Consider the following 72,089-nt stretch of genomic DNA (forward strand, 5'->3'; position numbering starts at 1 on the left):
CAACTTCTAAATACGACTGTTTGGAAATAAGTAAAAAAAACAGTGCGAATACAAAATAGGACTGTGACTCCGAAGCCTGCGAACGCAGCAACAAGTTTACCTTGAGTCTCCACAGCAACAATTCGTGTTGCTAGCTATTGACCAACTGGCTTCGCAATATCTGGATCTGCACAAAAATATGCAAAAGTGCAGTATGAGTATACCACGGCGGTACCCAACAAGTATCAAGAATATCCTCAGTGGAGTAGTGACGAGGAACAGTCAAGACACCTACTGGACTAAATAACCTGACAAAGTAAAGGTATAGAAACAACATAGTATAATATCTACATAAAGACTACGCGATATGACTAATAATACAGTAATTGCAATAGGAAAGGACAACAACAAGTATCAGCGGAATACCATAATAATGACACAGAAAGGTGAACGTAAACACAACCTAAATCCGAAATCACAGATACGCAAGGACAATTAATAACTCAGCAACAACGATCGCTTTCACATCAGGTTTTAGTCAACAAACTCCACGAGGTACCGAACCTCAGACAAATCACAACTCACGGGTCTCAATACCTGAGCCTTAACACTTGGCACCATGTGCCCTCATTACACCTCATAACCGCACTGACGACTCGCGTGCCAAATAGAGCCATGCTCACATAAAAGGCAAGTAAGCAAGGGTGTACATTTATACTCAACAATATCAAGAAAACCTCTTATCCGATAAAAGTGCTTAACTACGTGTATGCTTGTGCAAGTGTCCTAACATAGTTCATACCAGCTAGTGAGCATAAGGGAAAAGAACGGACAACACGTAGAATGTTTTCTCACAACTTTCACAAGATAAAGCTCACACAGGTAAGTGTACCATTACACAAATATCAACAACAAGAATGCCCCCAAGCCATCACAAATCATCACAAATCAATCCCTGACATAGCCCACCTTGTCTCTCCATGTGTGCAATAGTAAAATAAATGCCTGCCTTGTCTCGCCATACGTGCATAATAATGTTCCCACCTTGTCTCGCCACATGCGCAACCCACATATATATATATATATATCCCGTCTTGTCACGCCGCATGTGCAAATATCAATAGTAACAATAACATGGTAGAAACCTCGTGCAACCCGATAACACCATACGGAAGAAACCTTGTGCATCACAACAACAAGTACAACAACAACAATGACAATAAAATAAGGTACGAAAAGTAAATCAACTCAAGAACCTTCGATCGCAAGAAACGATAAAATTAGTTTGCAAGGAATAGCCATAATAAAGAATACTAGGCGTAATACGAACAACTCAACAAGGAAGAAAATACTATGTAACATCGATCCCACAATATACGGTTCAACAACTAGAAACTAACACGAGTCGAATAATTCCAAATAAGGGCAAGTTCACTAAGGCATAGGATATCTAAGCTTCTTTTAAGTTTGGACAATTACGGAAGAGATACAACCAATTTAAATAAATGTGGGCAGCGAGAAAATCACGATAACCTCAATTAAGGGTGAACATTTACAAAAAGGGACAACTACAACTTCCAATAAAGATACGCAGTTAGGGAAACGATAACATGGCAATGGAAGAGATAACAATTTAAATTAAGGCACATATGAATCAAGTAAACAGTAAGAGTGGATCATGAAGCAATTGATTTTAATTAAGCAGGTATAGATGAAACTAGTAATTAAGGAACGTAATCATAACAAGTACAACTGCATATTCAATGAATACAAGGGCCTAAGGACCCTAAAAGGCTAATTTTCCACAAATAAGTCCGAGCACGTACTCGTCACCTCGCGAACACAGACTACAATTAACATAGAAGACTCAAATCCTAAGGGGTAGTTCCCCCACACGAAGTTAGGTAAGATACTTCACTCAAAGAAGACAGAATGATACTCAAGAATGAACTTCTCGGTGAAATGGCCTCCGGACGGCTCAAATCTAATCAAAATAACTTCAAAGCACAAATAAAACTCATAAGAAACTATTCTAGATCATAAAGCTTCAATCTTTATCAAAATCTAAAAATCGACCCAAAGGTCGACTCCCGGGCCCGCACCTCGAAACCCGACAAATTTATAAAACCCGAACACCTATTCCAATACGAGTTCGACCATACTAAAATTATCAAATTTCGATACCATTTCGTCCCTCAAATCATAATTTTTTTTTTTTGAAAACTTTTTTCAAAAACCACAATTTTTCTCAACTCAAAACACTAATTAAATGATAAAAATGAAGATAAAATCATAGAATGTATTAAATTCTATGTGAAGAACACTTACCCAATCATTTTGCTTGAAAAACTCACAACGAAGCTCCCAAAACCGAAGTCTAAATCTCAAAAAATGAAGAAAATTGTCAAACCCTCGACTTAAATGATTCTGCCAGGATTTTCGCATCTGGGGACAAGGAGGCGCACCTGCGCACATGCATTTGCAAGAAATAGTCCGCAACTGCGAACTCAGCTAGCCAGGCCTGGAACCGCATCTGCAGAGTTAAAGCCGCACCAGCGGAACCGCAAAAGCGCAGAAGCGAGCTTCTTCGCAGATGCGATCGCTGAACCGCAAAAGCGGCCTTCGCACCTGCGTGCCGGCCTCCACAGAAGTGAGCGAGCCTCCAGGCCACCATGACTGCAGAAGTGACCAGGCTCAAGCAGAAGCGAAACCGCACATGCGCTCTAAAGTGTCGTAGGTGTGAAAACACCAGAACCAGACCTGTTCAAAACTATAAAAATCATCTAAAACTCGACAGAAACACACCCGGGGCCCTCGGGGCCCCCGGGATCCCGTCCAAGCATACCAACAAGTTCCATAATCTAACACGGACTCACTCGGGGTCCCAAATAACATCAAAATACGTCAAAACTACAAATCGCACCATGAATCGAACTTATAAACTTTCAAATCTTCCAACTTCTAAAACTCGCGCCGAAACCTATCAAACCAACCCGGAATGACGTCAAATTTTGCAGGCAAGTCCCAAATAACAGAACGGAGCTGTTACAACTTTTAGAATCACATTTTGACCCCGATATCAAAAAGTTTACTTCCGGTTAAAATTTCCGAAAATTCGACTTTCGCCATTTCAAGCCTAAATTAGCTACAGAACTCAAATTCATCTTCTGAACACGCTCCTAAGTCCAAAATAACCTAATGGAGCTAACAAAATCGCCGAAACTTCATTCCGGAGTTATCTTCACACAGTTCCAAATACGGTCAAAATCCTAAGACTTAAGCTTCTGTTTTAGGGACTAAGTATCCCAAATCACTCTGAATCATCTGGTAACTGAATTCAACCACGCACGTAAGTAAATACACATAATACGAAGTTGCTCAGGGTCTTATGCCGCCGAACGGGACTTAAATTCTCAAAACCACCGGCCGGGTCGTTACATATTCTTGGTAAGAAGAAAAGTCAAAACTGCTTCTGGACGAAGCTACTTTTTTCTGCTTCTCATAAACTACTTCTGCTTCTTCCCAAAAGCACTTTTTTCCCCCAAAAAGCTTGGCCAAACACCTCCAGTTAGGAAAAAAAGTGCTCTTGGAAAAAAAAAAGCACTTCTGGCCTCTTGAGAAGCTTGGCCAAACAAGCTATTAAACGTGAACCAACAGTGACGTATTTGCATAAAAGTAGATTACTTGGGAAATTAATTCATTCTTTAATATTCGTAGAACACTTTAGGTGCGAGTTAATCTATCATTGTGATTATGTACTTGTTCGCGTGACATAATTATGATTTCAATAATAAATCAAGGTACGCGTTCGCGCGACTTTGTCCAAACAATCTTAATAAATAATAAAGTGTTATTAATTATGTACGCGTATGCGTGACATGATTTTAGCACACTAAATAAAATGAATTCACACACACGTGGTTCATTTCAAGATAATTTTATAACGCCATTAAAAGAGGTAAAAGATAAAAATGCACATAGGTTCTAAAATACGTAATAAATTGATAACCAAGCCGAGTTATGATTGTAAATAGACCGTGCTAAAATTACGGAATCCGGGAGTGCCTAACATATTTTTTCGGGTTAACAGAATTTCTTACATGGCTTTCTGGTTTCGCGGACTTAAACATAGTCAATTTTCCTTGAATTGGGATTTAAAATAAATGGCGACTTGGGACGCGTAAATAATTATTTCAAGCGGCGACTCTGAAAAAAATTAAAATAAAATCAATCACATTTCAATAATGTCACTTAAAGTGGAAAAACTCATTTCTCCGTGAAAAGGGAGGTGTGATAGCTGAAGGTTGTAGAAAAGCTCTAAGAAAATTCAGAGAAAGAAAAGTATTGTGAGAGTAGTAAGAGTGAAGAAGTAAAAATTATGAGTAGTGGAGAAAATATAGAAGGCAAAAATCGTGGTCATGATTACCTTGAAACCCAACAAAAATACTTGTTAAATCACTGTTCAACACGTGTTTAGGGTATTAAATGCGAGAAGACGTGCATCTCTTCGAGTGTCAAAGACTGTTCGGGAACTTTCCCGCCAAGAAAGGAATGTTCATCTACTTTTCGGTAACACTGAGTTACGTCACCAGAAAGTAGGGGACTGTCTGTATAGGGTGAAATGGGTTGATAACAGGTGGTCGAATGATAAAGTGACATGTGGAACCGAAGACAGGCAAAGGACAAGTCGACAAAATAACTAACATCGGGTGCGAAGCTTATAACTAGTACCGGGTGGATACCGAAGGAAGCGTAACCGAAAATAGAAATTCAAAGGCTTGACATCGGATAAGCATTTAACGGGTGGTCGTTACGAAGAATATTTGCATTCAAAGTCAGTTGTTATACGCCCATCAATGATATTTTTATTCTCATACAAAATGAGCTTGATTCTAGGATCTTGCCTCCCTAGGTAGAGCTAGAAATAGCGTGATTAATAACCATTGTAGGGAGAGAAAAAAACTTGACACATAAAAGCTATAGTATACTGTTTTACGCTCAATCTAAAGGATTTTGCCATTGCATTATCATCATTTCTGACTTTTCTCTAGGAAAGGCCGAGCTCAGAATCAGGCTTGCTATTTTCTTTAATTTCAATCATTAATCTTACTTTTGTTCTCATCTATATATTATTTTTGGATCAAATCGATTCACTTGTCTATAAATCATGCTATAAATTCAATTGTACCGCTTGACGGGTAAACAATGACATGGGTGAAGAGGATAGAATATACACCAACTACATAGGTACAACACCAACATTGGATCATTAAAAATGCTAAAGGGAAATCTTCAACTGCTCAGATTTTCAAGATATTATATGATGAAACAGTGCATGCCATATGGATAAAGAGAAATCAGAGGATCTTTAAAAAGAGGAGCAAAGTGGGACAACATTGCAAGAGAAATAGCTTATATGTGTACTGTTAGATCACCTCTTAGGCATAGGAATTTTCTGCAATCTTGTTTTTCTAGTTTTTCCTATGACAATAGTTAGAGGTAGATGATAGTTTTGTTTTCAGATAGTTAATTGAGTTAACTAACTATGGCTTTGTAAAGATTCATTTTAGTGATTAATAAAATGATTTGTTAGCAAAAAAAAGGTATGGGTTGGCCACTTTTCGGGTATGAAACTAAAAATAATTATTTTATAATGAGAAAATAAAATTTAGAAAAACTTTTCTGTCACGCCCCGACCTCGGGGAGCACGACTAGCACTCGATCGAGATAATCCCAGTCGAGCAAGCCTGCTAGATTGCCTTCTACCTAACGTACTCATAAATAAAGAGGCGATAAATTTCACTAATTAACATCAAGAGGATTCATGAACCACACAATTTATGTTACCATTAGTTACTTCATTTTAAAATCTCAAAATACATTCACTTTCATAGTTTAAGTGAACAAGTGATTCAAATACAACATGACTAGTTTGACTTTCCCAACACCCATATACAACCCACACTGTATCTACGGAGCCTCTAATTGATACAAAAGAATACTATAATAATGCCAGCAACAAGTTCCCTGCTATACCTCAAACACAGTATACGGGGAACAAGAGATAGAAGACCCTGAAATGAAGTGGGGCTCACCAAATCTGCTGGGAAGAAGGTGTGTTGCTATCAATGATCAATACCACCTGTTGCGGAACCACCTGCATCCATTAAATATTTAGCGCCCCCGGCAAAAAAGGACGTTATGACTAAACACCCTCTCATTAGAACATGTAGCAATACAAGTAAGAACAGCCAAAGAATCAATGGGAGCCTCAAGCAATAATAAACATCAAGTTAGGAGCAAGATAATTTTCAAGTAAAGTTCCATTATTTTAGGTTGGGAGATCTTAGTACCGATATACCACCGTGATTTTAACACGAAGTCCGATCACGACCCGATCGGCTAGGCCGTCTCACCCAAAGACATCAACCATAGCCAAAATCATTATCTCAATCATAATTTCAAGCACAATCACCACTATGTGTGCGGCATGGCATCCGATCACGACCCGACCGGCTAGGTCGTCTCACCACAATATCGTGTGAATCGGCATCACCCTTTTCTAGCAATCATCTCATCCCAATAAAGGGGAATATTCATAATTCACTCCTACACCGGCACGTGTAGTTTCAGTGTTAGGTTATTTCAACCTACCTTTCCTCGGTGACTAACAATACTCCCAAAGTATTTATTTATTAAAAGGATTTACAACTCATTTCAATATCTTTTGCACGCCTCTTTGTTTCATTGGAACTAATGGCCCCAAATGTAGTATCATTATTGGCACGTTGGCCGTATTTCATATTCATGCTCACCTCTTTCACTTTAAAACATCATCGCGGATCATCGACAACAAAGCATTTCGATTCAAGACTTTAAGTACACATGTGAGCAGGTAAGAGTCTTAAGCACATTAAGATTTCTTACACAATTTGGCATAATAGCTTTCATTTATATCACTACTTGAAATTATAACAATTAGATATGCAACCCATACTTTGAACACATTCTCAAATAGTAACATAGCATAACAAGAATATTTAGAATACATGTTGAACACATATATCTTTTGACACAAGGCTTATTCGGAAAATTAATTTATAATGAGCAACTCAGGACTTACAGGGACATTGTGGGGTTCAATTCTAAAAGATGATTTTAGCCAACATACCTCACCTTGAGCTTCCTTAAATTAAGGTTTCAAGGTCCTCCTATGGTGGATTCCTTCATCCCCAACCCAATATCTACCCTTTTTAGCTTAACAACCTTCCTACAACTCATGGTTGTACATGCATGCATAGATACACTCTCATACCCAAGAATCACCCCCCCCCCCCGGTTAACCATCTTTTACCCTAAATTCGAAATTGAAACTAGGACATAGAACCTTACCTCTTGGATGAAAAACTTATGAGTTTCTTCTTGTGATTTCTCCAACTTTGAGCAAGAATTGATGGACAATAATCTTAGGAACGTCCGCTCTCATTCTAGACCACTTCCCTCTCTCTAAATATAAGTTAGGACCAGCCAAAATAACCCACAAGTTATTTTTATAAAAATGGGATCGGGTGAAATTTTCGAAACTTAAACTCTACGAAGTCTGTTCTGTAATCGCAGACCGGACCGCAAAACGGGTATAAGGGGACCGCAGAAGAAGGTCCCAAAACTGGGTTGTTCGGGTTGGGTCTGTGGCAGGTATGCGGTCCGCAGATCAGTTCTGCAGTCGCATAATGTGCCATAGAACTCCCATCCAGAAATCTTCATGCTGGATCTGTGATGGATGTGCGGCCCGCGAAACGATTATGCGGTCACATAATTGACCGCAATATATCATTTAAAGTTTGCCCAGTTCTCTGCTTCACTCTATGACATATCTGCGGTTCGAAGATCAGTTCTGCGACCGTAGAATGGACCGTATAAAACGCCCTGCTCTTGCCAAAAATTCTCTTCAACTCCCCAAAGCACTGTTCAACCTAAAAGTCTGTACCGCGGAACAATCATCAACACATAAGTCTATCTTGGCATCACGAAACCCGGGTTTTAGGTGAAACTTTATGGGGCCTTACATCCTCCCCCGCTTAAGATCATTCATCCTCGAATGAGGGCCAAAATCTGTCATTGGAAACCAATGTGACTCAGCTCCTATTTCACACACCAACAGTTCCAAATTTTTTGACTAACTCCCTAAATTTTCAAAAATTTTGCCAGAGTTTCCCCTCTAACTGGGCCTATCCATCTATCAGAGAATCCCAAAAACCAACTCTAACAACATATACATGAACCAACGACGCAACATAACATAAAAACAACGCATATTGTGGCCTCATGAGTAGTATATTACCAAAAAGGAACACCCTTAGCAAAACTGTACAAGTGAAACGTAATTCATAGAAGGTAAACTCTTAGCATTTTCATAGAACACAACTTTATAAATACATGGCTATTCAAACAAATGAGGGTATTTCTTCTTTATTTCTTTCTCGGCCTCTCAGGTGGCCTCTTCAACCTGCTGGTTCCGCCATAGTACTTTCATGGAGGCAATTTCTTTATTTCACAGTTTACGGACTTGCCTATCAAGAATGGCAACTGGAATTTCCTCATAAGTCAATTCCTCGTTAACCCCGATAGTCTCAACTAGAACAATAAGATACGGATCTCCAACCACCTTCTTCAACATGGATACATGAAACACCGTGTGCACTGATGACATCTCTGGAGGCAGTTCAAGCTTGTAAGCCACCTGACCAATCCTCTGAATGATTTTGTACGGTCCGACATACCTCGGACTCAACTTTCTTTTCTTACCAAATCGCATTATACCCTTCATGGGGGAAACCTTCAAGAATACCCAATCATCATCTTTAAACTCCAAATCCCTGCGACACACATCCGAATAGGACTTTTGACGACTCTGAGCAGTTTTCAACTGTTCTATAATGATCTTAACCTCCTCCATAGCCTGATGTACGAGGTCTGGCCCTATCAACTCCGCTTCCCCAATCTCGAACCACCCAATGGGAGACCTACATATCCTACTGTACAAAGCCTAGAACTGTGCCATCTAAATGCTAGCATGATAACTGTTGTTGCAGGAAAATTCTATGAGCAGTAAATGATCATCCCAGCTACCCTTGAAGTCAAGAACACAAGTGCGCAACATATCCTCAAGCGCCTGAATGGTCTGCTCTGCCTACCCGTCGGTCTGTGGATGAAAGGTTGTACTAAGATTCACCTGAGTACCCAAACCTTGCTGAAATTTCTTCTAAAATTTAGTCGTGAATTGTGCCCCTCGATCTGAGATAATAGATACTGGAGTGCCACGCAACCTGACTATTTCCTTGATGTATAACTCGGCATACTATTTCGCGGTATTGGTAGCCTTAACAGGTAAGAAGTGGGCTTATTTCGTGAGTCTGTCCACAATCACCCAAATCGAGTCGAACTTGCGAGGCATGCGAGACAGTCCCACCACAAAGTCCATATTGATCATCTCCCACTTCCACATTAGAATTTCTGTGTTCTATGCCAACCCACTGGGCCGTTGGTGTTCGACCTTTACTTGCTGACAATTTGGACATCTTGCCACAAAGTCCGCTATATTCCTCTTCATATCATTCCACCAATAGACTTCCTTAAGATCATGATACATCTTTTTAGATCCCGGGTGCACGGAATACCTAGAAGTGTGAGCCTCGGTCATGATTATTTCCCAGAGACATCCACATTTGGAACACATAGTCGCCCTTGGTACCTTAGCGTACCATCATCTATTCCAAGAGAAAAGGCCATGGTCTTATGTTTATGAATCCCCTCCTTCAATTGTACCAACAATGGATCGTTGTATTGTTTATACTTGACCTCCACCACAAGCGATGATTCAGCCCTATTTTGCACAATCACTCCTCCTTCACTAGAGTCCGTAAGACGAACTCCCAAACTAGCCAACCGATGAACCTCCTTGGCCAACGGCCTTTGATTTGCCTCCAAGTGAGCCAAACTGCCCATGGACGTCTGGCTAAAAGCATACGCTACAACAATAGCCTTTCCTGGATGATACAGAATATCGATGACGTAATCCTTGAGTAACTCAAGCCATCTTCTCTGCCTCAGATTCAATTGCTTATGTTTAAAAATATATTGAAAACTATGGTACGTGAATATATCCACATGGACCCCATACAAATAATGACTCAAAATCTTTGATGCAAAAACCACCACCGTGAGCTCTAAGTCATGGGTTGGATAATTCTTTTCACGATTCTTAAGTTGCCTAGAAGCATAGGCTATCACCTTGCCATGTTGCATTAATACACACCCAAGTCCGATTCTTGAAGCATCACAATATACCACAAACCCATTTGTACCCTCTGGTAGAGTCAACAACGGGGCCTTAGTTAATCTTGATTTCAACTCTTGGAAGCTTCTTTCACAAGCATCTGACCATAGGAACTTAACTGCCTTTTGCGTCAATTTAGCGAATGGGGAGGCACGAGTAGAGAACCCCTTCACAAACTTTCTACAATACCCAGCTAAGCCCAAGAAACTGTGAATCTCTGTTGGAGTTGTAGGTCTAGGCCAATTCTTCACAACTACAATCTTCTGAAGATCAACCTTAATTCCTTCTCCGAAAATGACATGACCCAAGAATGTAGCAGATTCAAGCCAAAATTCACATTTCGAAAACTTCGCATACAGTTTGTGTTGATATAGAGTCTGCAAAACTGCCTTAAGATGTTCGCCATGGTCCTCTCCACTTCATGAATATACAAGGATGTCATCAATAAACATTATCACGAAGGAGTCACGAAAAGGCTTAAAGACTCAATTCATAAGATCCATGAAAGTTGTCGGGGCATTTGTTAGCCCAAAAGACATTACCAGAAATTCATAGTGCCCATACCGAGTCCTGAAAGCTGTTTTCGAAATATCCTTCTCCCTGATCTTCAACTGGTGATACCCGGATCTTAAATCAATCTTCGAGAAATACTTAGCACCCAGCAATTGATCAAACAAGTCATCTATCATTGGCAGTGGGTACTTGTTGAGCTGCCGATAGTCAATACACATCCTCAGTGACCTATCTTTCTTCCTTACAAAAAGGACCGGTATGCCCCAAGGCGACACACTCGACCGGATGAAACCCTTCTCTAATAAATCCTTTAATTGTTCCTTTAGCTCCTTTAACTCTGCTGGTGCCATTCTATAAGGTGGAATATATATAGGCTGTGTGTCGGGCATCACATCGATCCCAAATTAAATCTCCCTGTCTGGTGGGATCCCAGAGAGCTCATCCGGAAAGACCTCCGGAAATTCATTTACAACTGGCACATGCTTAAGTGTAGGTGCCTCAACATCGGTGTCCGTAACCCGGACCAAATAGTAAATACACCCCTTAATGATCATCTTGGTGGCCTCAAGGTAAGAATAAACCTACCTTTCGGTACCACATCATCCCTCTTCCATTCAATAACTGGCTCATTTGGAAATTCAAATCTAACTTCTCTTGTTCGGCAATCAAGCTCAGAGAAACATGAATAAAGCCAGTTCATCCCCATGATTACATCAAAATCAACCATTCCCAATTCAATGAGATCGGCCATGGTCTCCCGACCAAGCACCGTGACAACACAGTCCCTATAAACCCACGCGGCCACAATAAACTCACCAACCGTAGTAGATACAAAGAACGGATCATGAAGATGTTCTGGTTCTATCCCAAATTCCATAGCAACATAAGGAGTGACATAGGACAAAGTGGAACGAGATCAATAAGAACATATACATTATGAGATTGAACAATCAATATGCATATGACAACATCTGAAGAAGCCTCTGCACTCTGGCAACCACTCATAGTATAGAAACGGCTGGGTTCTCTCGAACTTTGTGTACCGCCCCTAGCTGCACCACGCCCTGCGGGTGTTGGAGTGCCTCGAGCTAGAGGAGGTGCTGTGAATGTAGTAGCTACAGAACTAGCTGGTTGTGTTGTGCCCCTACCCACACCCGGGCGGGATGGACGGCAATCTCTCTGAATGTGACCCCTCAATCCGCACCCATAGCATATGGGTAGGTCTACGTAGCAGACCTGTAAGTGCATCTTCCCACACCTAGGGAATGGGTGCCTCCTCTGCTGCTGGAATCTCCCACCAGGCCGACCCTGCTAGTAGGATCCTATGTTGCCCTGATCGGGCCTAAAACGACTACACTGCTGCTGACTGGGCCCTGGTGGCGGTGCACTGACTGAAGACTGAGCAAAAGACTGGTATGGCCCTGATGACCCTCCTATGAATGCTGACCTACCACCACCACCACCAAAAGAACCACCAAAGTTTCCTGCGGATCGGGCCTTGCTCCATCCTATTCTTCAATTTATGGTTCTCTGTAGCTTGAGAAAATGCCACCATCTTCCCATAGTTCATATCAGAATTCAAGGCAGCTATAGCGGCCTCATTAATAACTAATAGGCTAAAGCACTGCACAAACCGGCGCACTCTCGCCTCCATGGTAGGAAACATGTAGATGGCATATTTAGACAGGCGCGTGAACCTCATATGAGACTCCCACACACTCATGCTACCTTGTTTCAGGCTCTCAAACTCGGCGGCATGGGCTGCCTTAGTCTCGGTAGGTAAGAAATGGTCAATGAAAGCATCGACAAACTCACTCCACCTCGACGGAGGGCTTCCCTCCTCACGGGAGTCCTCCCACATCTCAAACCAAGAATAGGCCACCCCTTTCAGGCGGTAGGACTCCCTCCGTCTTAATAGCACGCATAACTCGAAGAGTCTTGTGCATCTTATCAATGAAGTCCTGGGGGTCCTCCTCAGGATTAGTACCCGTGAACACTGGAGGATCTAACTGAAGAAACTTGTTCACCCTTGAACTAGGAAATTTCCCTGGCTGACTAGAAGAAGTAGGCGCAACATTTGATCTTTGGGCCTGAGAAGCCACTATCTGAGCCAACATCTGTATGGCTCCCCTAAGATCCCCATCAGAAACATCGGGACCGAAAGCTGGGGCTGGAGGTGGAATATCAGTTGAAGGGATCGTTGCACCCTCAGTGGGTGTAGGGACAGGTGCAGTCTGATCAGGAGTAGTAGAATCAGGCAGTGTAGTAGTCGGGGAAATATTCTCACCCAACACCCGCGTCATCAAGTAAAGAATTAGTTGTCACTCATTGGGTGGCATTGGCTCCTTGGTCAGTTCTTGCTTTATTCATAGGCGCCATGTACTAATAATTAGAGGAATGCACGAGTTAGAGGAGGAAGAGTCTTACAATCAGTTCTATCGCATGATCTAGAATATCAAAGAAGGGTATTATTCCTAAATGTCCAAGTAGCCTCCTAATTATAGATGTGGTCGACAGCACACCGATAAGAAGTACTCTACTAGACATGGCTCCAAGACATCCTAGGACACTTTAAAACCTTAGGCTCTGATACAAAGTTTGTCACGCCCCAACCTTGGGTAGCGCGACCGGCACTCAACCGAGATAATCCCGGACGAGCAAGCCTCCTAGATTGCCTTCTACTCAACTTACTCATAAATAAAGAGACGATAAATTTCACTAATTAACATCAAGAGGATTCATGAACCACACAATTTCCGTTACCATTAGTTACTTCATTTTAAAATCTCAAAATACATACACTTTCATAGTTTAAGTAAAACAAATGATTCAAATACAACAGGACTAGTTTGACTTTCCCAACACCCATATACAACTCACATTATGTCTACGAAGCCTCTAATGGATACAAAAAAAATACTATAATAATGCCGGCAATAAGGACCCAGCTATACCTCAAACACAATACACGGGGAACAAGAGATAGAAGACCCCGAAATGAAGTAGGGTTCAGCGAATCTGCTGGGAAGAGGGTGTGTTGCTATCAATGATCAATGCCACCTACTGCGGAACCACCTACATCCATTAAAGATGCAGTACCCCCGGTAAAAAGGGACGTTAGTACATATAGAATAGTACTAGTATTATGACTAAACACCCTCTCATTTGAACAGGTAGCAATACAAGAAAGAACAGTCAAAGAATCAATGGAAGCCTCAAGCAATAATAAACATCAAGTTAGGAGCAAGATAAGTTTTCAAGTAAATTTTCATTATTTTAGGTGAGAGATCTTAGCACTGATATACCACTGTTATTTTAGCACGGAGTCCGATCACGGCCGTCTCACCCAAAGACTTCAACCACAACCACAATCATTATCTTAATCTCAATTATTATCATAATTTCAAGCACAATCACCACTATGTGTGCGGCATGGCGTCCGATCACGACCCTACCGACTAGGCCATCTCACCACAATGCCGTATGGATCGACATCACCCTTTTCTAGCAATCATCTCGTCCCAATAAAGGAGAATATTTATAATTCACTCCTACACCGGCATGTGTAGTTTCGAGGTTAGGTTATTTTAACCTACCCTTCCTTGGTGACTAACGATACTCCTAAAGTGTTTATTTATTAAAAGGATTTACCACTCATTTTAACAACTTTTACAAGCCTCTTTGTTTTATTGGCACTAATGGCCCCAAATGTAGTATCATTCTTGGCACGCTGGCTGTATTTCATATTCATGCTCACTTCTTTCACTTTCAAACATCATCGTGGATCATCGACAACAAAGCATTTCTATTCAAGACTTTAAGTATACATGTGAGCAAGTAAGAGTCTTAAGCACATTGAGATTTCTTACACAATTTGGCATAATAGCTTTCATTTATATCACGACTTGAAATTATAACATTTAGATATGCAACCCATACTTCGAACACATTCTCAAATAGTAACATAACATAACAAGAATATTTGGAATATATGTTGAATACATATATCTTTTGACACAAGGCTTATTCGGAATAATCAATTTATAATGAGCAACTCGGGACTTACAAGGACATTGTGGGGTTCAATTCTAAAAGAGGAATTTAGCCAACATACCTCATCTTGAGCTTCCTTAAATTACTACAATGTTCCGGAATCTTAGCCACTTCGATCTATTTAGAGATATAGAAAAATTGAACATAAATTAGGAAGAAGTTCATGGTTCTAGCTCATTTGAGCATTTATCAAACACTAGGTGTGCATTAAGGTTTCAAGATCCTCCTATGGTGGATTCCTTCATCCCCAACCCAATATCTACCATTTTTAGCTCAACAACCTTCCTACAACTCATGGTTGTACATGCATGAATAGATACACTCTCATACCCAAGAATCACTCCCCCCCCCACCCCCCCGGTTAACCATCTTTTACCCTAAATTCGAAATTGAAACTAGGACATAGAACATTACGTCTTGAATGAAGAACTTGTGAGTTTCTCCTTGTGATTTCTCCAACTTTGAGCAAGAATTGGTGGACAATAATCTTAAGAACTTCCCCTCTCACTCTCGACCACTTCCCTCTCTCTAAATATCAATTAGGACCAGCCAAAATAATCCACAAGTTATTTTTATAAAAATGGGATCAGGTAAAATTTTTCAAACTTAAACTCTACGAAGTCGGGTCTGCGGTCGCAGACCGGACTGCAAAAAGGGTATGCGGCCCACAAAGGGGAACGCAGAAGAGGGTCCCAAAACTGAGTTGTTCGAGTTGGGTCTGCGGTCCGCCGACCAGTTCTGCGGTCGCATAATTGACCGCAAAATATCATTCAAAATTTGTCCAGTTCTCTGCTTCACTCTGTGGCATATCTGCGATCAGCTCATCAATTCGGCGACTGCGGAATGGACCGCAGAAAATGCCCTGCTCTTGTCAAAAGTTCTCTTCAACTCCCCAACGCACTGTTCAACACAAAAAGTCCGTACCGCGGAATAATCATCAACACATAAGTCTATCTTGGGATCACGAAACCTCGGATTTTAGGTGAAACTTTACGTGGCCTTATATATTCTTAGTCAAAATACTAAAAAAATCCAGCATATTATATTGAAGTTTACATTTTTTACATATAAAATTACAGCATAATATCAGTAGTTTAAAAGTTCTATTATGTGAACTTTAGTACATTGCTAGAGTCCTAAATTAAAATTACAGTATGTCCTAACGATGAAGACCATGAAGAACCCGCAAGAACACATACGCTTTTAAATGCATACTTTCTGTACAAGTCGTTCCATTCCTCGTCGTTATTGACATTCCACTGACACGTCAAAAGTTTTAAGGAAAATGAAATAAATTTAATTCAATTGCTTAAAAAGTATGATTGCAATTGTATTTACATCGGAAAGTATGGAGGTCAATTCCCTTGGTATATCATATTCACTTTTGGGTTTGATTCTTACTTAAAGATGAGTTTGATGATTGTAATAGAGGAGTCGGAGTAATTAAGCAAATTTTGTCGATCCATTAAAACTTATGAGTAATTTAATAAGATAGATAGAAAAAAGATAATGTCAAACTTATGACGAGCCATCAAAATCTTTGAACTAGACAAATTTTGTATGTCCCGTCAAAACATGTAAATAATTGAATAACACGTGACAGGTTTGTCAATCCGTCAAAACTCATTGACAATTTAACAAGGTAACTAGAATAAAAATTATACCAAAGTTGTGAGGGCTATCAAAACTTATGAACGAGACAATATATCAATCCATAATAACTTGTAAACAATCTAACATGCAGGGGCAGAGTGGGTCTAGCTGAACCCGCTTCATCGTAAAAATTTGTTATTTAAATATGTGAATTTTATGTGAGCCTAATATATTCAAACTGAATCCGCTTGACACAATTGTGATTGATAGCTTAGTGGTAAAGCGAGTTCATTTTATTGGCCGAGACATGAGTTTAATTTTGCTCTGCGCAGAAATCATTTGGATATTTCTATAATTTTAAAAGAATTTTTACCTAGTTATACTATATTAGAAATTTATTTATCATTTTTCTTTACGATCCTTACAAATTACACTGTATATCTATATTTATTATTTGTATACAAAATCATGATAAAAGAAGGATTCCTTAAATTTAGAGATTAAACTGTAACCCCCGATTGCCCACATCTATCGGCTTAATTATCCCCTACGATCACTATTTTTTCCCTTCAAAAAGTCTTAAAACGAGTACTACTTACCAAAAGTGCAGCCTATAGCTTTATACCAAATAATCACAGTATCTCATAATTGCCCAACTTGTTTATTGCTTCAACTTTCTAAACGTCCGAGTCCTCTAAAGTAATTGTAAAATAGTGGATAATTCCTTTTATCCTAGCATTTATTTTTTGTTGAAGTGGTCCACTCGATTTATATTTTATACATTAACGAAAGTCTAATGGATCATTTTTCTTATATAACTCCGTTCAATTCTATCATTCTCTACATTCTCGATTTATATGACTTTTTTATAGAAATCTTCCCAAATTGCTATATCTTCACTAAAATCTTACGCGTTTGAACTTCAATTTGCAGCTACTCTCTTCACTGATAGGTAAAATATCCAAATTATATGGTAATTGTATCAGATTTATTTTAGAATTATATCACAACTATATCAAAATTATATGTGGCTTGTATATGATATATCAATACCCAAAACAATACTTGATACAATACTAATACAATTATACTACTGATGGTAGGCTAGGAACTCGTATTTTAGTTACATTTTACACTCTAATTACAAAACTTTAATTGTATTTGAGCCTAATTGTTAGTATTTTATACTTATTACATATGTTATGTTGTGTAGGATGTGATTTCGAGTGAATAAGCAAGTTCGAAACAAAAATGGATGATTTTGAGCTTTGAAGTTTGAGTAGAAACCCAAAGAATTAAGTCGAGGTCGTGTTCGGGGCTCGAGGACCAAGTCTGAATGTTGAAAATTGAGAAAATAATTACTCTGGAAAAAATACAATACTACGCTGCGGGGCACAAGGTGCTGATGCAAAATTCCTGCAAAGTAAAAAAAAATTGCTCTCTAAACTTTTCTATTGGCGCGGCGCATGGGGAGACGCGAGGTGCGCTGCGCCTGTGTGATTTTCTTAGAGTGTTGTCCCCCTTCGGCTTGGAAAAGATAGTTTAGTCCGGCCCCGTTCCTACATGGTATAAATACATCAAAAATATGATTTTTAGATGACTTTTGACCTTGGGAGCTTTGAGAGAACATTGGAGGCTTCAAGACACAAGATTTCATCATCTTTCAATCAATTCAAATGGGAGTTTGTATTGTAACGTTAGATTGATATTTTCTTATTTTTTAACTCTATTTGTGATGACTTCTTACATGATTATGGAGTAGTTTCCCTTAGGGTTTGACATGATTTTATGACTTGATTGTTATCTATGTATTTGATTACTGTTTAATTGCTTAAATTTATTGGAAGAGCTTTAACTCTAGTTATGATTTTATTCATTATCGTGTTTAATCTGAAGAGGAGCATAATATTGAATATTGTTGCAACGCATGTCTTAATTTATTTTGATACTTCTATAAAGTAATCGAAAAAGTTTTGTGATCTACCGTTGAATTAAGACTGAGAAATATTCGAGAGAAGTTTCTCTTAAACCATTCTTACTAATAAATTTTTGCAAGTTTTACCGCACTTCATATTAGCTTATTTGAACGGTTTAGGTTTAATCGAGAGAGGGACCTGAGTAGAATAATAGGATAATAACCTGTTGAATTCGAGAGAATCAATAGTTTATTAATAGTGAAATTAAACGGTGTCATTTCCAGGATAACAATCTTGCACTTATCATATCATGACCCTTATCTTTCACATTGATAATAACATAATTCTGTTAGCCTCTAGTTCTTCGTGATCAATTGTCAATTATTTTACTTTTAATAGTTAATTATAACTCGTACTCATCCCAAATCAAAGTGATGAACATCCTGAATAGCATTAATCCAGAAATTACTTGAATATTATTTAAATCCAATCCCTGTGGAGACGATATTTTACTATACTATCTTTGACTAGCGAGCATAAATTACGTGTTGTGTTTTACGCTAGTCAAATTTTGGCACCGTTGCGGGTACTTGGCAATCAATAGTGTTCAATAATAATTTTTGGTTCTAATTCGTAAGCCAATTTTATTTTATTCTTCACGGTTTTTCTCTTCTGCGTGCAGGCAACATGTCTAACTTCTCTGGTGTATGACTCGATCTTCTTCAAAGGAAGTGATCACATGTCTGCGACAGTTGTGAAAGAGAAAGAACTTACCGAAAAATTCTTGGGGCAATCTTCAACCCAAGAGAACATGGCTAAAAATGATGAGGATATAGTTGATTTGGCTGCACGAGAAGCATCCCAACAGAGAGAACACGTTGCACGGGTAGCAGCTGAAGCAGACCTTAGAGCTACTGATAAGACGGTCGAAGAGGATGGGAGTCAGATATTCAATCTATATCGACCCTTGGTTGAAGACCCACTAGAAAATATGGCTCCCAAGCTTGGGAGAGCACTAGGTGACTATGCTAGACCAGTCTACAATCAGGGACTGTCAAGTGTCAGACCTCCACCCGTAGCAACAAATAATTTTGAGTGGAAGCAAGGCTTGCTTCAAACCATCTTGAACAACTGTGTCTTTAAAGGGAAGGTGAATAAATATCATAACACTCACTTGATAGACTTTAAAGAAATTATGAACTCCTTCCAGAACAATGGAGTATCAAAAGATGCGATCTACTTAAAGGCATTCCCTTTTCACTGAAGGATGACGCGAAGCACTGAGTTCGAAGCTTACCAACTGGGTCGATCAAGACATGGGAAGATATGATGAAAGAGTTTCTTGATAAGTACTTCTCAGCTACAAAAACTGTGAAATTCAGAAGGGAAATCCATAACTTCTGCCAGAAGGACACTGAAACGGTCATAGAAGCTTGGGAAAGATTCAAGGAAATAGTGAGAAAGTTTCAGCATAATGGAATCAAATTGTAGATACAACTTTAGGACTTTTTGGATGGACTGACACCTTCCTCACGATGAACTCTGAGTACTGCAGTTAGAGGTCCTTTAATGAAGAAAACTCTTGAGGAGATTGTTGAGATTCTTGATGAGCTCTCTTGATGACCTCTCTGAAGATGCTAGTGAATGGCCCGCTGAGAGTAATGATAGAAGAAAATCAGCTGGGGTTCACCAAGCAGACTCTAACACATCAATGCAAGACCAGCTAGACACCATGGCTAAAGAAATAAGAAATTTGACCTTAGCCAAGGTCCAGAGCCAACCATTATCAGTTTGTGACTTTTGTGGAATGGGTCATCCAACGCATGAGTGTCAGGCCTCGACTACAGATGATGTGCTAAATGTTGTGGAAAGTTTTGATAGAGGCAATTATCAAAGTGGTAGCAATTTTAACTCCATGGGGTAGAGGCACCTAGGTTTTTTGTGAAGTTCACCAAGTGGTAGTCTAAACTCATGGCAGCAGAATAATTTGAGACCCTAGGGACAAGGAGCTCCAGGATTTCAAAATCAGCAGAGGCAGCAATACCAGCCTCCACGGTCTAGTCAGTCTAGTATGGAAGATCTGATGAAGGCCTTTATTATTAAGACAGATGATAATCTTGAAACTCATGGCACAACTATCCGAGAACAGGGCATAGCCATTCGAAACTTGGAAAGATAGGTGGGTCAACTTGCTAATCTATTGTCTGAGAGGTTTTCAGGAACTCTCCATGCCGATACTGAAAGGAATTCAAAAGAAACCATAAATGCGGTGTCCTTGAGAAGTGGGCAAGTATTGAAGGACCCCATAGCAAAACAAAAGGGTGAGTTGATTAAAAGACAAGTGGAGATTGTGGAGGAGCAGAAAAATAACGACAATTAAGAAGGTGAAGTTAGGGTAGATCCAAATGATGGTCTGAAGAAGAAGGGGAGGACTAGGGCTCTGAAAGAGAAGAATGATGGGAATTCAATAAATGAGGAGACTGGAGAGAGAAAATATATGCCTGCTCTACCTTCTCCTCAAAAGCAAAGAAGAGAGAAGCTAGACAAATAATTTGGGCATTTTCTAGAAGTGCTCAAGCAGGTACATGTTAATCCGGCTTTCACGGAGGTGCTTTCACAGATGCCAGCATATGCCAAGTTCTTGAAGGAGATATTGTCCAACAAGCGTAAAGTGAAAGAGACATTGGTAGTCAAGCTCACAAAGTATTGTAGTGCTATTTTGCAAAATAAGCTCTCTCAAAAGTGTGGAGATCCAGGGAGTTTTACTATACACTTGTCACGACCCCAATCTCCCTCTGTAGGATGTCGTGATGGCACTTAGTCTCTACGACTAGGTAAGCCTAACAATGTAACGACCCGACAGGTCATTTTGAGCATTTGCACTTCGCTAGGTAGTTTGAGGGCACGAGTATCCCCGCATGATGTATTATGACTTGTGTGAATCATCGGTTTTAATTTTCAGGTTATTCAGAATCGATTTGGAAGAATGATTTTCATGGTTTAAGCTTAAATTAGAAGAGTTGGCCAAGTTTGACTTTTAGTATTTGACCTCAGATTGGAGTTTTGATAGTTCCGTTAGGTCCGGATGGTGATTTTGGACTTGGCAAAAATTAGAAATTTGAAGGTTTGAAAAGTTCATAAGTTTGACCAGAAGTTGACTTTGAGAATATCGGATTCGGATTGTGGTTCCAGAAATTGGAATAGCTTCATTATATTGTTTGGGACTTATGTGCAAAATTTGGATTCATTCCGGGTTGATTCGATATAGTTCGGCACAAAGTTTTGGAAGTTGAAAGTTCAAAATTCATTAATTTTGATTTGAGATGTGATTCATTGTTTCGATATTGTTATGTGTGATTTGTGGCCTCGAGTAGGTCTGTGTTATGTTGTGGGACTTGTTGGCATGTTCGGACGGGGTCCCGAGGGGCTCGGGCGTGTTTCGGATTGGCTTCGGACAATTTCAGAGTTGCTCGACATTGCCAGTTTTCTAGTGTTTCAACTGTGCTTCGCGAGCGCGAGTGAAGAAACGCGATCGCGATAGGTACTTTGGTCAATGCAGTTGTTCGTTCTTCGCGTTCACGCTTCTGAGATCGCGTTCGCGATGGGTTAAAGCTTTAGTCTTTGCGTCCGCCTCCATGGCTATGCGTTCACGTAGGGTTGAGCGGGGCTGGTCAGTCTTGATGGTTCTTCATTCACGTTCCCGATGGTCTTTTCGCGATCGCGGAGGTCTGGCAGTGTTCTTCATCGCGTTTGCGAGGGTGTTACCACGAATGCGTAGAGTAAAGTGTGGCATGTGAGTTTGTGCATCGTGAACGCAAGGCTTTTACCGTGTTCGCGTAAGGTATCACTGGGTAGGGCATATAAAGTACTCTATTTAAGGGGTTTCAGTCATTTTTTGCATTTTTGGAGCTATAGAGCTCGGATAGAGGCGATTCTTGAAGAAATTTTCACCACGTGAATTGGGGTAAGTGTTTTCTACTCGGTTTTGGTTATATATCATGAATATATCTTCATTTTTGGCATTTGGTTGATGATTTCAAAAGAGAAATTGGGGGTTTTAGCCTAAAGTTTCATAGAGTGAATTGTTGATTTTTGAACATCGATTCGGAGTCGGATTTGAGTGAAACTAGTATGGTTGGACTCGAAATTAAATGGGTTGTCAAATTTTATAAGTTTCATCAGGTTTCGAGATGCGGATTCGGGTTTCGCTTTTTTGCCAATTTTGGGCTTTTGATTAAGGATTCGACCTTTATCATTTAGAATTGTTTCCTTGGGCTTTATTTGATGTATTTGAGTTGCTTCTGGCTAGTTTCGAGCCATTCGGAGCGCGGGATGGCATTTTGGATCGTTGTTTGGCTTGCTCGGTATTGATTTTTGGCTTATTCGAGATAAGTAACACTTCTAAACTTGGTGTTGAGGCTATGAAACCCCAAATTACGTGTTATGTGTTTGGTGTTGAGGTGACACACATACTAGGGAACAGGCGTGTGTGCGTGCACCATGTGAATTGTGACTTCGTTATTCCTGTGGTACTGTGTATTTACCTGATCTTTTCTGTAACCATGAAATCTCTACGTACTAGAGCTACTGAGTTGTGATCCATGTTAGAAACCATGTCTAGGCTACATGCTTATTTTGTTGGGACCCACTGAGGTCATATTGCTGGTGAATTAGTTGTTTAAGTTGTAATTTCATACTCAGTCATGTTCATTCATCTCATATCATTATCTCAGTCTCTGTTATTGTTTATTGTCACATCTCATATCACTGATTATGGCTACTTAGTATGAGCGTTGTGAGCCCGTGAGACTGGAGAGATTGGTGACTGAGTTGGGCCTGAGTGTCGTGTTGTGAGATAACTATGTATATATATGTGGATCGGGTTTCATGCCGCAACGAGCCTTATGGCTATATATATGTGGATCAGGTTGCATGCCGCAACGAGCCTTATGGCTACGTATTATGGGATCGGGCTGCACGCCGTAGCGTGTTATATTGATTTATGCCTGAATCTGGCTTATTATAGTGCTTGGACTGAAGGAACCCCCCCTCCCCTCCAGAGTCTGTACACACCCCCAGTGAGCGCAGTTGATTTATATTGAGGGATGGATCTTCCCTGGGCTGAATTTGCCATATATAGTACTGAGTGACTGAGCGTGTCAAGTGATTGGGCATGATGAGGGAAAAGTGTGAGACAGTGAGATTGAGTACTTTGAGAGTGTGAGTACATGAGTTCATCTCTGAGATACATTGCATTTGACATGCGTACTTGAGATACATGCATAGAGAAGCATTCTTTCTATTACCCGATTTTGGTGACACTCATGATTCCACCTGCATATTTACATGTAGGCATAGAGATGTACTTTCCTCATGCTATATGAAACTGAAACATCTTACTTATTGTTGAAAAGTTTTCGGGAAGATTCACAGTTTTCAAACTTACTCATATTTTTGGCGATTTCGATAAGAGATTTGGGTTTTTACTGATATACTTGAAAAACACGCCTATTTTCCGGAATTGTGAACAAGGTGAGCATTTTATCTCTAAGTTACTTCTTTTACTACTTGCATTATGTTGTTATGAACTGTTGTTAGCTATTGGAGTTGGACTCCGACCTTTATTCCAGCTCGTCACTACTTTCAACCTAAGGTTAGTTTTATTACTTATTGAGTACATGGGGTCGGTTGTACTCATACTACACTTCTGCACCTTGCGTGAAGATGTTGGCTGGTGATGTTGCTGTGTTCGACGGGAGCTGGATTTGAAGATATGCCTGCGTTCAGGTTGTAGCTGCCTCTTGTTCGTGGTAGCCTTAGATTATTGAAAATCTGTTTATGTATATTTCAAATAGATGATGCACTTTATTTCATACCAGCTTTGTAAATTCTAAATCTTAGAAGCTCATGATTTGTATTACCAGTCCTTGGGAAATGTATAAGATTGAGATATTTTCTTTTACTTATTTGTCTTATTAAACTTCATTAGAATTGGATAGTTGTTAATTGGTTTACCTAGCGAGTTGGGTTAGGTGCCATCATGACTAGTTGGATTTTGGGTCGTGACAAACAAATAAGAATAACTTGGTAGAAACAATTATCAAAATACTAAACAAAGATGAATATTGATATAACCTTCTGATACAAAACATAATCTCAACAATACGCTCCCCAAAACCGGTGGAACTGAGTCATAAGCTGTATAAAGCAAAACTAGGATAACTACAATATCACTGTCTGAAATAACTACAATAATAAAAGAATAAAAGGGAAGGTTACTCTGAGGCCTGCAGACGTGGAGCAGGTATACCTTGAAATCTCCCAAGCAGCAACTCAATCAGCTCTAGCATCCGGCATGGGTAGACGTACCTGGATTTGCACAAAAATATATAGAAGCGTAGTACAATGGTACCCAGTAAGTATCAAGCCTAACATCAGTAGAGTAGTGACAAGGTCGGGTCAAGACACCTACTAGGATATAAATAAGCAGTATGAAAATGTAATTCGGATATAAAATGAAAAGTGGAGAAATAACTTATACGAAACAAGATAGTAACATGAACTAATACCGAAAATTAAATATGGAAATAGCATAAAAGAAGCAACTAAAGAGAACTACAATGATCATATACGATCAACAACTGTTAGAACAACAAAGAATGAAACAACAGGAAATGTTCCCACCAAAGCTCTTTGCAACATGAAATAAACAGCAAGAATCACAACGAGGTACCGCCTCATGTATAATGAAATCACAACCGAGGTACCGCCTCGTATAATCAAGAATCACAACCGAGGTACCGCCTCATATTCACAATCTTTCATTATACCTTCGCGTGAGCCTTACATTAGAAATAGGTTTTGAAAATAATTTTTTCGAAATAGCTATATGCACTTTAGCCCACCTTATGATGTCGCGTGGCTTCACGTAGTTCCCCTACAAGCAACACGCACATAAGTCTCACCTTATATCACTTAATGCACATTAACCCCAAGCCTTATATCGTCGCATGCACGTCAATATCACGTTACAATAACAACTCGTACCACATGTGCCCATATATCACAATTTACCAACAGTCCACAATATCAATATTTTCGTAACAATATCCCACGGCTCCACCACAACGGGTACAAGAATATCAACAGCAAAAATTAAAATAAATTACTAAAAAGGAAGATGTTTCAACAATATCAATTTTGCCTCAACGTGATAACGATTTTCACAACTTCAACACTAATAACTCAACAATGAGAGACAATGCATAACCACGATGTTAAATAAGAATAACTCACAATGGAAGATATAACGTGTAGCAATGGCTTCAAATAATAAGAATCAACAATGAAAGATATAACATGAATAATAACTTCAAATAATGGTAATCAACAACGAAACAGGTAACATGAACAATAACCTCAAATAATGGTAATCAACAATAAAGGAGATAACATGTATAATAACTTCAATTAATGATAATCAACAACGAAGAGATAGCATGTAACAATAAAAATGGCAACAAGTTCAACTAAAGCATGAGAGCAATTATCAATTAGGAGATAGAATAAGTGTAAACAAAATCTTTTAAGGCATGTAAGGATAGACTAACACAAGTAAGAATAGATTGACTAAGAGAATTTAGAACATGATATGGCATCTCAATTTAAGCATGGAATTAGTTTAAGTTTTTTCTTAGGTAGTGTAATAATTCCTCCTTGGTTTTTCTTTGTGTCGCGGTTATTTTTCAAGGGTTTTGCTTGAACCGAGTATAGTTAGTTTTTCTTTTGTTAGGAATAGGGAAGTCTTCTGCTATGGTGTTAAATGGAGATAATTGTTCTTGACTTTGTTGTGTCTTGAGAGTAGTGAGTTCCTTAGTTGTGACGCCTAGGTTCAGTTCTTGACTCTTTTATAAGTGCTTGAAATTGTTTGATTTTGACTTTGCTTAACTGCTTTGACTAGAGAGTCGAGATAGATCCGGTCCTAAGTGAGTTATGTGCCAATGTGTGTGAGAGGATTTTGTTGATATTCTGTGCATGTCAATTGAAGTCTAGAACTTGCCACGTGTGTTTGCAAAGCGAAATAGAAGTCTTGTTCAGTCTAGGAAGTGATAGAAGAATTTTTTTGTTGAGCCAGAGATATGCATTTTCCCGCCTAATTATATGTATCTTAGTTAGCTCTTGTGAGCCTGTAATCCTTTTTTTTGGTAACCACACTACAAGCCTGACGCTTTTTTGTTTGAATTGACTATCTATTTGAACCTTTTATCTCTCTTGAGCATTTAAAATTATTATGAGCTAGTTAAAAGCGAAGTGGAGGTGTAGTTGAGTTTTTGAGTGGAACTAAAAAAAATAGAGAAAGGTGTATTGTTTAAAAATTTGGGAGAGGCGCTTGTAAGGAATTGAAAGAAACAAAAAAAATGAAGTTGCTTGAAGAAGAAAAAAAGAACTTTGAAAAGAAAAAGAGAGAGTTTGTATATGTGTTAGAAAAGAAAAAGATTTATTCCTTGCTAGTAGTAGTTCTCAAGTTATTTGTGCTTAAAGAAATTGGGAGTCTGGTACTTTTAGTTTGTAAATGTTAGGGTGTGGTTCAAACAAGTATGGGGTTTAGATTGTTAATGTATATGTATTAAAGTGTTTAGGAAGGTGTATTCACTATATCCAAATATATCATACCCGTCCCGCATCCTACATTACACCCAAATTAAATCCTACTCTACTGAGGCTAGTTTTGATACTTATTGGGTACCGTCGTGGTGTACTCATACTACACTTCTGTACATTTTGGTGCAGATCCAGATATTTCGAAGTTAGTTGATCATTAGCTAGATGTGCGGATTGTTGCTGTGGAAACTCAAAGTAAATCTGTTGCTGCGTTCGCAGGCTTCGGAGTCACCTTCCTATTTTATATTCACATTGTTTTACCTATTTCCAAACAGTTGTATTTAGAAATTTGTAGCAAACTCTATAGAACTTATGACTTGTACTACCGGTTTTTGGGAATTGTAAATTTTATAGAGATTTTCATTTCAAAAATTGTTAGATGTTATTTAATTATTGTTGTTAGTCAATAAATGTTAGGCTTACCTAGTCCTTAAGACTAGGTGCCATCACGATACCCAACGGAGGAAAAATTGGGTCGTGACAAATTTAAAGACTTAATAGCCTGTGATATATATGTTTTGTTATAGATAACTAATAAATTAATATACTATTACTTTGTAGCTGCAATCTGATTGCGTTTGAGCATTTGTTTATGTTTTGTTAGGCCGGTCCATGGAAACAGTCAGTAAAATCTCCGTGTTATTTTGACAATTACATATAGTGGCAGATGATCAACTTGATCTCCTCCATTATTCGGCAAAGCTTGCTTCTATTTTTTAGTACATTCTCTTCATATTCCTCAATAGTTATAGGTGTACGTCACTTTGTGCGAGTGCAAATTACATTGATATTACTTCTTATTTCTTAGGCAGTTGAATTGTTCCTGAAGAAGCTTTGCTATTTGTCACACATTTATATTATTACTTCTCATTTAGCAGGTACTTGAAATATGGAATTGAAACAAAGTTGTTCTCTCAATTGAAAACTCGATTGGTGGGACCATCCACTTAAACTATATTTTACTTCTCCATCTTAAGCTTTATAGTATTGGAGAAGTTCAATTAGTTGTTAACAACTGAATTTTTGGGATTGCGACGATTCAGGAATGGGGAACTAAACGGTGTCATTTGCCACGCTCAGGTAATTATTTAATTTAATTATTCAGAATATTTTATTTGTCCTTATTAATTGTTAGAGGATACAAAAATATTGCATAAAGTATAGGGGTTGAGTTAGAATTATAATTTGATGTTTGATGTTTATCTCTTGATGAGTAACTTCCACTAATTTGGCGCTAAACATCCAACTAATTTAAAAAAAAAGGAAAGAAAAAAACAGCCTGAGAATTAGGATAAAATGTCTACCTGTTGTGAAATGTTTTAAATTATATAATTTGGTGCTAGAGCATTTGCTAAATTACTCCAACAAGGCAAGCATCTCACCACTAAGTCTCCTTAAATGATTGTCTACGCGCCCGCGTGACCACTGGTAGTACCTGTCTCAGTACCTGCACATCAGTGCAGAAGTGTAGCATGAATACGGAAAACAACACGTATCCAGTAAGTATCTAGTATAACCTCGAAGAAGTAGTGACGAGGGGTCGAGTTGATACTTACTAGAGGTTAAATAATAATAATATAAGTGCATAAAGTAGACATGGTGAGTATACAACAAGTATCGATGAAGCAAATAAGAGCAACTACAATAAATACAATTAGGAGTCCGTATCACATCACCAACATATCATAACTGACTGCGAAGGCGCTAACTCAATTATACCCAAACCGGATCTCGTTTCAATTATTAAGCAGGAAGTTGCCGAGGCGAACGGCCCGATCCCATAAGAATAGTGGTACTCAGTACAGCCGAGGCGAACAACCCAGTCCCATAAGAATAGTGTTACCATCATACTCCCCATGTGAACGGCCCGGTCCCATAAGAGTGGTGTTATCATACTGCTGAGGTGAATGGCCTGATCCCATAAGAGTGGTATTATTATACTGCCGAGGCGAACGGCCCGATCCCATAAGAATAGTGGTACTCAGTACTGCCGAGGCAAACGACCTGATCCCATAAGAGTGGTGTTATTATACTGCCTAGGTGAACGGCCCGATCCATTAGAGTAGAGAAATTTACCTCGCTCGCGGAAGTACTTGCGAGACGAGAAGACATGGATTTTCATAGTTTATTAAGCATTCCCTAGTTTTCTGAAATAAAAAGCTATGTCGATAATTCCAATTTAAATCCCCAGTCTCAGCTCTAATCAAGACAATCAATACATATGATAGGCATAAACAGTATAATTAAAAGCATAATGTGAATCTAAGTCTACCCAGACATATCATGAAATATAGCTACGTACGGACTCTCGTCACCTCGTGCGTACGTAGCTCCCTACACAAGTAGCACACAACAATAATACGCCTAAGGGATAAGTTCCCCCTTACAAGGTTAGGCAAAAGACTTACCTCGATTCCAAGTCCTCAATCCGCCTCTCCACCCTCACTAGAACCCTTCAAACAATGCTGAGGACTCCGAAACTAATCAAAAGTCATATAAACTAGTAAATATATGCTCAAAAGTTTATTTTTAGCTTTTATAGTAGTTACCCAACTCAATTTGAAAGATTAATGAAATTCACCCTCCGGCCCACGTGCCCGGATTTCGAAAATTTTTGAATATAATTGTCCCATTAACTCCCGAACTCAAATATATAATTTGCTCCCATTTCCACCACCAAATTCGTGATCAAATCTCAAATTTACCAAAACCCTAGGTTCTTCACAAATCCCACAAGTTTCATAATTTTTTCATGTTCAATCTACTTATAATTCGCGTATTTAACTTGAAAGTGGGTGGAGTTTACTTACCTTGTATTGTAGATGAGAATTCCTCTCTAAAGTGCTCTCAAAATCTCACAAGACCAAATGAAATGTGTGGAAAAATGACCTAAGTCTCGGATTAAAAACCATCATTGCCCGACAACTTCCGCACCTGCGACCACTTGATCGCATATGCGGAACCACAGGTGCAGTCAAAAGGTTGCATCTGCGATCCCCCACTGCCTCCAGCTTCCTCGCTTTTGCGGACAAGGAGCCGCTTCTACATGTTTGCTTCAGCGGACTCCTTCCGCTTCTGCGATCCACAACCAGCCAGCCCAAGTCCGCATCTGCAGAGCCTCAATCGTATCGGCGGGTGCAGATGCAGAAAACGCATCGCACCTGTGACCACCCAGCTCTAGCCTCAAGTCTGCTTCTACGGCCACTGGGCCGCTTCTGCGAGCTTGCACCAGCGGCCCTTTCCACGCAGGTGCGATTGCACCAGATCTGAAGCCACCAGCAGTCCCCCATGTCCAAAACCAAGTCCCATTCCAATACGATTCGTACCCGGGCCCCCCCGAGATCCCATCCAATTATATTAACACATCCCAAAACATAATACGGACTTGCTCGCGCGATCGAAATACCAAAATAACATCAAAACCCATGAATCGTACACCCAAAATGCATGAATTCAACATGAAACTCAAAAACTTCCAAAAATACTTCTGCGCATCCGATTCCTATCAAATCAACTCAAAATGATGCCAAATTTTTCGTGCAAGTCATAAATCAACATACGAAACTATTCCCAGGCTTAGAAACCCGAACAGACCTCGATAACACCAAACTATACTCCAAACAAAGCTTAAAGAACTTAAAAAACCTTCAATGCGCCAACTTTCAATAATAAGCGCCGAAATGCTCTCGGGTCATACGAAACCCGATCTGAACACATGCCCAAGTACAAAATCATCATACGAACCTATTGGGACTATCAAATCCCAGTTCCGAGTCGCTTACTTATAACGTTAACTCAAGTCAAACTTAACCATTATATGTCACTATTAAGGAACTAAGTGTTTCGATTTCAACCTGAACCCTTCCAAACCTAAACCAACCATCCCCCCAGGTCATAAAATAGTAAAAGCACATACGGGGAGTCTTAATTAGGAGAACGGGGATCTAGAAAGTAAAACGATCGGTCGGGTCGTTACAATCTATCTGGAATACAAAATAGATAGGATAAAATAAATAAATAATATGGAGACTCTATGGGCTACCGTGCGTAGCATAGAAAGCAGCTCATCACAAAGCCCCCTCAACAGTTGCACCTACACGCCAAGATGACCACCAAATAAACCTGTCAGATCCTACACATTTAGCGCATAAGTGTAGCATGAGTACATAAATCAACGCGTACCCAGTAAGTATCTAGCCTGACCCCGGAGAAGTAGTGACAAGGAGTCGACATCGACACTTACCAGTGGTCCAATAATACATTATAATAAATTAAAATAGATAAGAAACACAATAGTAAGAATGAGGTAAAAATTGTAATTCATATAATTCTCCAACATTTCTTTTTATGATATAAATCTCTCAAATCTCATGTCATGTCTCAGCAGATCAGAAATATCAAGTGCAATCTTAAAGGGACAAGGAATATCATATAAGTGTCAGGTCTCAATCAAAGGGGAATCTCATGAATATTTGGACTCCTAACGGTATCACTCACGATTATGCCTAGGTCGTACGGCCTGATCCAGAGTGGTATGTATACTGTCGAGGGTCGACCGACGCAAACTAGAGATGCATCTCAATATACTACCGAGACATTCGACCCGATCCACAAGAAAGGAAGAAACTTATTGACTTACGAGCCACGTGTTTACAATACAGGTACATGAGCATAAAGTAAACATGACTTTTCCCGTTTATGAAATATCTCGCCAAACAACTCAAGGTAATAAAGCTCGGTCTAATATATTCCCAAATCAATTTCAATTATAAATTCAATTAATTAAGCTAGTAAATTGAGTTCAAATAATTCAAATATTACATGATAAAGTCCTAAGTCTATCCGGAAATTAATATGCTTTTAGCTACATACGGATTCTCGTCATCTTGTGCGTACGTAGCACCCACAACTAGTAGCACATAATAATTTAATACCTACAGGGTAGTTTCCTCCTCACGAGGTTAGACAGGAGACTTAGCTCGCTACGAATTTTGATAACTGGCTCCAATACCTCTCTAACTACTCAACCAATGCCAAATGATTTGAAACTAGTCAAACAACGTGCAAAGCAATCAAAAAATACCCAAATACTCTTAATTGATCAATTTATAATAATTTTCAACTCCGCTTGAAAGGTCAACAAAGTCAACCCTCGGGACTACATGCCCGGATTTAGAAAATTAACAAAAATAAATATTATCCATGACATATATAGTCTATATCCAGAAAGTCATCCAATTTTGTCCATGAATTGACCATCAAATCAAGGATTTACCATTTCTCAACTTTGGGGCTCAAAATTCTAATTTCTACAATCCAAACACGGATAAAAATAATAACCAACAGAAATAATCAAGGAAAATATCAAAATTAAGGTTATGTATTTACCCCCTTGTTGAAACGAGAGCAATGCCGCAAATATCACCTCAAACGGAGCTTTAGAACTCAAGATATGCTCAAAATATTAAAATGCTCGATCTGCCCATTTAAAACACTGCCCAGGTGGCATCTGCGACCCCCCACTACCTCCAGCTTCCTCGCTTTTGCGGACAAGGAGCCGCTTCTACAGGTTCGCTTCAGCGGACTCCTTCCACTTCTGCGATCCACAACCAGCCAGCCCAAGTCCGCATCTGCGGGTGCAGATGCAGAAAATGCCTCGCACCTGCGACCACCCAGCTCTAGCCTCAAGTCCGCTTCTACGGCCACTGGGCCTCTTCTGCAAGCTTGCACCAGTGGCCCTTTCCACGCAGGTGCGATTGCACCATATCTGAAGCCACCAGCAGTCCCCCATGTCCAAAACCAAGTCCCATTCCAATACGATTCGTACCCGGGCCCCCCCGAGATATCCCATCCAATTACATTAACACATCCCAAAATATAATACAGACTTGCTCACGCAATCGAAACACCAAAATAACATCAAAACCCACGAATCGGACACCCAAAATGCATGAATTCAACATGAAACTCAAAAACTTCCAAAAATACTTTTGCACGTCCGATTCCTATCAAATTAACTCGGAATGACGCCAAATTTTTCATGTAAGTCATAAATCAACATACGGAACTATTCCCAAGCTCAGAATCCCAAACAGACCTCGATAACACCAAAGTATACTCCAAACAAAGCTTAAAGAACTTCAAAAAACCTTCAATGCGCCAACTTTCAATATTAAGCGCCGAAATGCTCTCGGGTTATACGAAACCCGATCCGAACACACGCCCAAGTTCAAAATTATCATACGAACCTATTGGGACTATCAAATCCCATTTCCGAGATCGTTTACTTAAAACGTTAAATCAAGTCAAACTTAACCATTATATGCCACTATTAAGGAACTAAGTGTTTCGATTTCAACCCGAACCCTTCCAAACCTAAACCAACCATCCCCCCAGGTCATTAAATAGTAAAAGCATATACGGGGAGTCTTAATTAGGAGAACGGGTATCTAGAAAGCAAAACAACCGATCGGGTCGTTACAATCTGTCTGGAATACAAAATGGATAGGATAAAGTAAATAAATAATATGGAGACTCTATGGGCTACCGTGCGTAGCATAGAAAGCATCTCATCACAAAGTCCCCTCAACAGTTGCACCTACACGCCAAGATGACCACCAAATAAACCTGTCAGATCCTGCACATTTAGCGCAGAAGTGTAGCATGAGTACGTAAATCAACGCGTACCCAGTAAGTATCTAGCCTGACCCCGGAGAAGTAGTGACAAGGGGTCGATATCGACACTTATCAGTGGTCCAATAATACAATATAATAAATTAAAATAGATAAGAAACACAACAGTAAGAATGAGGTAAAAACTGTAACTCATATAATTCTCCAACATTTCTTTTTATGATATAAATCTCTCAAATCTCATGTCATGTCTCAGCAGATCAGAAATATCAAGTGCAATCTCAAAGGGACAAGGAATACCATATAAGTGTCAGGTCTCAATCAAAGGGGAATCTCATGAATATTTGGACTCCTAGCGGTATCACTCACGATTATGCCTAGGTCGTACGGCCTGATCCAGAGTGGTATGTATACTGCCAAGGGTCGATCGACGCAAACTAGAGATGCATCTCAATATACTGCCGAGACATTCGGCCCGATCCACAGGAAAGGAAGAAACTTATTGAATTACGAGCCACATGTTTATAACACAGGTACATGAGCATAAAGTAAACATGACTTTTCCCGTTTATGAAATATCTCGCCAAACAACTCAAGGTAATAAAGCTCGGTCTAATATATTCCCAAATCAATTTTAATTATAAATTCAATTAATTAAGCTAGTAAATTGAGTTCAAATAATTCAAATATTACATGATAAAGTTCTAAGTCTATCCAGAAATAAATATGCTTTTAGCTACATTCGGATTCTCGTCATCTCGTGCGTACGTAGCACCCACAACTAGTAGCACATAATAATTTATTACCTACGGGGTAGTTTCCTCCTCACGAGGTTAGATAGGAGACTTAGCTCGCTAAGAATTTTGATAACCGGCTCCAATACCTCTCTAACTCCTCAACCAATGTCAAATGATTTGAAACTAGTCAAACAACGTGCAAACCAATCAAAATATACCTAAAGACTCTTAATTGATCAATTTATAATAATTTTCAACTCTGCCCGAAAGGTCAACAAAGTCAACCCCCAGGCCCACATGCCCGAATTTAGAAAATTAACAAAAATAAATATTATCCATGACATATATAGTCTATATCCAGAAAGTCATCCAATTTTGTCCATGAATTAACCATCAAATCAAGGATTTACCATTTCTCAATTTTGGGGCTCAAAATTTCAATTTCTACAATCCAAATACGGAAAAAAGTAATAACCAATGGAAATAATCATGGAAAGTATCAAAATTAAGGTTATGTATTTACCCCCTTGTTGAAACGAGAACAATGCCACAAAAATTACCTCAAACGGAGCTTTAGAACTCAAGATATGCTCAAAATATTAAAATGCTCGATCTGCCCATTTAAAATACTGCCCAGGTAATTTTTGTTCTTTGCCTTCGCGGGACACCTTAGCATTCGTGAAGAGCAAATTTTTGTGTTGACCGGTCAACCCAGAATTCCTTCTCTTCGTTCGCGAAGAACAAAAGTTCGCACCAGAAACCAACAATCTTTCCCGACACATAAATATGCATAACTTTCTCATACGACCTCGGAATTCGATGATTCTTATTGCTATGGTTCTATAATTATGATACAGATCTAATGGTTTAATCTAATCACAAATCAAAGGTCATTTTATCAATATGGTACCCTTTATGCCCAAAGAAACGATGCTGAAACATTAAATAAGAGTGCGACACAACCCAAACACATCCCAAATACACCTGAGGCCTCCGGGACCCCGTCCAATCATACAAACTAGTCCAAAACATAACACAAACCTACTCGAGGTCTCATATCACACCAAACAACATCAAAACCATAAATCTCACATCAATTCAAGCATAATCAACTAATGAACTTTTAAACTTCTAAAACTCATATCGAACCACACCAAATCAACTCGGAATGACCTCCAATTCTGCATGCAAGTCCCAAATGACATAACAGACCTATACCAACCCCTAGAACTATAATCTAGATCCGATATCAATAAAGTCACTCTCGGTCAAACCTATCAGCCTTCTAAACCTTCAATCTTCTAACTTTTGCCAAAAAATATCAAAAACGGGCCTCCAAATCTAAATCCGGACATATGCCTAAGTCCAAAATAATCATCCGGACCTGACGGAACCATCAAAACTCCAATCCGATATCGTTTACTCAAAAGTCAAACATTGGTCAACTCTTCCAACTTAAAGATTCCGAATTGAGAATTGTTCTTCCAAACCAACTTTGATCTTCCCAAAAATCGAATCTGACTACACGTGCAAGTCATAATACATGAACTGAAGCTATTCAAGGTCTCAAACTGCTGAACGATATGATATAGCTCAAAATGACTGGTCGGATCATTACACTTCATTTTCAGTGTTGCCTAGTCTCCCAACAAAAGAACGATGCTATTGACGATTTTTTAATAATATAGAGTTGTCGTCAATGGTCGAAAAAGGAGAGATGAAGATTCTGGGCGTAGATTAGGGGATTTTGATGTAAAAAAAAAGGAGAGAGAAGAGGAGAGGGAAAAAAAAGAAAATGATGTAATTAATTCCCATAATTTAAGGTATTAATAATGGGGTGGAAGTCTTTTAAAGAACAATGTATACAATTCATGAGAAAAATCTAGATACTTACTAAAAACTACAAAACATAGAGAAAATAGGTTAAACGTTTCTAATATAGTATAGCAAGGTAAAAATCTAACTAGTCACACTAGTACACTAGAACAATTTAAGGGCAACGAATGGAGACGTCTCTCTTTGAGTGCACTGTGCTCTTTAGAGTACTACTTTTATACCTTAAATAATCTGTATTTTTTTCTCTTTTTGGGGTTACGTGAAGGTGAGCTAGTTTTATATTTTTACATATTTATTATTTTAGTGAATTATTTGTTTATTTTACTTATATTTTGTTTATGGTTTTTCAAATGGCTAGCTTAGTTAAGAGTAAAACATAAATTTTAAATAGAAGACTATAAAGGAACATCTCTTATAATTGGTTAAAAATTTAGTAGAACATTAATAAAAATAGATATTTTTGGTCTAACCATTTTTTTTATGTAGAAAAAAGCACATGAAATGATATTTTTAGGGGCGTGATTGTAACGACCCGACCGGTCGTTTTGGAAATTACCATTTTGTTCGGTGGCTTAAGGTCTCGAGTAGCTTTGTATTATGTATTATGACTTGCGTGTGTGGCCGAATTTGATTTTTGGATGATTCGGTGTTGATTCGGAAGAATGATTCTTGTTTAAGAAGTTTAAGTGGCAAGAGTTGATCGAAGTTTGACTTTTGTGTAGACGACTCTGGAGTGGTATTTTGATGATTCCATTAGCTTCGTATGGTGATTTTGGACTTAGGAGTATGCCGGATTTAGATTTGGAGGTCCGTAGGTTGATTTATTGTATTTTGGCGAAAGCTGAAAAGTTGAAGATTTGGAAGGTTGAGAGGTTTGACCGGGAGTTGACTTTATTGATATAGGATTCAGATTGTGATTCTGGGAGCTGGAATAGCTCCATTGTGTCATTTGGGACTTGCATGCAAAATATGACGTCATTCTGGGTTGATTTGATATGATTCAGCGCGAGTTGTAGAAGTTGAAAATTCATAGTTCATTAAGCTTGAATTGAGGTGCGATTCATAGTTTTGATGTTATGTTTCGGGATTTGAGGCCTCGAGTAGGTTCGTGTTACGTTTTGGGACTTGTTGGTATGATTTGAAGGGGTCCGGAGGGGCTTGGGTGTGTTTTGGATCATTGGTTGAGAGACTAGTTAAGTTAAGAAATTTGGAGTTTGACCATGGTCAATATTGGGTCAAGACAGCCTCTTTTCAGTGTTTTGAGTACGCGAGCAGGTCCGTAGCGTGTTTTATAATTAAAATTCATATATGGTTTGTGTTCAGAAGGTTCCGGATGAATTTCAGGGTGGTTTCGCATCATTTCGGTGAAGTTTGGGATTGCTGGTGGTGGTACTTCGCAATTGTGCACTTTTTGTTGCAATTGTGAGCTACTGCAGTTGCGAACTTTTAGTCGCAATTACGAACATGTGGTCGCAATTGCGAGCATCCGCAAATGCGAATATTTTGTCGTAATTGTGAACATTCACAATTGCGAACTTTTGGTCGCAAATGCGACATCTGCAGCTGGGTTAAGAGTTGGAATTTCGGGATTTTAGCTCATTCTTTCATATTTTGAATCCTAGACTCGGTATGAGGTAATTTGGAGAAGGGATTTCATCTACAATCATTGGGTAAATAATTTTGATCAATTTTCAACTATTTTACATGATTATATATGAGATTTAACATCAAAATTATGAGAATCAAAAGGGGAATTTTGAGAAACTTTGTTTATGTTTTGAAAAATGAAATTTTGGGATTTGAGAGCATAATTGGACTCATATTTTTAAACAAAACAGATATATAGACTCGTGGGATTATGGGTAGTCGGAATCTACCCTTGGACCCTGGTTTTGATCGGGCGGGCTCGGGGTTGACTTTTAAGAAATTGTGTAAAGATCATAGCTTTATTTATTGGAATTGATTTCTTTTGCATTATTTGATGTTATTAAGTCGATTCTTGTTTAGATTTGAGCCGAGCAAAGGTAAATTATAAAGGAAAAGCTATTTTAGAGTATTGATTGAGGGCTTTTGAGGTAAGTATCTTGCTTAACGTTGTGTGGGGGAACTACCCCGTAGGAATTGGGTTATTTGCACTATTTGAACTACGTGAAAGATGTGTACACAAGGTGACGAGTGTGTACACGTCTTATATGTGAAAATTTGACTGTTTTAGACTCTTAGGTTTCTTATGCATATTAAAATGAAGTTGCCTTATCATGTTATATCCTCCATTATCAAATTTTTCCATTACATGCCTTATTTGAAGTTGATTGGTTCATGTTGTACCCTTTATTGCCAAATATACTCTTATAGTTGTTGCCTCTTTTATTACATGTTATCTTTTCAATTGTGATTTATCCTTACTTGAAATCATTGTTACATGTTACCTCTCTTATTGTTGATTTATCTTTACTTGAAATTGTTGTTACATGTTGCCTCTCTTATTATTGAGTTATTCTTATTTGAAATCATTGTTACATGTTATCTATCCTATTGTTGAGTTATTCTTATTTGATAATGTTGTTACACATTATCTCTCTGTTATTGAGTTATTCTTATTTGAAATCATTGTTACATGTTGTCTCTCCTATTATTGAATTATTCTTATTTGATATCGCTGATACACATTATCTCTCCTATTGTTGAGTTATTCTTATTTGAAGCCATTATTACTTGTTACGTTTTTCACTATGAGCTCGTTCTTCCGTTTCATTGTGCTTTTGTAACTCTTTTGTTGATTTACTTGCCGTACTCCCGGGTTATTGTTGTTATTATTGTACTCAGTGTTATTGAGCTGAGAGCTATGTATGGTTGTGGTATTGAAATTATTTTTAAGGAAATGTGGTTGCATATGGGCACATGTGGTGCGAGTTGTTATATTATTTTATATTTTTGGCACACGTGGTATTGTTGAGAGGATTGTCGGGGTGTTCGCACGTGAGTTTTACGTACTATTGTTATTATTGATATTTGCACATGCGGCGTGATAAGACGGGCTATATATGTGGGTTTGCTCATATGGCGAGACAAGGTGAAAATATTATTATGCGCATGTGGCGAGACAAGGCGAGCATTTACTTTATTGTTGCACACTCGGTGAGATAAGGGGGCTATGTCGGGGATGATTTGTGATGATTTGTGATGGTCTGAGGGCATTGTAATTGATGATATTTGTGTAGTGGTGTACCTACCCTATGCGAGTCATGCATATTACAGTTTTGTTGTGTTGTTTCCTATGTGCCATTCGTTGTCTCTGACCTTACTTGTTGACTCAAGTACTATTGGTACGTGAATTGTCGTATTGGCACGTGCATTGTCGTGTGGATATGAGATATTGCTACTATTGGTACATAAGTTATCCGTGCGATTATGAGGTATTGTTACTGCTAGCACGTGAGTTATCCGTGTAGATATGAGGTATTAATGGTATTGACACGTGAGTTGTCCGTGCAACACGTGAGTTGTCCATGCGGATGTGATTTGTAATATGGGCACAAGATGTCAAGTGATTAGTGTTCGTGAATTGGGACACGTGATTGTGATTATGAGGTGTGGTAACTCGAAAAAGTTCTTGTATAAACCTTATGTGAGAGCGGTTGTTCTATTGGGTTGTTACATGTTTTCCCTTACTTGGTTTTACCGGACTTTAACTGTATTCTGCTTACTTTACGGCGTTATTACTTGTTGTTCCTGGTTGCTAATTGTTGCTTCTAGTTTTCTATTGCAAGTATTGTTTTGTTATTCTTACCATGCTTAGCTTTATATTGATATTGTTCCTTGTAAGTTTCATATTCGTACTTGTACATGTTATTATGTCTAGTGGGTGTCTTGACTGTTCCTCGACACTACTCCACCGAGGTTAATCTTGATACTTACTGGGTACCGCTGTGGTGTACTCATGCTACACCTTCTGCACATTTTTGTACAGATCCAGGTACTTCAGAGCGCACTAGTCATTAGTTAGCTGATTGTGAGTTGCAGCGGAAACTTCAAGATATACCTGCCGTCGCGTTCGCAGGTTTCGGAGTCACTTTCTAAAATTTTACTTTGTACTGTTTATTTCTATTCCGGAACAGTTGTACCTAGAGATTTGCTAGCAAACTCAGGAGAGCTTATGACTTGTACCACCGATTTTGGGATATTGTACATCTATTGATGGTTGTTGGCTTTGTATAGAAATTTTTGGTTCATGTTAAATGGTTGATTTGTATAAATCTCGTAAATAATTCTCTATGCGTTAGGCTTACCTAGTCCCAAGGAATAAATGCCATCATGACTCTTGAGGAGAGATTTTTTTTTGGTCTAACCATTTTTTATGTAGAAAAAAGCACCTGAAATTATATTTTTAGGGGCATGATATACAAATTGAACATAAAAGGAAAATGTTGCTTGATAATCTTATATACGTGTCTTACTTATCCAACTGTTGTCTTATAGAATACAGAAGCGAGGAGAAGTAATCTATATACATGCAAAAAAAGAATGAGATAAAGATAAAGAATTGAAAAATTCAAGTCATGCAAAAGTCAATGCACTAATGAAGTTGGGCAGATTTGGTTTTATAAAATCTGATGAGTATATTCCTATGCATTTTATGCATGTGTCTTAGAGTTGGTTGAAGCAACGAAGATAGTTGCTAAGATAAGTGAAGAGCAAATGGTCGAGGTTAGAAATTTGGTGGCGGTAGGGGACAAGAATGCTATTGGAACAAGAAGGGTTTCTTGGCGGGTATTGCCTTTGGCTTTAATTGATGTCTAAATTGAACTGTGGTTCCCCCCAAAAAGTAAAAGGTTATCTGCGCAAATGTCACCCTAGTTTCTATATGAATTGCAGATTTGAGATTGTCCTTTTAATCGCAAATAAAATAAAATAAAATAAAAAAAATTAAACAAGGCGGGACATAAAAATTAATTTGACCGCCGAAAAGCAAGTTTTTCAGCTGAAATCCAATCCGATGGGGTGACGGAGTAACTGTTGGGCCCAGCCCATAAGAGCCATCAGTCTCCGCTGTTGTTTCGATCGGATCTGGTTTTCTGGAACCCATAAGAGCCACCCGCCGCTATACTTTTTGAAAAGAGCAATCTTTGTTCTCTGTTTCAATTGAAATTGAAAAAGAGCAATCTTTCTGCAGTGGTGCATCTGTTTCAATAGAAAAAGAGCAATCTTTTCGCTCTACTTCTTTGTTCTGCTTCTTTGCTTACCAGGTAATACTACTACTCCTATATTTTAGTTTCAATTTCTTCTCAAAATCTATATATTAGTCTTTTGCTCTTCCCGCTTGTACCTTTAACTCCTTTTTCTTTTTAAAAATAAATCTTTGCACAATTTTACCTCTACAAGAATAGACAGTAATCAAGACTCCTCTTTTCCCACCTATTTGTACTTGTAATCCAAATTTCTGTAATCAAGACTCCGTTTTCCCCCACCTATTTTGTACTTGTAATATAAGTTTCTGTATGATTTTTGAGAGTATGTTGTGGCCATGTTAGTACTCATTGATTCTGGTAGTTGGAAAAAGAAAGAAAAATACAAACTTTATCTCATTCCGTTTAATTGTTATGCTTCAGGAGACTCTCATGGCGAAAAGACTGCAGCTTTCCAATAATTTTGCTCTAAAGAAGGTAAATCCTGCTACAAGACTTCTGCTACTATTTTTTTTCTCATGGATTGATTTGATGGAACTGCTTTTCTTCTCTATTTTCTAGTGTTCAAAACGAATTTGCACTGCAGAGGATCGCATTAGTCAGTTGCCTGATGAGATTCTGGTACATATACTGTCTTTCCTTAGCGTTAAGGAAGCAGCAGACACCAGTGTCCTCTCCAAGCGTTGGTTACCCTTGTGGAGATATATTTCTCGGCTTAATTTTGATGCTACCAAACCATTATACGAAGTATTACTGGATCACAAGCTTCGGAAAAGGCACATGAAGAAGTATGTGAGGTGGGTGAACCATACTTTGCAGAGGTGTAAAGCTCAGAGATTAGACCAATTTCGTGTTTGTTTCGATTTAAACAAATTCGCCCAGCATGAGATTGACAAGTGGCTTGAGTTTGCCTTTGCTAGGCAAGTTCAAAGGCTAGAGTTAGACTTGTTAAAAGGTGGGGAGAACCTTCGACTTTTTGATTATTGTTATACTTTTCCGGCCCAACTCCTTGATCTCAATCATTATGCTGGTCAAACTCATTCGAACTATGTCAACAAGTTCCCACCACTTTGGAATAATTTTAACTCTGTAAAAGTACTGTTATTGAAGTCCGTAAAAGTGACAGGCGAAGTTCTTGAGTTCTTCCTGCACAATTGTCCATTTCTTGAAGAAATGGTGGTTCGTGGAGCGGCAACGCTGGTTAATTTGGAAGTTGTTGGTCCTTCCCTCAAGTTGAAACACTTGGGGATATGGTCCTGCCCCGATTTAGAATCACTTAAAATTCGTGATACAAACCTTGTAACGCTTGGGACTTCAGCAGGACACAAATTATTACTTTGGAATGTTCCTATGCTGATTGAGGTAGACATTATGGACGCCACACGTATTTTGGATGATATATTGGCTCCGGTTTCCTGTGTTTTCTCTCAGCTGAAGGTCCTCAAAATAACTGCTAATTTAGGATTGGTCAGTGAACAAAAAATTTAAATGTCTATTTACCTTTCCTTTGCTTATGCTAATTGGCGTGTTCTTTATATCTCCCAGGTATATTTGGGGCATCACAAGTTTCCTGAACTCACCAAGCTCAAGAAATTTGTGGTAAATGTGCATATACTGGAAGACATGAGTGTCTTAGGTTGCATACATGTGATAGGCGCTGCTCCACTGTTGGAGGAATTTGAGTTGAAGGTAAGTGTCTGTCAAATTGATTATTTCGAGTTCTGGTGGAAGAAATTAGTGCTGCTTGTGCTTCAATACTTCAATTCAGTTACATCACAAATCAAGCTTGGGTAGAATAGATTATGACAAGCTGGACATAAATGCATGTTATTTAACAGGCGTTGTCTAATTTCTATCTATTGTAATCAGAGAGAATAACTTGTTTGTCTTCTATTCATGAATAAAATGTATTTATATTTATACACTTATATAAGACTATCAAAGGAAACTAATCAAACCAAGTAAAGGAAAATATCCTAAGAATTTTCTCCTACAATTGACTCACCTATCCTAAGTTGCTCCGACACGGCAGTTGAGGTGCCGCACCCGTGTCGACACGACACTAGTATGGGTGTGGGTATGGGATCCATACCGGATCTGGTCAAACAATTTTGGATACTTTGACCACGACGGACGGAAAATTCGAGACGATATACAATTTGATTTCCGAAATCAAAACCAAAACTAGAGGAAATTTGAAGAAAATAGCACACTTTATCTAGGAAATCAATCATTTACTTCTCTACAACTTGGGAATAAAAAAAAATCCACATTTTACAAGCTATACATAAGTATTCCACAAAATTTCTCATAATATATATATATATATATATATATATATATATATATATATATATATATATGAATTATTTTTAGCCGGATCCCCGCACCTGTATCCATACTAGGATCTGTAAACCCGAATCTTAGAATATACATTTCAAAGGATCCGACCTCTAGATCCGCACCCGTGTCCGAGCAACTTAGCACCTATCTATAGAAAGTAATATATTTACAGCTCACTAATTATTCTGTAACAACTGTTTTTACTGTGCCACTCTAATAATCCCTGCACTTATATAGGTGTCCATTCTTCAATAGGTTGTGAATAGTTGAGCTGGCTTAAGCTTTGACTTGTATTTATCACCTGAATCCAAATCCAATCTTCCATAGCTCTTCCACTTAAATTCTCTTATCGAATTACTGCCTTAAAATCTTACAGCTCGTTTGGTATGGTGGAATGACTCCAGAATTGAATTCTGATTCTGACATTTCATTGGTATTACTAATTCTGTCGGTGACTTGATAGTTGACCGATTCCTCTGTTAACCGAGATTTTCATTTCTTCATACTTGCGCATATAGACATTTTTTTGTACTTGTACAGTGAATATTTTGCTCTCAAACTTTTCCTAAAATTACTTAGACTGTAAACCCACTTGTCCTCATTTCGTGAACCAATTTCAGAAAAGAACAAGCCAACAAGAAAGTTGAGAAGTAAGTTGCCATTGGTAGTCGATAGGTAGGCCTGTAGCCTGTGAAGGATGAATAGGCTAGAATAGAGGCTGTGGAGATGACTACTTGGACGATGTTGTTGGAAATCAAGAGAAGCATTTGGCAGGAGGAGCATCGGGAGTTAGTATCCCAACCAAATTACTCTGAGGAATAGGGATTTGAATTGATGGTATGTTCTGGTAATAGAATCGGTGCTGTAGAGAACACTTGAGGTAGAGGTTTATGTCATGATCTCTCTTTGGAGAGGAAAGTTTAACCCTTTTTTATATATACTGAATGATGAGATAGATAAACTATTGTGAAAATTTAGTAGAATCTCATTTAGTATAGAGCAGTTTGTTCATGGATATAATTTTCACCGACTCCAGCAATTTCATTGGTACACCAATTTCAGTTTTGAACGTTCCCAGACCCCAGTGTATTCCAATGCCATTTCAATGTATATGAACCTGGTATGGGATGAAGAAAGGGGACAATTGTCTAATTTTTCTTATTTTCTGTAATTCAGATATTTTAGAGTCTTAAGAGTATTTCTCAATAAGATTGGGTAGCAAGTAGTTACCGTGGAGTCAAAGTCATCTCTTGCAGATGAAGTCACGAGTCTTTGCTGGCAAAATTCTTGGTCACCGAGTAATCATTTCTATATGTTCTGCAGCCGTATTGATAGAATCCTTGAACAAACTTTCATTTTGATATGAAGTTGTATCTAATTTGGCGAGTAATTATTTCCCAGCACGCCAGCCATTTGTTTTCATATACCTTCTTGAGTATTGGCCTAGGAAAAGATAGAGGAACGGGAAAGAGTGGGGTAGCAGTTATTCATTTCCTATGGAACTCATTGCCTACGGGCATCAAATGACATTTGAAAACTATGAGATAAGCTCATTGGAACCTACTTGTGGGATTTCACTAGGTTTGTTGTTGTTGAAGCGCATTGGATATGCACATCCTGAACAGCATTTGCACAGTTGAAAATTAATTGTTGGTTTCATGTTTTCCAACATTCTTTCAAAGACTTACTTGACCTAAGCTTTTCTCTTAGAATATTAACCTGAAATGTGATAATAGGCACGGAAGTTGATAACTGTCAACAACAGGAATCCTCAGCATTTGCTTCTGAGTGATATCTGATTAAAAGTTACCTGACTTTATTGTTGAATAAAAAACATTTGAGATTGTAGAAGGATCAGAGTAACGTTCGATGCTTTGAGAATTGAGAGTTCATTTGTACTATGAACCTCAAAAGCTTAAAGTGCTCAAGCATATAAGGACAACATATGAAAAGCTGTCTAAACGTCCTTGGTGTTGATTTTGTTGTTTGAACAAATTTGAAATAGAATTGTACTTGTTAACAACAGTGCCTTGCTCTCCTTGATCAAATTAGCAGAAGATATGATAATCTTTTTGGATGTTTATATTTTGTAACTTATGAATGTCCAGAGGAGAAATGGTGGTGCTGTCCGGGGGATGGAAATTTTTTACTTTTGTGCTAGATTAGTTCTTTACAAGTTACTAATGAATTTGTGCTGATAGTCAAGGATGGCTAATGAGTTTGGCTACCAAGTTACCAGTTCATTAGTCACTTAGGGTTTAATTTGTACCTGATTCCAAGGCTTGTTTTAGAAGTTTTGCGTTTTATCAAGTGTAATGGACAACTTATAGAGATATTTGTGAAATGTTGAATTTGTCAACTTGAGAACATGTTATATTATGTGGTACTAGGAGTTGGTTCATTTAGTCAAATAGGGTTAATAGGTTTTAGACCCATTTATCATATTTTTCTTACTTCCTATTGATTCATGTTTTGCCTGTGTGTCCCCTTTTCTGATGTTATCTTTGACCAATAACCACTAAAGAATAACAAAAAAAGAACTGGTGCTCCAGCTAGCCTTTTAAGATATCTCGATTATCAAAAAAAGAAAGAAAGAAAGGGAACTTCATTTTCATATTTTGCATTCTTTTTGGGAAAAGGGTCAAATCTTGTACTTTGCAAAATGGTCTAGATATGCTATCCGTTAATAGTTGGGGTCAATCATGCCTTCACCGTTACAAAATTTGTCCATATTTACCCATATTTGCCAACTTAGCAAAAGGAATCAATAAAATATAGTAAAACCCATAAATAAAAGGAAAATAGAAAATTTCTTTTTAAAAAAAAAGAGGAAAAAGGAAGAAAGAGGAACACAGATTCTTCCTCCTACACCTACTAATCCGAATACTAACCTTCACCTTGCAACATCATCTCCTCCAAAGGCCATCATTATCTTCATCCCCTTCACCATGAAAAAGCCAAGGTGCGTATATGGCCTTGTTAGAGAAAAAGAGAGCCAAAAGGCGAAAAATAGGGAGCCCAAAAGGTCATCAAAAAAGTTTTCTGAAGACCTCTAGTAAAGAAAGACAGATGAGAGGTGAAGATTTTTGGGGAGGGTAATCTGGAAATCAGCGGATCAACTTTAGGAACAGAATAATCGAAGGGGAGGACCTTTATACTCAATGGCGATGGAGTAATTTGAGTTGTTCTTCCTTCGCCAACAGAGCTCTGACCGGCATCATTCATCGGAGAAGGGCTTGCGGCGGGACATGTTTTACAATATTGTTGCCCACGAAGGACTTGAGCAGTAATAATCCTTTTTTTTTCTTTTATTTATATGGATTTATTATATTTTATTGTATCCGTTTGCTGAGTTGGCAAATAAAGGTAAATATGGGCTAGTGTTGTAACGGCGAGGCATTATTGATCCCAACTATTAATGGGGGGAATATCTAGACAATTTTGCAAAGTATAAGAGCAAATTTGACCCTTTCCCTTTTTTGGTTTCTATCCTACTTGGTGTCAGTTAGCTAGCTGCTTTTGGCACTTGACTAATTTAGATACGCACGTGGAAGTCCCACTTTTGGGGGTAACATGTTCTCTAAGAATGTGATTCTATTTTCAGAATTTGAATTCGAGATCTCTAATTAAGGATGGAGGGGTACTTACCACCCACTACAACCTTTGGTAGTTATATTATGTCATTCAATTCATAGTTAATACATTATATATACCTCCTTCCTTGATCAAAAAGAGGGATGCTAAATAGTAGAGATACTAAAAAAACATAAGAAAAGCACCAATGGGGGAGTTAAGGGGAGAGGAGGCCAGATGTTTAGTGTCATTCTGGGTGACATTGGGACAAATTGACCTGAATATTGGTAACGGTATGTGGATTTTTGCTAGTTAAGCTGTAACTTGTAAGTTCCCATGAATTGCTTTTACCTTGATGCTCAGCTGAGTTATTCTTCTCATTTCCAATATATTTCTTTTGTCATTTGAGCTTCTAACTGTGGTTATTCAATTTTCTTCTTGGCAGTTGAAGTGGATAGAACCCATGAGATCAAAAAGAGAGTGTAGGAAGGCCGCAAGATGTCCCCTCCATCACCTCAAAGTGCTCAGGCTGTGCGGATATTATGGACGTACCAGTGAACTTGAACTCGTTAGGTACTTTTTGGAAAATGCTATTGCACTCGAGAAAATCATTGTTGATTTCGGGGCTCAACATGTCTCAAGTGTCCCTTTGACACTTAACGAAATTGAGGAGGAGCAAATGGCAAGAAAATCTGCTAAGCTCCAGCTTGAAGGTGAAGTACCTCAGCATCTTGAGTTGGTGATACTGTAAAACTAAGTTAATTACGGAAATAATGTGATGGTTTTCAGTTATTTGCCCCGTCCATTTAAATTTTATGCTAGAGTAGAAATGTATGATTGTATTTCTAAGGGAGCTATAACTTTGATCTAATTTATATTTTGAATTTTCTCAACGAATCCAGTAGTATGCTGTGTTGTTGGTTGTAATATTTGTATCAAGTCAAATTTACTACTATATCAGATACAACCAAATAATTATTACTTTAGCATCTCTAAAAGGAACGGCCATTTCAAAAGATTGCCTTGTGTTTTAGATTAGTTCAATCAAAGCCTCGGATCCCATATGATAATTACAATTTACAAGTACTTTAACCGTAGTAAATTCCAAAGTAAAAGAAAAATACGGTATGTTTGTAGAACGAGTACAGGAATTGTACCACTTAAGGAGTATAGGCTAAGGCAAGCAACCAATTCAAATAAACAAATTTTACCGAGTGGACCTTGTTGTACTTTCTGAAGTCTATTCCTTTGCTGCTAAGCTTAGAAAGATTTTAATTTTGAAGTTCAACAGGTTTCTTTTTCCATGCTTTACATTTTAGCCTCTTCTCTCGAATGGTAATAAGTTGGTCCTTACCAAGGGCTGTTGTCAGGTGGAATCTTCATTAAATATCTTTTTTTTTTTCTCCCATTATATATTCACTTATCAAATTACTCATATTTATCTATTTTATCCTCCCAAACTGAGACTGTACCAGGAGTTAATTATGCTTAGATCTGGGCCTAGAAAATCCAGATATTGTGTTTTGCTTTCTGCCAAATGAGGTGAGTGCTCAAAGGCATGCTTTCTGTGTTATAACCCTAGACACACGTTGTTTACGTTTCCTTGGCCCCATATTTATAACCAATTATTCGTTCCATTTATTTTGAGTTTAAAACTGGAATGGTAATCTGTTTCTTTTCATTTCAATAATGAGAAAACAGACAGTCGTACCTTAATTAGAAAAACAACAACATATCCGGTGTTCTTACAGTGTGGGTCTGGAGAAGGTAATATGCGTGCAAACCTTATCTTTACCTTGTGGAGATAGAGAGGTTATTTCCGATAGACCCTCGGCTTAAGAAAATTCTCAACAGGTTTGAAAAAGAAAAACGATAGTGAAGAAGGCATGTTAAAATAATGAAGAGAAGAACAATAACATCAAAATAACAGAACAATAAAAAAAATCGACACACAGGAAACAACATGTAGTAATAAACTAAGATAATAGGAGAATGATAATGATAATAATAATAATAATAATAATACACATGATATGGAAAACATGGAACACATACGGTATCTCAAACTCGATTGCCTATTAACCTTCTACCATAATTCTTGACATCCATATCATACTATCTAGGGTTATGTCCTCTGTAAGTTAGAGATGTGCCATATACTATCTAATCTCTTCTCCCCAATACCTCTTTGACCTATTTCTACCTCTCCTTAGACCCACAATAGTCAATGTCTCACACCTTCTTACTGGGGCATCTGTGCAACTCCTTTTCACATGTCCGAACTATCTCACCCTCGCTTCCTTCATCTTGTCAACCACGGAAGTCACCCTCACCTTGTCCCGAATATCTTTGTTCCTAATCTTATCTCTCCTAGTATGTCCACATATCCATTTCACCATCCTCATTTTCGCTACTTTCATTTTCTAAGCGTGAGAGTTTTTGATTGGCCGACACTCCACCCCATACAACATGGCTGGTCTAATAATCACTCTAAAGAACTTACCTTTAAGTATTGGTGTAACCTTCTTATCATACAAAACACCGGATGTGAGTTTTCATTTCACCCACCCTGCTCCATGATGTGGTACATCGTTGCCAATCTCCATTTACTTGGATTATTGACCCCAAATATTTGAAACTCCTCTCTTGGGGATGACTTGTGTACCAATTCTCCCCCCCCCCCCCCATGAGGTATGTCACTGAACTAGCACTCTAAGTACTTCATCTTGGTCATGCTTAACCTGAAACCGTTAGACTCTATGATCTGTCTCCAAACCTCTAGTCTAGCGTCAACTCCGCCACGTGTTTCGTCAGTTAATACACTTCAATTAGAAAAAATATTGTCAAACTCAACTATGATCTAATTTATGTCGAAATTTGCTTATTTTGACCTAATTTTCTTAACGGATCCACCCCTTCTCTGTGTTCTTGGTTGTAAATATTCGTATCAAATCAAATATACAAATCAGATACGACCAGATAATTAATTAGTAGTATCTATATCTAAAAGGAATAGTCATTTGCACCTTTTGGTCTTCGATGAAAATTACTTAATGTTCAAACTAGTAAAACGCCGTTAAATTTAGAAATAATCTTTCCTAACTCTTGAATATTAAAAATAACTAAAAATACCTATATAATTTTTCTTTCAAAGGATAATATATTTATATAAAAGTTCATACCTTCAACCCAAATGTACTTTACAAAACTTGATCTTCAAAAACTACTAGTCAAAGTCAAATCAAAACATCAGTACATTTCTTTGGACTAAGGTATATAAATGGATGTCAAAGTATCTCAGAAATAAAACAAAACTTTAGGGGAGGCAAATTCAATTACTAGGAATTTGGGTGATCACGTGCTTCATGTGGTATTTATTAGGATTACGACCGAAAAATATTATTTCAGATAGTCCGAATTATGCTTTTATCGTCAACAAAGAGAGTCGCTCGATAAAAGAAGTCAGCTTTGAGAATAAATCATCCCTTTATTGCCGGGCGCTAGTTGAAACCAAAAATTACAAAAAACTCTTAGATTCACGACGAGAAGAGGAAAGAGAAAACAAAATTATTTGACATATAAAAATTGAAAATTTTGAACCATAATTTCAAGAAGAGGTCTTAACATGCAACTTGCTTCTTGTTTTCACCACCTAGAGCCGCCCGATCATTTCTCGAAGAGCATTGGGCCGAGGGGCGAAGCTATATTTACTTAAAGGCGGTTAATTGACCACCATTCGTCTAAAATTTACACTATATATATAGTTAAAATATTAAGTTTTAGAGGTAAATAACATATATTGAACACCCTTCGTCGGGGAATTATTTTCATATTTTTTAAATTTTAACACCCTTAGAGAAATTCCTGGCTTCGCCACCCGTTGGGCCTCCTATTCAGGCTTATTCTTTTCTCTCTTTTGATTCTTCGACTTCTTTAAGAGTATATTTGTCAAGTTTGATCACTGTATACGATCGAAATAGATTTCGGCTTTAGTACGATTGATCAAGTTCGAATATAATCGATCGAAGTAATACTTCGAGATGAGTTCCGAAGATGGTACAAACAAGCTTCGAGTTTGAGGGGCCGATCAATGTACAACTCGATATTATAATCAAGCTCGAATCCAAATCGAGCTACGATGCAAAGTAAAGTTGTCGAGCTTATGATCCAGAGACCGACCAACATTGACCCTGAATTAATTAAAGGGTCCGAGTCAGAGTTGAGCTCAAGCCAAGATCGAGAGCTCGAGTCAAGACCGAAAACTCGAGTCAATATCGAGCTTATAGACAAGAGCCGTTTGCAATCCCACTAGAGGAGAGAATCTTGGCAGAAATTATGGAAAAGCTGATCTATCATGGGTCTCCCACTACGTATTTTTAATTATATCTAAAGTAAGATCCCTCTACTATAAAGGGGATAGTTATTATTTTTGTAGAAGGCAAGTTTTCAGGCTTACATTGTAATCCAAGCACCATACTCTCCCATAATAAAGAGTTTTTCTTTCAACTTCTTGAATTGATTCCACTTATTAAGTCCTAAAATTCATTTTCTTTACAACCTTATCTATTCCGCGTTCTTTGCAGTCCATACTTGACATTTCTATTTATCCTTACGATTTGTATTAAAATTGCACCATATATCCTTAGAACTACGTACAAATTCAACTCTATCCGTTTTTCGGGTAAATAATTTGGCGCCCACCGTGGGGCTAAGGATAACAGTGGTTATTTGATACAAATCTGAAAAATACGCCATTGTGTTTTGCGCTTGTTTCTGAAAATATCTTGGATTTCGGATTAGCAATGACTAACTACCAATCAAATGGCTTCACCAATCGACAACAGAGCCGATCTTCAAGATGAGAATAATAACTTGACACCCAGTATCGAAAGACCACTCGTAAACACTGTTGGAGCTTGAATCGGAGCGCCGATAGATATCAATTGGCATGTAGCAATTGAGGAAAACCTACATTCAGAACCCAAAAAAAGCATTTATGGTGGCACTTGGTCTGCAGCTCGAGATACCCATAACGTTGAGGAAAACGACGTTAGGTTGCGTATGATTTTCGAAATGTTGCAAACTCAACAGGCAGCAATAGCTCAGTTGCAAAGCCAAACCCAGCTACAAAGCAGGCCCGAGCCCAATCCACATCGAGAAATCACCCACAGAACGGAGCAAGCCATAGTGAAGTCTAATGAGCAAGAATCGGGGACTACTCCCGAAATTACTAAATTGCTCGAGAAACTCACAAAGCGAGTCGAAACCAACGATAAAAAAGTAGAAACTTATAACTCTAGGGTCGATCAGATCCCGGGAGCTCCACTAATGATAAAAGGGTTGGATTTAAAACAATTTGTGCAAAAACCTTTTCCCTCAAGCGCAGCCCCGAAACCAATCCCCAAAAAATTTCGTAAGCCCGAAATTTTCAAATATAATGGAACGACCGATCCCAACGAGCACGTCACTTCTTACACATGTGTCATCAAGGGGAATGATTTGGAAGACGATGAAATCGAATCTGTGTTGTTAAAAAAATTCGGAGAAACCCTCTCGAAGGGAGCAATGATTTGGTATCACAACCTACCACCAAATTCCATCGACTCGTTCGCCATGTTAGCAGATTCTTTTGTGAAAGTACATGCCGGTGCCATAAAAGTCGCAACAAGGTAATCAGACCTCTTCAAAGTAAGACAAAAGGATAACGAGATGCTGAGGGAATTCGTATCTCGTTTTCAAATGGAACGAATGGACCTGCCACCAGTCACAGACGATTGGGCTGTTCAGGCTTTCACTCAAGGTTTAAACGAACGAAGTTCGACGGCTTCACGGTGGTTAAAGCATAACCTAATCGAATACCCAGCCATCACGTGGGCCAACGTGCACAATCAGTACCAATCAAATATTAGGGTCGAAGATGACCAATTGGGGTCTGAATCCGTTGTTCGAAGGGATATTAATCGAGAACAAGGTCTGATCGAGGATCGATACCGACCGTACAACGGAAACCATAGAATCAGCGAATCGAGACATAACCTCGGACAAAATAACAAGAGAAGTGATCGAGGTCAAGGGTCCCGAGGGCTGATGAGCAGAAGTAGGTTCGATAGGCCTGTCGGATCTAAGGAAGCGCCTCGATTATCGGAATATAACTTCAGCATTGATGCATCTGCCATCGTTTCGGCTATCGGACGCATCAAAGACACTAAATGGCCTCGACCCATGCAGACTGATCCTGCCCAGAGGAATCCCAATCAAATGTGTGAATATCATGGTACCCATGGCCACATAACGGAAGATTGTAGGCAACTAAGAGAGGAAGTAGCCCGGTTATTCAACAAAGGGCACCTTCAAGAATTTTTAAGCGATATGGCAAAGAACCATTTTATAAACAGGGATTTCGGCAAGAAAAACGAACAAGAAGAACCACAGCACGTCATTCACATGATCATCGGCGGTGCCGATACCCCTCAGGGACTGGTGCTTAAACGCACTAAGACATCGATTGTGAGAGAAAAGCGATCTCGAACTCAAGAATACGCACCCATAGGAACTTTGTTCTTCAATGATAAAGATGCAGAAGGAGTCATACAACCTCATAACGATGCATTAGTAATATCCGTACTCATGAATAAAACTAAAGTTAAGCATGTGTTGATTGATCCAGGTAGCTCGGCCAACATCACCAGATTAAAGGTCGTAGAACAACTCGGCCTGCAGGACCAGATCGTACCCGCAACCCTGGTTCTAAACGGATTCAATATGGCATGTGAAACCACCAAAGGTGAGATAATTCTACTGATAAACGTAGCTGGGACCATCCAGGAAATGAAGTTCCACATGATCGAAGCCGACATAAGATACAACGCCCTTTTTGGAAGGCCATTGATCCACAATATGAGAGCTGTACCTTCGACCCTACACCAGGTCCTTAAATTCCCAACCTCGAGAGGAGTCAAAATAGTGTACGGAGAACAACCAGCTGCAAGAGAAATGTTCGCCATCGAGGAAGCGAAACCAATATCCTCGCCTTCGCCAGTAAAGGGATCGGGCTCAGAAAGGGAACGAGATGCCAAATAGCAATCACAGACATCGTCTTTGACCCGACAAGATAACCAAAAGACCAAAGAAGATGATGATCAGAGGATCCCTCGATACTTCATGATTCTCGATGATTTCGACGCTACCAAATCAACGATTGAGGAATTGGAGAAAGTCACACTAATCGAGCACTGGCCCGAACAGAAGGTATACCTGGGAACGAGGTTGATCCCCGAACTCAGGAAGAAACTTATTCAATTTATTATCGATAACATTGATTGCTTTGCTTGGTCCCATTTAGATATAACAGGGATCCCATTGGACATAATGATGCATCGGCTAAGCTTGGACCCTAGTTTCAGACCGGTGAAGCAAAAGAGAAGACCCCAGTCCGAGGTAAAGCATGCATTCATAAAGGACGAGGTAACCAAACTTCTCAAGATAGGGTCCATTCGGGAGGTGAAATATCCCGAATGGTTAGCCAATGTAGTTGCAGTGCCTAAAAATGGGAACAAACTTAGAATGTATGTGGATTATAAGGATTTGAACAAAGTATGCCCCAAAGATTCCTTTCCGCTGCCCAACATCGACCGCATGATCAATGCCACGGTCGACCACGAGATACTTACTTTTCTCGATGCCTATTCCGGGTATAACCAAATCCAGATGAACTCGGAAAACTAGGAAAAGACTTCATTTGTCACCAAATATGGAACATATTGTTATAATGTGATGCCCTTCGGGCTAAAAAATACAGGAGCTACCTACCAACGCCTAGTAAATAAAATGTTCGAAGAACAAATAGGTAAATCAATAAAAGTTTATATTGATGACATGCTAGTTAAGTCCCTGCGCGCAGAGGACCATTTGACCCATTTGCAGGAAACGTTCGAGATTTTGAGGAAATACAACATGAAGCTCAACCCCGAAAAATGTGCTTTCGGGGTCGGTTCGGGCAAGTTCCTTGGCTTCATGGTGTCAAATCGGGGAATCGAGATTAACCCCGATAAAATCAAGGTCATCGAGGACATCACCATCGTGGACAGCATGAAAGCCGTAAGAGGCTAACGGGATAGATTACAGCCTTAGGCCGATTCATTTCGAGATCATCAGATCGAAGTCACAAATTTTTTTCTCTACTCAAAAAGAAAAACGATTTTGCTTGGACCCCGGAATGCCAACAGGCATTAGAGGAATTAAAACGATATCTATTGAGCCCGCCATTACTTCATACTCCAAAAACAGATAAAAAACTTTATTTGTACTTGGCAGTATCCGAAATCATAGTAAGCGATGTCCTAGTTCGAGAAGAGTAAGGTACGTAATTTCCCATTTATTATATAAGTCAAATCTTAGGAGAAGCAGAAACTAGATATCCGCACCTAGAAAAACTAGCACTTGCACTGATAAGCACCTCTAGAAAATTAAGACTGTACTTTCAATGTCACCCCATATGTGTATTAACCACTTACCCTCTTCGTAATATTTTGCACAAGCCCGAACTATCAGGATAATTGGCCAAATGGGCTGTCGAACTCAGTGGGTACGATATCGAATATCAACCCCGTACGGCCATCAAGTCTCAAATTTTAGCAGACTTAGTGGCCGATTTCACATCAACCCTTGTACCCGAAGTCGAAAAAGAACTCTTGTTGAAATCGGGTACGTCATCGGGGGTATGTACCCTTTTTACGAATGGGGCTTCGAACGTGAAGGGGTCTGGGCTAGGCATAGTTTTAAAGCCACCCACGGGTAACACTATTAGGCAATCTAATAAAGCTACCAGGTTGACTAACAACGAGGCCGAGTATGAGACCATGATTGCAGGTCTCGAGCTAGCTAAAAGCTTGGGAGCAGAAGTTATTGAAGCCAAGTGTGACTCTTTGCTGGTGGTAAATCAAGTAAACATAACCTTCGAAGTTCGAGAGGATAGAATGCAAAGGTATTTGGACAAACTACATGTCACTTTGCACCATTTCAAAAAATGGACTTTACAACATGTTCCACGAGAGCAAAACAGTGAGGCTGATGCACTTGCGAATTTGGGATCATCCGTCGAGGAAGGTGAATTGAGCTCGGGGACTGTCGTTCAACTCTCGAGATCCATGAGCGAAGAAGGTCATGCCGAGATAAATTCTACGAGCTTAACCTTAGATTGGAGAAATAAGTATATTGAATACTTAAAGAACGGAAAGCTCCCATCGGATCCTAAAGATTCAAGGGCTCTACAAACCAAAGTCGCTCGATTCACATTGGCTTCAGATGGAATGCTATACCGAAGGACATTCGATGGACCATTGGCAGTATGATTAGGTCCGGGAGATACCGATTACATCTTACGTGAGGTGCACGAGGGAACTTGTGGGAATCATTCTGGTGCCGATTCATTAGTCCGAAAAATAATCAGGGCAAGGTATTATTGGATCGATATGGGCAAGATACACAGGAATTTGTTCGAAAATGTGACAAATGTCAAAGGTTTGCACCAATAATCCATCAACCCGGAGAGCAACTTCACTCAGTCCTATCCCCATGGCCATTCATGAAATGGGGAATGGATATCGTCGACCCTCTGCTATCGACCCTAGGTAAAGCTAAATTTATTTTATTTATGACTGACTATTTTTCTAAATGGGTTGAAGCACATGCGTTCGAGAAAGTAAGATAGAAAGAGGTTATAGACTTTATCTGGGATCATATCGTATGTCGATTCGAGATACCCGCTGAAATAGTGTGTGACAATGGGAAATAATTTTTCGGCAACAAAGTGACGAAATTGTTCGAAGACCACAAAATAAAAAGGATATTATCAACGCCGTATCACCCTAATGGGAATAGACAGGCTGAATCATTGAACAAAACTATCATTCAAAACCTAAAGAAGAGGTTGAACGACGCTAAAGGAAAATGGAGAGAAGTCCTACCCGAAGTCCTTTGGGCATATCGAATAACATCAAAATTTAGTATGAAGGCAACCCCATTCTCCTTAGTATATGGCTCCGAAGCTTTGATACCAGTCGAAGTCGGCGAACCCAGTGCCAAATTTCGATATACAACAAAAGAATCAAATAGCGAGGCTATGAACACTAGCCTCGAGATATCGGATGAAAAACGAGAAGCTACTCTCATCCAATTGGCCTCCCAAAAGCAACGAATCGAAAGATACTATAATCGAAGAACCAAGCTCCGCTATTTAAACCCGGGGACTTAGTGCTAAGGAAAGTCACCATAAATACCCGAAATCCAAACAAAGGAAAAGTAGGACCGAACTAGGAAGGACCATATCAGGTTCTCGAATATGTCGGAAAGAGATCATACAAGCTCGGCATTATAAACGGCAAACAACTATCAAGCAATTAGAATGTGTCGCATCTAAAACGATACTACTGCCAAGGTATGACCCTCCCGTATTCATTTACATTTCAAAACTAACCCCTGTAGAAGTCCGATCAGGAGCTAAGATGAATCCTTCAATAGGAAGCCTTAGGTCTGAAAGCACGCGTTGCACTCTTTTTTCCTTAGACCGGTTTTATCCCAAATGGGTTTTTCGGCAAGGTGTTTAATGAGGCAACCAATGATCGTGCTATACTTGGAAACAATACGATAATATCCGAGGCTTCTTTACAATCGACCTCGAATACTAGGGGGTATTAGCTCTCAAATATATCAAGTTCTGATGCAAGAAAGTTATTTCATGACAACAGGGTTCCAATAGGAAAGGTTGTAAGAGCCAAATGGTCAAAACGAACCATGCTCGTGTAGTTGGCCCAAGCCCTGACGCAAAACACGAACACATGTATAATGACTTGCAAAGAAAGTTCTCTTCTTTACCGATATCTTATATCCAAGAAAAATTCCTTTATTTCGAGATTTATTATGCAAACAGGATCGAGTTCGAGCAAATACTCACTCGACCATTATGCCTACGGGCTACATTATTTCGAGTTTGAATCATTCACTCGACTACTAAGCCTACGGGCTACTTTTATTTCGAGCTCGAGCAAGCACTCATTCGACCATTATGCCTACGAGCTACATTACTTCGAGTTCAAATCATTTACTCAACTACTAAGCCTATAGGCTACTTTTATTTCGAGTTCAAGCAAGCACTCGCTCGACTATTACGCCTACGGGCTACATTATTTCGAGTTCGAATCATTCACTCGACTACTAAGCCTACATGCTACTTTTATTTCGAGTTCGAGCAAGCACTCACTCGACCATTACGCCTACGGGCTACATTACTTCGAGTTCGAATTATTCACTCGACTATTAAGCCTACGGGCTACTTTTATTTCGAGTTCGAGCAAGCACTCACTCGACCATAATGCCTACGAGCTACCTTATTTCAAGTTTGAGTAAGCACTCACTCGGTTATAGAGGCTACGAAGTCCAAATTTGATTAAGTTCTTTAAATCCTTGTGAAAATATTCATAAGGCATGAATAAAGTGTTCACAAGACAGGAAACAAAACAGAAGCAAGTCGGCAAAAAGGGGGATATTTTTATATACAAAAATTGTTTACATGATTGATTACAACGTAAAAATTAAGGACTAAGCTTCCTGGTCATTCCCAGGAGCGGTCTCTTCTCCATCAGGCTCCACCCCGTTCTCAGATCCGCTCTTACTCCCATCTTCATCATCATTGTCATTGGAAACAAAAGCTTCAGCATTGGCTTCGAGTTCTCTGGCCCTTTTTATCTCTTCAGCGAGGTCGAAACCTCGAGCATGGATCTCCTCAAGGGTCTCCCTCCTAGATCGGCATTTAGCAAGTTCGGCGACCCAATGTGCTCGAGTATAGGCGGTCTCGGCTGCTTCTCGTTCTTGGACCTGGGTAGCTTCAGCATCGGCCCGATAGACGGCCATGAGTGCATCCGCATTGTCCTTCAGATTCGGCCTTGGCAAGTACGGAGGACAACCGAGCCTCGAGCTCCTCTATTCTTCTTGCTTTGACCGAGATTTTCTCCTTCATTTTTTGAAGTTGGTTTTTGGACGATGACAATTGGGCTCGAGCAGTTTCTTTCTCTGCAGCAAAGCGGTCCATTCCTTCTTTCCACTTCAAAGACTCCGCTCTTATCACATCGACTTCTTCACAGAGCTTTTCGATCATCTCAATTTTCTGCTGCAGCTGTGAGACCGAAAGATTAGCCATCGTTATGGTATCAAGCCCATAGGCTTTTAAAAGCACTATTACCTGCTCGGATAAATCGATATGATCTTGGTGAGCCCTGTCCAACTCACCTTGGAGGTCTTTTATTTCCTCTCCCATTTGGCCCAAAATGAGCTTTAAGGAGTTCCTCTCCTCCGTAACCCGTTGAAGCTCGGCCTCATATTGACGCACCTCGGTTCGGGACCGAGAACATAATTCTCGATAAACTGTCACGGCCTGCAAAGAAAGAAGAAACGAAGTCAAAAAAGAAAAGCAAACTTAAAGGTAATGCTATATGATTTAAGGCCTACCTAATTTAAAGCCTCCTGCACTCCGTGAAAAAGATCTGATGCGTCACTTGTACCGGCAGTGTCTTCGACGCCGATGAACAGGTCACGAAAAGGATCTTCTACATCATGGGGCCTATCTAATTCGAGGGCCCCTAAATCTTGGGCTTCCTGAATCGCCCCTGCAAAAAAAGCAGGGAAGGTAGGCGAGCCTTCGATTACTACTGCCCCAAATGAGTCATCTGGGGCATTCTCTTCGATTCGAAAAGATTCGGGAAGAGCCCCTTCATACATATCCCCCACCCGTCAGCATCGATGGGAAATATCTTAGATCTCCAGTAACTCGGGACTCTGCTTGAATCTCTCTCCAATATATCCTCAGATCGAGGCGGAGCCTTATGAACTACCACCGATCCAGCTACCTGTGGAACGTCGGTGGTCTTCTTTTGTGATGACCCAAAATGTCATCTTTAAATTTAAGAATTAATTTTGTGTTCTAAGACCTTGTAAAGCACTATTTATCATTCTTTGACTTGCGTGCGCAGTCCGTAAAATTTTTCGAAAAGTTTTTATGTGAAAAAATGGAAAATGTGAATTTGAGCTTTAAAACTCAAGTGAGTTGACTTTGGTTAACATTTTGAGTAAACGGACTCGGATTAGTGTTTTGACAGTTCCGGTAGGTCCGTATCGTGATTTGAGACTTGAGCGTGTGCCCGAAATCAAATTTCGAGGTCCCTAGCCCGAGATATGGAATTTTGATGAAAAATAAAACGTTTAAGTTCAAATAGTGATCGGATATTGAATTATGTGCAAACGACCCCGGAATAGAATTTTGATGATACCAACAGCTCCGTATGGTGATTTTGGACTTAGGAGCGTGATCGAAATTTTAATTGGAAGTCCGTAGTGAAATTAGGCTTGAAATGGCTAAAATAGGAATTTAAGTTTGGAAGTTTGACCGGGGAGTTGACTTTTTGATATCGGGGTCGGAATCCATTTCTGAAAATTTTCATAGCCTCGTTATGTCATTTATGACTTGCGTACAAAATTTGAGGTCAATCGTACTTGATTTGATAGGTTCCGGTGTTGTTTGTAGAAATTGAAAGTTTCAAAGTTCATTAGGCTTGAATCTATAAGTGATTCGTGTTTTTAGTGTTGTTGGATGTGATTTGAAAACTTGACTAAGTCCGTATGGTATTTTAGGACTTGTTGGTATATTTGGTTGAGATCCCGAGGGGTTCGGGCGTGTTTCAGATGGTATTCAGAGTATTTTCCTTCATTTTGGCACTGTTGGTAGCTGCTGATTTCTGGTATTTTAAACCTTCTTCGCGATCGCGAAGATTGGGATGCGATCGCATAGGCTTAGTTGAGGCAGTGTTAATTTTGTTCTTCGCGATCGCGTGAGGTCAACCGCGATTGCATAGGTTTGGCAAGCTGTGCATCGCGATCGCGTGGCATTGTTTGCGATCGCATAAGGTTAATTGAGGGCTGCTAAGTTTTGTGCTTCGTGATCGCGTGAAGCGGGATGCGATCGCGTAGCTTTGAGACCTTGTGACTCGCGAACGCGTGAAGAGGACTGCAATTGCATAGAGCTGGGAATTTTGTGCTCTGCGACCGCGTGAGGATATACACGATCGCGTATAGTTAATTTAGGCAGTGGTAATTTTTGCTTCACGATCGCGTGTGGATGTTCGCGATCGCGATGAGTAAAAGCCTGGGCAGAATGTTTAAGTTCTGAAAATGGGACTTCGTCCCATTTTCTATTTTTTAACGAATTGGAGCTCGGATTGAGGCGATTTTCAGAGAAAACGTTGGGATAAGTGTTCTTAACTCAATCTTTGTTAGATTACCCGAATCTATCATTATTTTTAACATTTAATTGATGATTTAAGTTGGAAAATTTTTGAAAACCCTCTTAGATAGATTTGAGGATTTGAGGGTCGAACTGTTATTGGAATTTAGTCATTTTGGTATGGTTAGACTCGTGGTTGAATGGACGTTCATATTTTATAACGTTCGCCGGATTTCGAGACGTGAGCCCCACGAGCCATTTTTGAGTTAATTTTGGATTTTTATTGAAAAATATAGTATTTTCTTACAGAATTAATTCTATAATTTTTGTTGACTGTATCAAATTAATTATGACTAGATACGAGTCGACCGGAATCGGAAAATCGAGGAAAAAACATACTACTTGGTTAAATTGGAGCAAGTCGAGGTAAGTGACTTGTCTAACCTTGTATGGGAGAAATTTTCCTTAGGATTGGTATTAATTGTAATGTGATAAAAGTCGTGTACATGAGGTGATGAGTGTATATACGGACTAAATGTGAAGGATTATGTTTTTAAATTGTGAAGTTCACTGTTGCATATTAATTAATTTATTAAATCTTGTTATATTTTCCATCATTGATTTGATTTGTATACTTTAAATTTGCTTGACCTTTTCCTGCTAATTGTTTTACCTGTTTAGTTGAAACTTGGTTCCTTTTATTCTGTGCATTATTTGAAATTGATTTTCTTAAATTTAAATATTATTAATATAAAATATTTGACATTTTAAATTTGGTATTGAAGCAACGTATTAAAGATTTTGAAATATTATTTTGCTGAATTATTTATTCCTGAATATTGGTGTAAGATTTTTGTACTCATTGTGATGGAGCCGTGAACTCTTTATTGTGGAAAAATATTATTGATGACTTATTTTGGCATGAGCTGTGAGCTCTTTATTTTGGAAAACATTGTTGTTAAATTATGTTGGCACGTTAAATTATTTGAGCACTTGAGGTGCAAATTGTGATATATTGTGATATTGATACGCATGTGGTGGTATAAGGTTTGGGTATTAAAATACATGCGGTGAGATAAGGGTGGCTTGATACGCGTGGCTAGTAGGGAAAACTACTAGAAGTCATACGGTGTGATAAGGATGGCTAAAACGCGGGATGCTATTTCGAGAAAAATATTTTCTTTAAAATAAATTGTGAAGGCTCCCGCGGTGAGATAAGGAAATGAGATATTGTGAATTTAATTATGATTTGGGACTACGAGGCGATACCTCGGTAGTGCCCTTGTTGATATTGATTTATGGCCGTAGTTGCCTTTGATTTTTATTGTGATTTTTCTTAAAGTTGAAAAGAAATTCTGTTTTGTTTCCACGAGGTATTTATTTTTCATTATTTGGTGTAATTAAATGTGACATACTACTTGATTAATTTTCATTATCACTTTATCTTATTAAATTGTTTAAACATTTTTCCATGTCATTATATATTCTCCAGTAGGGCCTAACCTGACCTCGTCACTATTCTACCGAGGTTAGGCTTGGCACTTACTGGGTACCACTGTGGTGTACTCATACTGTGATTCTGCACATCTTTTTGTACAGATCCAGGTACATCTTATCAGTCTAGACGTCAGTGAGTTATCTGCGCACGGAGACTTCGAGGTATATCTGCCAGCGTCCGCAGACTCCAGAGTCCCCTTCTATCATTTTTATATTGCTTTCTTATTTTTTTTAGACCTTGATACATAGAGACATTGAGAATAAAGTTTTAGAAGCTTGTGACTTATTTCTACCGGGTTTTGGGAGTTGTAATTATTTGAATTAGAGTTTATTTATTTCAGATATTTATGATTATTCCGCATTGATAGGCTTACCTAATTTTAGAGATTAGGTGCCATCACGACCTCCTACGAAGGAAATTTGGGGTCGTGACATCTTTGTTCGGGCCGCCAAAGCAGACCCATCGTTCTCTTCTTCTTCATCATCCCTCAGACACATAACTGATTCTACGGTTAAAGGAATGACATTCTTGTTCGGCTTACGAGCCGTCCTCTTCTTCGATTTTTGATCTTCGAGGACGGGGGCTCTTTTCCTCTTATTATCTTTCATCGACTTTGGGACAGAGGCCGAAGCCTCTTCCTCGGCAGACGAGGGCCTCAAAACCGCATCTTTGCCCACACCTGCATACGATTTTTTTTACTGAAGTATGCGAAAAGCATCTTATTCGAAATACCAAAAGATACGAGAGAAGTGATCACCGTGATTTTTGGCCTCCCATCGGCCCTTTGACAAGTCGCGCCATGAGCGCTCGGCATATGAGGAGGTCGAAACCAGATCTCGTACCCAGTTCTTGAGATCGGGCACTGCGCCGGGCATCCAGGGAACTGCTGCATCGCAAACGGGGAATTTGGTGAGAAAAGAAATGAAAGAACACCATAATAGGAGATAACAACAGGACTACACTTACGCTTCATGTTCCACTCTTCGAAAAAAAGCATATTTTCGGTTGGGATCAGGTCCGAAGTCCTCACTCGAACGAACCGGCCCATCCAGCCTCGATCCTTATCCTCGTCTATACTCGAGAACAAAGCCTTGGTAGCTCGACGTTGGAGTTTTATTAACCATCCTCCAAAAAGGCGAGGACAGTATAATCGGATAAGATGATCAAGGGTGAAAGGCATCCCCTCGATTTTGCTCACAAAATATCGTATCAAAATAACGATCCGCCAAAAGGAAGAATGTATCTGGCCTAGGGTTATTAAGTATTTACGACAAAAATCTATGATAACAGGATCGAGGGGACCTAAAGTGAAAGGGTAAGTATACACGCTTAAGAACCCTCTCACGTGAGTAGTAATATCCTCTTCGGGAGACGACACTACCACCTCTTTGTTCTCCCAATTACAATCTCTCTTTATCCGCTCGATGTGCTCCCAAGTTATCGAACAAATATATCTCGATACAGGCTCACATCGGTCATGGACCGGCAAACCTTTATCAAGTTTGAAATCAGAGGTAAGAACACACACCGCCGGAACGCACTCCTCAGGACGGGGATCCACCAGTGTTTTATCAGCGGCGGATTGGGAAGAAGAAGCTTTTTTTTTGGGGAACAGTTTTGGATGTCTTTACCATTTTAGATTTAAAGAAGGTGACAAAGATTTGGTAATTCGGAAGAAGAATTTTGCAAAGACGAATCACAGATTTGCGAATAAACTCAGAAAATACGAAAAAGAAAATGGAAAATTTGGAAGGTTGAAGATGTAAAAGTGATAAATGATAAAAGGAAGGGTTATTTATAGGTAAGCAATGGTGGTTCAGTATCAACGGTGGCCGACCACCGTCTGACATGCATTAAATACCTTGAAAGACTTAATCGACGGGACAATTATCACGTGCGTCATGGTCGAAGCCCAATGTAAACGTCAGCCTATAATCCGATCGAGCCGTTGAAAAATCATATCGTTTCTCACCACATTCTTCCTGAGAAACGAGGGGACTATCTGTATACGGTCGAAATAGATTTCGGCCTTCGTACGATTGATCAAGTTCGAATATAATTGATCGAAGTAATACTTCGAGATGGGTTCCGAAGATGGTACAAACAAGCTTCGAGTCCGAGGGGCCGATCAATGTACAACTCGATATTATAATCAAGCTCGAATCCAAATCGAGCTACGATACAAAGTAAAGTTGTCGAGCTTATGATCCAGAGACCGACCAACATTGACCCCGAATCAATTAAAGCGTCCGAGTCAGAGTTGAGCTCAAGCCAAGATTGAGAGCTCGAATCAAGACCGAAAACTCGAGTCAATATCGAGCTTATAGACAAGAGCCGTTGCGATTCCACTAGAGGAGAGAATCTTGGTAGGAATTATGGAAAAGATGATCTATCATGGGTCTTCCACTACGTATTTTTAATTATATCCAAAGTAAGATCTCTCTACTATAAAGGGGATAGTTATCATTTTTGTAGATGGCAAGTTTTCAGGCTTACATTGTAATCCAAGCACCATACTCTCCCATAGTAAAGAGTTGTTCTTTCAACTTCTTAAATTGATTCCACTTGTTTAGTCCTAAAATTCATCTTCTTTATAACCTTATCTATTCCGCGTTCTTTGAAGTCCATACTTGACATTTCTATTTATCCTTACGATTTGTATTAAAATTGTACCACATATCCTTAGAACTACGTATAAATTCAACTCTATCCGTTTTTCGAGTAAACAATCACATTATGATTCATGGGACAACAAGCATGCAAATGATCGTTGGTTAGTTAAAACATTACTAAATGATCCCATCGTAAGCCCGACTTACTACTCCAAATATGGGAGGAAAGGGATAACTTAATATGAGTAGGGGTTGATAGGTTGATTCGGGATTTGATGGCTACGAGTGCCATTATATTTTATGTAAATTTATTACTCATTCTGTCCCAATTTATGTGTCATACTTTTCTTTTTAGTCTGTCCTAAAGAAAATATCATACTTCCGCATTTTAGAAACAATTTAACTTTAAAATTCCTAATTTACCTTTAATGAAATAACTACAACCGTACAAATATCTATGGTTTATTTTAAACCACAAGTTTCAAAAATATTCTTTTTCTTCTTCTTCTTATTTGTGCCAAATCAAACACATTAGGGTATACATCTGATCGGTTCGTTCTGTTTTGAATTAATTTGGTTAGCTCTACAATTAATTTGGTTAGCTCTACAAGATCTTTTTCGTGCATAATTAAACACGCGATAACCAACTAAAAATGCTTGATTCTTCATTTGAAATCAAGGAAGAAATATTAACTAGATAAAAATGGAAAATAGATATTTTAAGATTTAAGAAAAAGAAACAGAGAAAAGTATATATTCTAATTCAAATAAATAATTGTACATGGAGAGGAAATACAAAGATGAAATAAAGAAGAAAAAAAAGAGGTAACAAATAGAGCGAAGGGGAAAAGGAAATTTAGCTTGCACTGGTATTTAGTAAAATGGGTGATCCTAGGCCTTGCACTTGATAGGCGTACTACGCCCCCTCCTCTACATAGTCCCCCCCTGGGGATTGATCACAAATACGGAAGTAAAAATAAAAATAAAGCAAGTAAAGATAGAGATTTAGAAGAGATCCAAATAGAACACTTAAACACAAACATCCACTCAGTTAGCTATTAGATGAACCAAATCTATAGTAATCAACAATGGATTCTATTCACGCACTTACAAAGGAGTTCATCAATGTCTTTATCAAAACAATCTAACCTACCAAAAGGAGAAAAGGTGATATATATATTAGGGCTAAAGGATAACTAATATTATCCTAACAAGGCCATAAAAATACAATTAGGCGAGAAAAGGAAAAATAGAACGTAGCTAAAGTTGGCTCCACGAATGGGTAACGTGGAGACGCTTTCTGGAGCCGTTTTAAAAACATGCCCGAGCCGTTGCTCCTGCAGCTGCCTCTCCTTTTGTGTGCTTTCTTGGCAGTTCCTTGGACAAGTTTGACTTGGGATTTGGTTTCCATGACCTCTTGAAGCACTTCAAACTTCGCATGTCCATCAGAAATCCTTAATGTTTAAGTGTTAAGCCAAATGTGATCATCATTCGACCTCGAATTCAAGCCTTGAATCATGAGCAAAGGATAATGAATTAGTAAATTATCATATCATGAGCATAACCAAGCCTCTACAAATTCCAAGCCAACAAACCATTGTACACCAGATTTTGGGTAAACTCGGAATAAAAAAGGATAAAACCATTCAAAGAAGTTTGAAATATGGAAAAAACATAAACCAACAAACCTAACTCTTTGAAAGTTGTGGCGAGATCTCCACCTCTTGCTTTTCAATTAGCACTTGGTTCAATAAAAACGGCTGGAGATTTCAGGTTTACTATCACAGAAAAGTACCTCTCTATTATTTCAGATTTCTGCTTTGTACACCAACAAAAAGAACTTTAGAAGTTTAACTAACAGAAGAAGTTACGGACTAATGTCATATTGGTCTCTAATCGAGTGGCGAAGTGTCCCAGCGTAAAACAAATTAAGAAAAGGAAAAAAAACAAGTCATAGCTGGAGTCAACAGAGGTCCAACAGGTGTTGATGTGCAGCCAAATTTTGTGTACATGCTTCTTTTGATAGCAGTAATAACACAAGAGGGAAAGATTTTGTATAGGAAAAATATACACAAAGATGATATACACAGGAAATGAAATAATTGAATAACAGAGGTGATGAGTTACAGCAAAATCATGTTTTATCGAGTGGAAGGATATTCATCCAGATGAGGACAAGAATTTGCCTAAGTTCTGGAGAGGTGGTTTGCAAAAGCTTTAGAACATAAGGCCTAGGAGAAAGGAAACAGTTGACTTTAATATTAGTTATGAAGCCGATGCCACAACCAATTACACAAAATGGAAATGTGAAGCCAGTTCATAAGTACCAGATCTACAGCCCAAGGTCCCATAACAAGAAATCATCCAAGAAGTACAACTGCAACGGAGCTTATGGCATTGACTAAGCAACACCTAATAAAAAGATTAGATTGGTTATAGTGTCATGCAAGAGAAAAATGCATGAAGGTAACAAAACCACAGAATGTAAAGAAACCTGACATAACAACCAAAAAATAATAAAGACAACTAGTAGCTCATATTTGAGGGAACTATGTTTTCCTGTTTCTGTATATATCTTTAGTGTCACGAGGATAAACATCAAGTAACTCCTACCTACTTCATAATTCAAATAGAAAAGCTTTACTCAACCAGCAAACTGTACCAGCTGAACATTCTGCACAGCAATATCTGCTCTGCCATATATAATGCATTTCTTTTACCTCAACAAATACATACTAATATCTTTTCCCGCGATCACAAACTGTAGCAACTTCCTCAGGATGATTTGCTTGTAAATACAAGATTCCCAAAACCATAAAAAGATTAAATAAAAAGAAGTGCACTAATCTACTGGACATTGATAGATATACTTCGGCTAGCCTTCTCAAGATCCATTGGACTAGAAAGGAACCCTCAAAAGAAATGAATAACACAAGATGTGTAAGAAAATTAAACCAATATTAGGCAGCCTTGGAATGACAACGCGAAAAAAGTTTAACCATTCCCACATCTCGACCTTATACCAAGAGATGGTTCAAGCATTCCTCAGCATCGTGGAAAGCATCTTGTCACATTTTTCTCTTAAAATTCCTAAGAAAATTCAGGAATGTTAAATCTTTAGCGTGATATGTAGCTACCTATTTTCCTAATAAACCATTTCAACAAAAAGCATAAGAGAGAAGAGCCAATGCTTTTATCAGGTCACGAACAACATATAGTACAATTTATTGGTTTCCTTGATAAGTAGGGAACAACAAAAGTTGTTGACTAAATGGTTTATGAATTTGACTACTGAATGGTATGGTATATCCAGTATTTTTCCCCAACTTTTCATCAAACTATTAAAGAAACAGGAATTGACAGGAGATGTGAGACTGATACAACCTACATCCAAGAAACTAACTTACAGAGTTACAGTCACCACAAAAAGGCCAGAGAACCCAAACGAAGTTCCATTATTTGATTTGGACCATCAGGAATTTCCTACCTGTAGCATTATTGGCAACTGCTTCGGTGGCTTTTTTTTCTTTTGATCCATGGTCAAGCCATACTTCAAAAGCTGTCAACTGCTCCGTGAAAAACGGGCTAGGCTGAAGACATACAAAACAGAAGGCAACATTTAATCCCTATGTATTATATTGCTGAGGCTTTGGAACTCTAAGCATACATATCAAACAGGCAGTAATGCATTATGCTCACCTAAAATTCCGCATTAGGATCCTCGACTAGAGTTGGAAGTTGGGAAAGGCAGATTTCTGCTGCCATGTCCCATGCATCCTCAACATACATGTAGACGACAAGTGAGAGAAAAGTAGACATGATTGTTATGAAACTTGGAAAGCTTTAATGTAGTTACAACATACGGTGCACTGATGAGTAGGTGGTAGCATTCAATATGAAATTGGCGAACAATTATTAAAGGGCATGATTCTTTCAGCAAGTAAAAAGTTTCTGAACAATCTCTGAAACATATTTAGCAGATTTGAAACTTATACTTCAGAAAGAGATTAATTTACATAAATCCTGAGAAGTGCATCAATCTAAGTTCTAAATCGTGGCATAAAATAAACATTAACATGCATTTTCGTAGGTACTAGTATACAGAAAGGCAATGAAAATGGAAATTCATCAATTTGCATAAATGGTGAGATCAATCTAACTGTTACGATGTGGTAGAGAAAAAACAGATTGTGAATCAGTTACTTAAAGACTTAATGCCTAGTTTTCCTATTTTCCTATATAAAGAGAAACGGAATTCAAAAAACAAACGAACAAGACTATTATTTCTTGGTAACTTTGATTCCATATCCTTCCAACATCTCCTTCATCTCTTTCTTAGTCTTGGAATCCTTGCAAAAAACCCTCACATTGCCTTTAAATCCCCCAATATTTCGGGAGATTTGGCAAAAAGTTCTAACATGACTAGGGTTCCTAATTATCACTTTGCTCATTGTTTTGAAGCAAGCTTCAACCTCTTCTAAATGCATGGACGGAGTAAGTTGACCGGAAGCTCGGCGGGCTGCTTTTTCATACGGACCGAGGTGTTCAAAGGACACCACGGCATCGGGAGCAGCTTCTTCAGAGGATGACTTGGGAGTGGCTTCTTCAGAAGATGACTTGGGACTACCTTCTTCAGAGGAAGGGGACTTGGGACTGACTTCTTCCTTTGGGGCTTCACTGGTTTCTCCTTCGGCCATTTAACACAAATTTGGGGCTTAACTGGTTTCTCCTTCCACTTTCTCCAAATTTTCAATATACCTTTCAAATAGCATAAACTCAAATTCCCCAATGCCCCTAACCTTAGGCTTGTTAGGATGACGATTTCTCCTACCCATTTTCCTTTTGTGATTGATTGATTTGATTGAACTGATGAGTTGGAAATTCAAATGATAGATATATATATATATATAGTGCATTAGAAGCTCGCGGATTGGTGGATTAATGATCACAAGGATTGACGTAAGAGTCACAGAGATCTGCTTAAAATCACATCCAACGGTCACGTTGTGTTTCTTTGCAGGATGTATTTTTGAGCGGGAACGGAAAGTTTTTCCCCAAACTTTAAAAACAAATCAGACATATTATTTTCATTATATTGTACTACCATCTTTTAATTTTTCACTGACAAAAAATTATCTATACAACTTTTATATCTATATATATATTTTATATTTTTCATCTTTTTACCCTTAAAAATATATTTCATATTGTATAAAATTATAATTTAGATTATTTTCCTAATATTTAGGCTTTAGGTCAATTAAAATTTTGATTATTACATTTTTTTTCTTATTTGAATTTTAATATTTTCTAATTTAAGATTGTAAAGTCAACTAAATTTTACTTAATAATTCCTTCCTAATTTGAAATCACACACAATTCCTAGAACGTCCAACAAAGTACGTGTTGATACTTTAGGATTCATAAGGTATTAGAAGTGATTCAAACTACTTCCTTGTTTGTCCGTATTGACAATAACAACTCAATTTTTATAAACAATTATAATGCAAAGATAACTCCTATCAACTCATCAAAGTCATTAAGTAGAGCTCCTCTTCTTTTTTCTATGTAATTTTTTAAGAAGTATTAGTTCTAACTTTTTAATAGTCGCCAATAAAGATTCACTTTTAGCTACTATTGTTATATGAAAGTCCGGTATAATTCGCTTTTGCACAGATAACAATTTTTTATTAACTCGATCTATTTTGTCATCCATCATTATATGTTAAACTTTGTTTATTTTCTAACATTTTATATATATATATATATATATATATATATATATATATATATATATATATATATATTTGATAAGTATAGTTTCACTATTAGATAAATATTGTATATAGTTGGTTAGAGATAAACTACATCTCATAGAGATAAGCTACATCTCATACAGTCTCTCTCCTATTGAATCTCTTGTATAACATGTATTTATAGAGGACTATTCTTCCTCTATCATGCAGTGAAACATATGACTACTTTGCTACCTTTACATGGTATTAGAGCATTCAAGACTTACGTCTGAATAGCCATATCTTCACCTTCAATGTCTCGGCACAGTCACTCTCATCAAATAACACTACCACCATGGCCACAACTTTCTCCCATCCTCACATAATCAAACTGGACAGGAATAACTATATCTTGTGGAAATCTCAAGTTCTTCCTTCAATAAGAGGCTATGATTTGGAGGGATACATTGATGGAACTCATCCCTGTTCATCCAAATTTGTATCTACCGCTAAAACCTCTACATCTTCACCAATATCTGTTTACCTTTAAAATTGGATAACTATTAAATTTTGTTTACTCGAAAAACAGATAGAGTTGAATTTATACGTAGTTCTA

At 38.6% G+C, this 72,089-nt stretch overlaps 3 protein-coding genes and 1 non-coding gene across 5 annotated transcripts; 1 reads left to right on the top strand and 3 right to left on the bottom strand.

Annotated features, from left to right (window-relative positions):
• Positions 1-9,681: 9,681 nt before the first annotated feature.
• Positions 9,682-12,689, bottom strand: LOC138910235 (uncharacterized). Its single transcript, XM_070201461.1, has 3 exons — positions 12,463-12,689; positions 10,327-10,732; positions 9,682-10,080 (listed from the first exon to the last, which is right to left on the bottom strand). Exons 1-3 carry the CDS (start codon positions 12,687-12,689, stop codon positions 9,682-9,684), a joined length of 1,032 nt encoding a protein of 343 aa, XP_070057562.1.
• Positions 12,690-19,764: 7,075 nt separating this feature from the next.
• Positions 19,765-19,871, bottom strand: LOC117277375 (small nucleolar RNA R71). Its single transcript, XR_004507645.1, has one exon. It is a non-coding gene; the product is annotated as a small nucleolar RNA R71 (small nucleolar RNA).
• Positions 19,872-40,793: 20,922 nt separating this feature from the next.
• LOC104098836 (F-box/LRR-repeat protein At3g26922-like) lies at positions 40,794-48,256 on the top strand. 2 transcript variants are annotated; one of them, XM_009605666.4, is made up of 5 exons: positions 40,794-41,503; positions 41,867-41,920; positions 42,005-42,880; positions 42,989-43,132; positions 47,805-48,256. In XM_009605666.4, the coding sequence occupies exons 2-5, from the start codon at positions 41,876-41,878 to the stop codon at positions 48,108-48,110; spliced, it is 1,371 nt and encodes a 456-aa protein (XP_009603961.1). In that variant the 5' UTR covers positions 40,794-41,503; positions 41,867-41,875; the 3' UTR covers positions 48,111-48,256. The 2 variants fall into 2 exon arrangements, with proteins under 2 accessions (XP_009603961.1, XP_009603960.1); XM_009605665.4 differs by having other exon boundaries at positions 40,800-41,503; positions 42,005-42,910.
• Positions 48,257-58,954: 10,698 nt separating this feature from the next.
• On the bottom strand, positions 58,955-70,435 carry LOC138910236 (uncharacterized). Its single transcript, XM_070201462.1, has 5 exons — positions 70,157-70,435; positions 69,226-69,328; positions 59,882-60,018; positions 59,310-59,786; positions 58,955-59,230 (listed from the first exon to the last, which is right to left on the bottom strand). Exons 1-5 carry the CDS (start codon positions 70,433-70,435, stop codon positions 58,955-58,957), a joined length of 1,272 nt encoding a protein of 423 aa, XP_070057563.1.
• Between the last annotated feature and the right edge of the window lie 1,654 nt (positions 70,436-72,089).

Source organism: Nicotiana tomentosiformis, chromosome 4 (genome assembly GCF_000390325.3).
Source record: "Nicotiana tomentosiformis chromosome 4, ASM39032v3, whole genome shotgun sequence".
Taxonomy (NCBI): Eukaryota; Viridiplantae; Streptophyta; class Magnoliopsida; order Solanales; family Solanaceae; genus Nicotiana; species Nicotiana tomentosiformis.

Bases quoted from the DNA above. Each gene is read 5' to 3' on its own strand.
- LOC138910235 (XM_070201461.1), bottom strand. From the start codon at position 12,689: ATGTGGGAGGACTCCCGTGAGGAGGGAAGCCCTCCGTCGAGGTGGAGT. The intron at 10,733-12,462 runs GTTTGTGCAGTG...ATATTCATGAAG, and splicing joins ATGGAGGCGAGAGTGCGCCG to TGGAGAGGACCATGGCGAAC. The intron at 10,081-10,326 runs GTATATTGTGAT...AATCTGAGGCAG, and splicing joins AGGGTACAAATGGGTTTGTG to AGAAGATGGCTTGAGTTACT.
- LOC104098836 (XM_009605665.4), top strand. From the start codon at position 41,876: ATGGCGAAAAGACTGCAGCTTTCCAATAATTTTGCTCTAAAGAAG. The intron at 42,911-42,988 runs GTCAGTGAACAA...TATATCTCCCAG, and splicing joins TAACTGCTAATTTAGGATTG to GTATATTTGGGGCATCACAA. The intron at 43,133-47,804 runs GTAAGTGTCTGT...TCTTCTTGGCAG, and splicing joins TGGAGGAATTTGAGTTGAAG to TTGAAGTGGATAGAACCCAT.
- LOC138910236 (XM_070201462.1), bottom strand. From the start codon at position 70,435: ATGGCCGAAGGAGAAACCAGTGAAGCCCCAAAGGAAGAAGTCAGTCCC. The intron at 60,019-69,225 runs GTAGGAAATTCC...CTTTTTTTGCAG, and splicing joins AGTTGCCAATAATGCTACAG to GGGCGATTCAGGAAGCCCAA. The intron at 59,787-59,881 runs GTGCAGGAGGCT...CTTTCTTTGCAG, and splicing joins CATCAGATCTTTTTCACGGA to GCCGTGACAGTTTATCGAGA.